This window comes from Cajanus cajan, chromosome 5, assembly GCF_000230855.2.
Source record: "Cajanus cajan strain Asha chromosome 5, NIPB_CcT2T_4, whole genome shotgun sequence".
NCBI lineage: Eukaryota > Viridiplantae > Streptophyta > Magnoliopsida > Fabales > Fabaceae > Cajanus > Cajanus cajan.
In genome coordinates this window covers 17,947,463-18,008,410 of record NC_138521.1, presented here as the reverse complement: position 1 = coordinate 18,008,410, position 60,948 = coordinate 17,947,463, and the positions used below count along the sequence as shown (strand labels likewise).

Here is a 60,948-nt window from a genome sequence, read left to right as displayed (position 1 = left end):
AGATGTTGAAGATAGACGAAACAAACTTGTAAGTTAGACTCAAAATGTTGCAACAATCATCTTCTCCAAAGTTGCTATGTAAGAATATTTGAAGCTCAAGAAAGAAGAGAGACATATGTAATGATAACAAATAGAACATTTTTCTAAAAGGAAAGAGTTTTAAAAAATACAAATTAGATGAAGCATACAATTTTACCTCATAAAGTCTAAAATGCATGTCATCTATAATGATTAATGACTAATTGATGTATTACTAATTGATTCCTTAATAGATCGAACAAAAAAAGCTCATTGAAATTCACAAATATGTTAAAGTGAATAAAGTCATGTTATGCATAAGAAACAAGGACAAACAAATCTCTAAAATCACAAAGAAAGTCAATAAAAATAGTGAAACTTATTCTAAATGGATTAAGAAATAAACGTAGTTTTAGTAGTTGAAACGAATCGGTATAAAAATTATTGTGTGTTTCATTTGCCTTTTCTCCTGCACTTTTTACTATTAGCATTACTGCTTCACTACTCAAAAAATGCGAATTTTTTATAGAAACTATTTAAAACCCTCTCTCCCCTCCTCCCTCCCCCCCCCCCCCCCCTTCTGCCTTTTTAGTGTCTATCTTTTTTTTGTAATTAGTGAAATGACACCTTTAATAATTTTTTATAAAATACAAATTTAATCAATCTAACTATTGTATTTGATGATATTATTGATTTTATCAAGTATATAGAATTGCATATAATTCTAAAATAATTTGGTAGTTCATCACCTATTCAACATACATGTAAATATTCATTGTTAGATAGTATACACAAAAGAGTTTAAATCATTTGAAATTGTAACATTAAATACAACAATTGGTTCAATTTAATTTATATTTTATAAAAATTATTAAAATATGTCATTTCACTAATTTGACAATATATGTCACATAAGCACACGCACATACACACTAGAAATAAAATAATAAATAATTTATTTTAGAATAATAATAACAATAAATAAATAAATAATGATAATATAAATAATTTTTAGGTTATAGATATTTTTAAAATAAAATAACTTTATAATAATAATAAATAAAATAATTTTATTATTATAATAATAAACACACGCACATTTGCATACACATGCACACATACGTCCGTGCACACACACTAAAAATAAAATAATAAATAATTTATTTTTTATTATAATAATAAATAATGATAATGTAAATAATTTTTTAGTTATAGATATTTTTAAAATAAAATAAAATTATAATAATAAATCATTTAAATTTATTATTTTTAAATAAAACTATTTTTTTAAGAATTAGTTTTCACTCTATTTCTCTTCTATTTTTTTCTAAAAAGTTTTTTTACTTTATTGTTTATTTACTTTTCTGCATTTTTCACACTTCTTTCACTTCTCTTTCTTTTTATTTCCCTTCAATTATTTTCTCATTACGAAACACAATTAGAATATTATTTTCCTGAAAAAATATAAAACAAATGTTGAGAGAAAATAATTTCAAGTAATACTTTAAAGTAAAAAAAAAAATCATCTATAGTATTCCTAAACATTCTTTAGAAAGAAGGAATACATATTGTTTTAGTATTCACGTATATAAATTAAATAATTTTAAAAATATACCCTTTTTAGTGATTTTGTCAAAGAAAAGTACTTATACAATTTCATTCCAATAACACTTACCATTTTAAATAAACACTTATGCAGTATCTTCCAAATGAATAACTAACTCATTTTGTAACATTTTGTCACACCAGAACTTCTATATCAAGCTCTTTTCCAACATATGCATATGAAAAATAAAAATAAAATTCATACTCTAAATTTTGTTCGAAGAGCTAGAGAGCACCTCTTTTGTCCTTAAAGTTGTACTTCATCTGACTCTTAGATTTTTTTATTGTTTTTTAGAATCCAATTCTATATAACAAAAAAAATTTAATTTGTGCAATTTATCCTTGTCTACTTACACATTTTGTAAGATCGCACCACATATACCCCCCTCCCTAAAGGATTGGAAAGACTACAAAAATTAGAGGAAAAAATAATCATCCCTTTCTGGACTTCTAATTTTAATAACTGATTGCAATTTTCAATTTGAAAGTCGAAGATAGTTAAAATTTCAGTTAAGGCATCATGTCACAAATAAGGACTGGTCACTGAATATTCAACTACTAGCCATGAATGAATGACATCCTCTCATGCATTTGTTTGGTTGTCCTTCAACAATATTTTTCTTATAAAAAAAAAACAAAAAAAAACTGATCTATGACTTATTCATTTTAAGCCTTTTTTTCTTCGTAAGCAAATGCATAGAATTGATAAGTTTTCATTAGGAATGAAAATTTAACATGTCAGACTTTAAATATGCAAACTAAACATAATCTATAAAATTAAAGTTTAAATTATTATCTATCCATTTTTTTTAAAGCCTAATTTACCCTATCTGTCTATTTAAAACCTATTTTACACTAACAATTTTAAATAGACCAATTAATTTAATTTTAAATAAATCAACAAGTCTTTTTCCAATTCTCATGATAAAAGAATAATCCATCATATTATTATTAAAATTTGTATAAATAAAAAATTAATGTAAAAAGAATATGTACACTAATATTCTCTTATGCACATTTGAGATTTTAAATAAACAACATTAGAGATGGAAGAAAAGAAAAGACAAAAATGCCACTATATTTATTTTTTATTTCTTGATTTTATAAAAAAAAATAATGTAAAACATTTAATTTAGTAAAAATGTTGAAAATATTAATTTTATTTTTTATATTACAAATTTATTTAATTATATTGTTAATAATGTAATATATATATATATATATATATAATTTTATTATATAGATAAATAAACTAATCTATCATGCTTAACAGTTTTTTTTATACAAGTCTAAATCCATTCTTTTAAAATAAATGTTTTCTTAAAAATCTAAACTTATCATTTTTATTAAATAAGTCAAATCATAAATTTCTCTATAAGACTCAACCTATTCTCATCCTTAATTTTTACCATACAATGACCATAAGAACACATTGGCAATAATACCCAAATCTTTCATGCTAAAACCAACTTCATGCTAATATCAAGTATGTTAGGACGCTCTGAGGCTATCTAAGTCAATAAAACTGACCTGCCAGTGTCCAAAAAAAAAAAGTTAGATATTTGCGGCAAATTCTGTAGGAAAAAAAACTACTCTATTCATTTGCTTCTAAACCAATTAAAATGCTGCAATTTACCCATCATTGCTAGCCACTGACATCATCCCTGTACAAGCTGTTGACTTACATTATATACAATGACAACAGAAAATTTACTGAATCCGAGCTATTGCATAGAAAAGGTGGTGAGCAAATGCTTCGCCCAAGAGCCCAACATCAACAAACTACAGAATAATTACAAAAAAGTGTTTAAGATTTAAGCACACGGAACTCCAAATCCTTTTCTTCATCACCACAGCAAATGATATGCACTAGCAAAAAAGGGTTAGACAAAAGCAGGATAATATAACAATTATCAAGTGATTTTCAATACCTTGACAAAAGCACTTCCACAGTTCCAAGAAATTTGGTGAGATTGAAACCTTCAGAAAATCATGGTTAAGTCTGCAAATGAATATCAAAACCAATGTTGTCAAGATTAAGATCCTAGTCAAGATCAAGAGGATGGTTGCAAGATCTTAAAATGTAGGCTTATAAGATCTTATCATAATGAAAAATTACACTAATACATTATAAATAAATATACGGACATAGAAAATAGGAAAGAATGCCTATAAATAACAACATTTAAGCAAATTTATAACTGAAATTTCATAACCATAACATCCAAACCAATTCAATCAGTCATATAAATAACCACCAGACCCTGCCCCAATACCACCTTGCCCAACAAAAGCATTTTTTTGGTGATACAAAGCAAACAGAAACACTAAACCAGCACCAAAGATGGGGAAGGTGTGTGAAGATGTGCAGGGAATCAGCAAGACAGCAAAAGAGAGGGTTAAGAGAGATGGGAAGGCAGATGTGCAAGATAGTATAGATGAACAACAGTTCAGAATGAAATGCAGTGACCTGCAAAAGGGCTGGGGCACAAATGTGAAGGGTTTGAGAGAGAGATGGGGTCTGTTTTAGGAATCAAAAGTGACAACTTAGGGCACAAAATTGGGTTTTAAAATATGGGTTTATGCACACCAGGTTGCACAACCCAGCCTAAAGTCTCCAATATCAAGACCGACAAACTCAAAAGACTACCTATTGTACTACTTTAAAATGGGAGTTTCAATCTAACTCAATCTTCCAAAACTACCTTATAAGATGAAGATTATTCTCCACTTATATACTCTATTTTAACCATACCACTAGTTGATGTAAAATTTCTAAGACATCACCCTCATGTCGAGGATTAGAGACCTTGAGCATAAAGTTTTTAAAGATCTAGATATCTATGGATGATTCAATAACATCCAGAAACAATCGCTAAATAAGCGCTAATTCCAACTTAAAATGTAGATTTGAACTAACTCAACTTTACAAAACCGGTTTGTAAAGTGAGAATTGTTTTCTACTTATATACTCTAGTTTGATCTTACCACTAGTCAATGTGAGATTACTAACAAATACGATCTTACCTATTTGTGATTTCAGGTGAAATACAGATCTTGACAAGGTAGCAGGATCATAAGATCGTACAGTCTTACGGTTTAGATCACAATTTTAACAACATTGACCAAAACAATACATTTTGGAACATATTACTATGCCCAACACAAAGTAGAAATCCAATTTAAACTCGCCCCATTAGACATTAAAATATCAATTGGTAGTCATGTGGCTACTAGATAAAATATCAGGATATCAAAACAAAAAAGGAAAAAGTGAAACAACCATTAAAACAAAGAAAAGTACTTTGCCTTTGTATAAGTAACTCCAGAGAGCACCAGAGACCACAACTCTGAGAAAACGACAGTAAACCTCTGAAACCAATGTACTAGACCCATAAAGTCAAATAATCAGATAATAAAGGACTTGCATATAATATGAAGGACTAGTTACCATAACTGTCAATAAAGTGCTATAGTGGTGTGGAATAGTCATGATTCACTAAAATTTTTAAATAGCAGCACATTGTCGAACAGCAGCTGTAGCGGCCACTATCACAACCATGGTGGTGCTATATTTAGAAACTTGTAGCTTTATATATTTGAAATCTTAATTATCTACGAAAGAGAGCTTTAAATATATTAATTTGAAACATGAATTGTAACATTGACACATTAGTCATCCCATCAACATTACTTTTCCCATATTACACCTCCCATCACAAACAATAACCTTTGACTTATTCCTCTTCTGCCATTTTTTTTAAATTACAGAAAAACATATTTTCCTTATATGTTATGGGCTTCAATTTCAAACCTATAAAACAATCTTATATATTGTATATGAAATATGAAATGTGAAATATGAATGCCTTTTAAACTTATATATACTTTCTAGACTTTTACCGTTATTTACTTGAATGTTTAGCTCAACCTATGACCTTTTATTAATTCTTAATTATAAATTATAAATGCCATAAATTTTGAGTAATTTTTTATTTTTTGAGAATTTATAAGTCTATAGTATAAATTATCTAATTTAGAATAGTGGCCATCCCACTATGCCCTTGATGTCATCTTTTACACACTGGCACAATTGTCAGGTATGAGACCTAAGTCTCACACCAAAAGTATGAGCCTCTAGTGTGAGGCATGGATCCAAATTGCGATCACAATCGCAACTGTGGTCGCAGTTGTGGCCATTGCAATTCCATTCATTACAACTGCTGTAATGCTTATTGTGATAATTGTGGCATGAATTTATTTTATGTTCACACCAAACATAATTCATCAAGACTAGTTTAAACATTCTATGTCTCCTATTTTCCCTCCCAAATTCAACCTCTCCCTTGTTACCAGCCCATTATCATTTTTACTATTATCTAACCTTCATCACTCCATATAAATCTACAAAATAAAGAATGAGAAACTAGTTGTGTGAGGACCACGAAACATGTGGCCTAATGTGGTCGTCTCACACACTGTCGCAGATCTTCCTATGATTTTTGAAAACAGTGCAATTGTGGTGTGGTTGTGGACACAGCCACAACCGCAATATTGTTGTGGCTACATCATGTCATCTGGTCCAAAATAAATTTCATACCCAATTATCATACAAGTAACATTCTCCGCACTTGGGAAATTAGATGAGCCATGTATCAAACACATCCTATATACATTTTGCACTTTGCAAATCAGACTACAACGAAAGACGTGTGAACATAAATGGAGAGAGCATATACCAGAAAACAATTTTAATCTGCTAGATCAAGAGCAAACTACACAAAAAGGCTCATATATCAGAGCAACCATTATACAGATCTGTTTGTAAATTAGACTACAATAAAATACTCAAACAGAAGAAGTCAATCATCAACCTCAGTACAATATATTGCCAGTCCAAAGTACACCTGGAATTTTGAAATATCACAGCACTTTTATGTGTATAACTAATTCTCATATGGTAAACAGAGCTTGCATTGGAGACAGCAAAGTACCAGATATAAAGTAAGATGCAATCAAAAGGAAGATAATGGTGAAAACAATAGAGTTGAATAGTAGAACTAGACTTTACCTCATTTTACTGTGCCCAAAACTCAGCTTCAACATTAGAAGTGTATTATCCATTCAGTTACATATAGAGAGCTTGCCTGTCCACTCATCAGCTACACCATAGTCAAGGCTGAGCTCTCTCATGGGAGGGATGTTCTCCATTGCAAATAGCATAACGTGAGGGAACATCAAATTGTTGTGATCATACAGAACAAACTGAACCAAGACATTTGGAGTTGAACTATGGCTCATATAGCAAGCAGCATTCCTCATTGTTGACACATCCAGAGAAAAATCCAAAGGAGGAATTGATGGATATGATGGTCGCGCATACTGTGGGTAAATCTGAGACAAATCCCCCCATTCTGCCCATCTTTCAGAAAACCGATTAGGATATATCAACGAGTCACCATTCATTGTCAAGAGCTGCGCTTGCTGCCTAGTCAAAACAACCCCTGCAAACTCGCAGATAAAAGCACCAGCTAGAATAAGATCCAAGGACCTAACTCCCCAAGCGGTCTGCTGAGACCTAAACACCTCCAACCTATTTTTCAGCCCCTTCTGTGCAACGCGATTGCGACAATGAGGAGGGCAAGAGCAGAAAGGGCCACATTCAAAAATCAAAGGCTTCCCCCTCACAAGATGCCCCTGAAGAGTATAAGGAAACTCACCCCCATTTTTCATAGCACAGAAGCACCCATCACCACAACCATCCACACAATCACAACCAGTAGCCTTCCCACTCTGGTGAAACACAAACTGCGGAAAACTAGTCCTGGAAAGATACTCATAACAAAGAGGACCCCGGTCGTCATCTATGTCGTTAAAAAGCCGAACCGGAACATTCTCCTTCCTGTTGGACATATCAGCAGCAAGACAAAACACATGATTAAAATCCAAGCCACTCCTCCTAATATTCCTAGCCTCCTTCAAAACAGCACTACCCATCTTAGCCTGCCCGGGAATCCTACAAAGCCTAAACTTGTAAACTCTAAAACCAGACTTGCCAAACTCAAACCAATGATCAACAATCTTATAAACTCCATCATACACATAAACCTTACCAGAACCAGAGACACCCCCCTCGTACCTAATCCCGCGAATAACCCTCACCTCAACGCCATAATGCCTACTCCTCTCCAATGCAAGGTTCCCAGACACCAACCTCTGATCAGCAACCTGCTTGGAAGAATTCTTCCCCTGGCCTCCATGGCCAGTGTAGACAATAACCTCACCATCATCAGCATCATCCTCATACCCACCAGAAACAATGACACTCGTGGCTATAGGCTCCCCAGTGGCACTCATGTTCCCAGGGAGATAATCAATCCCAGCCTGCACCTGACCGTGCAACCCAACCACACACAACTCCATTCGAAAAAGGAACAAATCCCCAACAAAGATTCCCGGAATTGGCCCCACAATCCGCTTGTCGCGATTCAGCCACAGCCCACGCTGCCGCATCAGCGCCGCAGCTCGCGCGTCGCCGCGGAGCCGCCGCGCTCTGCCGCCTCCCTCCAGCGTCTCCGCCGCCGCCGCCGCCGCCGCTCGCTTCTCCTCCTCCACCGCCGTCAGCACGCGCAGCGAGTCGTACAGCAGGCGCGTCCTCCTCACAATCTCCCGAAACTGCGCCTCGTCCCTCGCAGACATGTTCGACACCCTCACGAGCTCCTTCTTCCGGCTCTTGCCCCGCCTCGCCACCGCCACCGCCACCGTCCCCGCCGCAGGCACCGGCACAATCGCCCGCAAATCATCGGCGGAACCCGCATTAGGGTCCGCAGGCACCGAATTCACCTCGCTAGGGTTTGGCGGAACCATTGCGTCGGCGTCGGGGTCGGGGCATGAAACATTGGGCGGTTGGAAATCAACGTGGGTGGCTCCGAAGGCGAAATGGAAAAGCTCGGAGACGCGGTTGAACTCGGAGAGGAGGTCGAGTTCGGCGGAGAGGTCGTCGGCGTCCCAGAAGGGTTCGGACTTTGGGACCAAAATCGAAGGTTGTGAGTGCGGCGTGGGTAGCGTCGAGGAAATGTCTGGTTCTGGTAGCGGCGGTGAATGAGGGAAGGCGTTAGTGTTGGTGTCCATGGAGAGAACAGAATCCATCGTCGGAAAGACCAACAAAGCATATGATGTTGGGTTAGAAATGGAGCATGAGAGAGAGGTTGAAGGACATTTGGAAATGGATATGGATATGAGAGGCACGTTTTCCGATACTAAACTCGATGGATTAATGGTAACTCAGTTCTGAGTTCTGAGTTCTGAGTTCTGACCTCACTCACTCACTCACTCAGTTTAACTAGGAAGGTGCCCAATGCGCATCGTGTCACACTCTCTCACCTGCCTCCTGCAATGTGTGTATGCTTCGGTGGGTGGACTCCAACACTTTGTTGTCACTAAACGACACTCCTTTTTCACTTTTCAAGGCCCTCTTCCCGGAACAAAAACAATTGCTCACTTCAACATACATTCTCTCCAAAGTCCAAACACATCTTAAGAGAGGGAGAGAATTAAATAATATTTCTATTGTTTAAAATATGTGAAACTATTGAATTAAAGGGGAAATAAATAAATTACAATTTTTTTACTTAATGATATTTAGTATGTAATTTTACTTCCTAATTTTTAATTGTGCTCGTTTAGTCATTAAAATTATTAAGATAGTTCTAATGTGATATTAATTAAATAACATAATTACAAAGGAGAGTTCTAATATTGTGATACTATAGGTTGGGTTGCAAGGTGCAAGTAAAATAAGGAGAGTGAAATTACAAAGATGGTGGTTTCACAAAATTCTGTTTCCATGCTGATGTGAGCAAAAATACCAAAGGCATGATACAAAAATTGGCATGGCGTCAGTGTCCTTATCCAGCTAACGAAATTAGCTTCACTGTATCCAGCGGTTAGGGGGGGAATACAAAGATGTTTAAACACCTCCTTCTTTATTACCTTTTTTCCAACACTCTACCTCTAATATTATCTTAACCAATACTAATGGTGTTTAATGGTTACAAGTTTAAATTTTATTTTATTTTTTAAGAAAGGCTTCAAATAGGAGTCCATAAAAATTCTTGTTGGGATAGATCATCTCACTAAATTATAAATGCTTCTAACTCAAATAAAATTATTTTTGAAACGCATAAACCTCCTTTTTGTATGTTATTTTGTGTATCTCAGTCCGTATCGGGATTCACTTGTGGGGTTAAACATTTAATAGTACATTTTTTAACCACATTGATTAATAAACAAAAACGTATAAATAAAGGAGCAAAAGGAGATTATATTAGTTCACTTTTGAGCCTTAAGAGTCACATCCAAATTCTTTTTACTTGGGAGGAATTCACTGCTAAATAAGAATACAACCAAGTATTATCACTTCTTTAGGCTTATCAACTATTAAGTACTCTACATACTAGAATTCTTCAACCAAGCCTCCCAAGACTTAACAAAGGAGAGGATATGAAAGTTGCAAACACTATAGGATCACTCAAAACCCACTAACACTAAGGTTACAAAGAGTATTAGAATTATTTACCAAGAACGTTTAATCAAGGTGACTTGAGTTGGATATGTATAACATCATGATTTCTTAAAAAATATGAGCATTTTGATTCTCGTAGTCAAATCGCACAAATACTTTCTTTTTGGCTTCGTTAATCTTCATAAAAGGATCTCCTTATAAGGCTCCAAAAAGAAACATTGAAGGAGACAACATTAGGGAGACAAAGTACCTCGTGTAGTTTGCTTTACTCGTCTTTCACAAGTTCATCAAGGATTTGAAAACTTGGATAAGATTTAGGGTATAAGAGGAATTTCCCCCAACAAATTTGGTCATGGATACAAAGGCATGAAGTACATCCACAACGCTTTTGTGTTTGTTGTTGCTTTTGTGAAGAAAAAAAATGGACATGTTATATGTAACTCCCTTGTAAATTTCAAATATTAATTATATTTAATTAATGATGTTAATAAGTTTTTTATATAATTATGAATAGAAAAGATACTAAAATAAACAAGTAAATTTTCTAAATAAGTTATATTATATATGAGTATTATTACAAAAGTTTTAATACAAAGTTTCTAAAAATTACAAAATATATCTTTTATACACATCATAACTTATCAAAATAATTCCTCATCCTAAGTTTTGGATTTTACATCTAACTTTTAACTCTAATTCCTATTTTCCTACTTCAATAAATCTTTTATATATATCTGGATTTCAAATATTTATGGGGTTAGACATCCTAAGTTTTGGATTTTACATCTAACTTTTAACTCTAATTCCTATTTTCCTACTTCAATAAATCTTTTATATCTGGATTTCAAATATTTATGGGGTTAGACAGTTAATTTCTTCCATGTCAAACAAACAAATCATACAACTACATAAATCAAGTCTACCTAGATTTACTATATTCAATAATTAATGTTTTATATCAATTTTCGACGAACTAACGGTTGAATTTAAAGTTTTTAATACATAGATCAAGTATGCAAATTTTTAAAAAAATTTAAAAATTATTTGATACTTTATTTCATTTATTAATTCATTTGATACTACGTTTATTTGAATTAATGAAACAAAGTATTAAATAATTTTTAATTTTCAAAAAAATTTACAAATTTAATATATATATTAAAAACTTTAAATTTAACAATTAATTCATTAAAATTTAATATAAAATATGAGTTATAAAACCAAATAAATTTAAAGAAACGTACTCCTATATATAGTTCTTAGTCTCGAATCTACTCAACTATCACACCAAAAATTAAATAGGTGGCCTATCATTGTAATTGATATTCGACAAGCTGACATGAAAAATGCATACCAATAATAAAAAAAATATATAAATTTAGAAATTGTCATGATGAACCAAGAATCTAATTCTCTATTACAAAACTTTCTAGGACAGTTACCTAATAGATTGTTTATCTTATGTTGCCATTAGATTTTCAAGTTAACTATAGTTAAAAAAAAAAAAAAAAACCAACATAATAAAATATAATCAAAATAGTAATAATAATAAAATAATAAATAATCTTTTGTTTAAAAATTCAATCAACTAAATACTTTCTACCAAAATAATTATGTAAATTTGATTCTTCACAGTATTTGACGCTAGACCCACCATTGTAAATCTGAAAAGATAAAGAAAAAATTAATCGTTCTCTTTACTTAAAAAATATTAACACTTGTTCAATAATAAAATCTTTAAAAATAAAATAATAAATAAATATTGTAGATCAATTTTTTTTTTCTTTTCAGGAGTATTATAAACAATTTTTAAGTTATATTAATTTTATATATTTAGTAAATGAATCTTTAAGACCCCCCTCCACCTCTCCTTTTTAAAAAATAAAAATAAAAAATCTGTAGTTTCTCCTCTGTTATACAATTGTTTTTCTTTTATTTTGTGTGTCATCTTGATCCTGATTGCAACATAAAACTTGTTTGGATATAAGTCTATTGATCCTAATAGCAACATAGAACTTGTTTATATACAAATTTATAAATGTTTTTGAGAATTTTTTTTATCAAAAATAATTCTTTGTTTTTAATAGTCTCAATAGTACTTTTAATTTATATCGAACCAGATTAATATTCCAAACATAAGAATTTCTTATAATGAAAACAATGTCATAAGTTCATTTAAATTTCCCCAAAATTTGCAACTGTAGCTAGTGTAGTCTGTAGGGTCTCACTTAACAGATAATCATAAATTCTTGAAAATTGTAATGAAGAAAGGGGGGAGAAATGGTAAGTTGGAGTAGATAACAGTAATCATTAATATAATCATAACAAACAAGACATCAAACTATGTGATTGTAACAAATAACAATACACAGAAAACATTATGCCACAGTCGAAACAGGTCACTCTTCTGGTAGAAGATGCCATGTGACTGAACTTATTTAGCTCTCTAAACTGGTCAACACTGCATACATCATATTATTCTAATGTTCTGATTTCATGGTAGGGTGTACCCTGTAAAGAGAAAAAGGCAAGGTTAATTAATTAACCACGTTAAGGATTTGCTCAAAAGAAGAATCACAGGACAGAAAATCAATATTGTCATGCTCATGTTATAATATAAGTTTATTTGTATAAATTTTTCTTGTAGGAGAAGAAAACAAGAATAAAAAAAATATATCTTTTTATAAATTAAAATTAATTTATGTATAAATTAAAAATAAAATTTTAGAAAAATTAATACGAGAGAATTTCTACAAATTAGTTTAAACATAAATTAATTTTAGTTTATACATATATAATTTTAACTTAATAGAAAATATTTTTAATTTATTTTTCCTATAAGTGTTTATTAATAAATTTATTCAAGCATATCTCAATGGTAAAGTTGGTAATTAGTAAGACATTAGCAAACTTTTATTTTCTTCTATTTTTCTGGACAAGTTTTTAGAATTTGCACACATGCAAGTTCTGTTCGTGTTAAATATTTAATCATTATTCTACCTATCTCTTACAAGCATAGAATAACCATTTTATGCTTATTTTTGAAAGAAAATAGAGAATTATTTTTTATTTATCAAAATTTCAATGATGGCATTAGAGCTTGAAACTAAAATTTTATGCATGTTATCTAAATTCTAACTACTAAGCTGATTATAATATTTTAAAAAAAGAAAAAGAAAACAGAGAATAACCATTCGAAGTAGTATTCACATATTTAATCATTATTCTGCTGAAATACATTGACATTATCTGGACCGGCATTGTTTTAGTCATTTTTAATCACTGAAACAATTTTTCATAAACAAGGGTTTAAGCAAACGGTTTTCAACAACAACATCAAGGTTTTTGAAGTTTCTGCAGCCACAATGATTGCATCTGCGAAATTTAAAACCTAGCTCTGGAATGTCTAATCCAGGAAAACAAGCTTTTCATTTATGCTGGTCTCTCTAAAAAGCTTCTCATTTTACTAAGTATAAAATTTTCCAGACAGAAAATTTCAACACATGCTAAATTTGAAAATGATGAGAATGAAGTTGAAGTTGAAGTAGGTAGTGGTTAATTACTTACTTCCACATTTCTTTCCAGCAGGTCGGTTCCTGATGTTGCATCTCTTTGGAATGGTGATGGCAGTGGCAGGGTTGATCTTGGCTTGCTTTGCAAGAGGTGACAGAAGAACAGCACAGAGGCACCTTGGAGCAGTCCTGAGCAAAGCACCAACTCTGGCACAACATGCCAAAGGAACCTTTGCCTTCACATTGCTAACAGCACCCAAGCATGGACTTAGGCTTGCTGCTGCAGACCCTATAGGGGTCCTTCCACATTCTCCAGCACCCTCAGCCTCCAAAATCACCTCCTCTGATGCCAACACAAGCACCACCACTGTCACAAATAAGGCTCTAACCTTCATGTCCCTCACCATTCTTTCAAAATGTGCTCACACTGATCAATCACTTACTACTTCTATAACAATTTGGTTTGCTATAGCACACTGAGTTCCATGGACCAGCATCACCTTGTTTATATACAAATCTTAAAGGGAAAAAGGGGTGTGAATTTAGCACTAGTGGGGTGGTTGTGGCCTTACCATATTCCACATGTAATGATAAGGCTATACATGGTTATATCCCATGGTGTGATGCTATTAAAAGGCAGAATGTATGGTTTTGTTACATAAAAAGAGTGCTTCTTTTTCCTTCTTTTTCATGTTCTAGCATGTCCTATTCTGTGACTGAGCTTAGAGTTAGAAGTACTGCTATGGTAGGTGGGATGAAAATCCAGTGTGAACATAGAAAAAGTTGGCTAGACAAAACTTTGATGCACTAGAGGATGTCTCATAATTTGCTCCACTTTGCATGCTTCACATATAAAACAAGTGCACGTGGCTCTTTGGTTTTTTGCTTGTTCAGCGGTATGCATATAGTTGATTTCTGGTACATCATGGTCCAAAGAACTTCAACAAATTTTATTGGTAAAGCTGGGTTTTCAAGAAGGAATAAAATTATATGTTGGAGTGCTACGAGTGACATGATTACATGAGAAGAATACAAGGTGTAGAAAACAATAACGTTGTTTTCCATCGTCTCTAAATAAAGAGTTGTTAAAACACGTGTCACATGGAAATACTATGAAATCGAAACAAAAACGAAGTTTGTTAATATAGGCTTAGGTGATTCATAGGATAATCATTACAATTATTTTTTATCTTAATGCAAGTTGGTCTAATTGGACAGCATTTTGAACCTTATAATTGTTAAGAAAAAATAATATTAAATTGTAAGATTTCTCGACTTAATATATATACGTTTGGCACAATGTCGTGATGTATTTTTGTGCAATATATACTGACAGATCTTAGAATTTAATAAAACTTCACTCAATAGTCTTCCTTTTCAACTTTTCAATAATCTATAATACCGCACATCCTTCCCATTAAGACCCATCTCTCCTTAAAATATATTTTATTTGCTACTTATTTTAAAATGTATATTATAAAATATTATTCTTCAGTTTAGTATTTTAAAAGTTTTAAAAATTAGCTAGCATAATGTCTAGACATTTGTCAACGTGCACTCAGTTTCGAGCTGAGCAATTATGTTGCAGAGGCACTAAATTATTACATACTTAAATAGATTATTTTCTTGTTTCATACATACTTAAATAAACTTAACCATAATTTATAAGTTTATTTTAAAATTAAATAAAAAAACATTAAGTCTTCAAGCATGGAACTCCCAGCAGCTTAGGTATGAAAATTCAAAATCAACTACAAGGTTCCGTTCCAAATACATGTAGGACATATTATTCTCACATCCCTTTTCTCTATATATTCACATATCCTAATTTTATTTTATTTTAATTTTTATGAAAGTATCCTTATGGAAGCATGTTTATATATGTGTATAACTAGGGTTAGTACAGTGCAACACATGTCTACATTAACATATTTTATATGTAAGATATAACATAAATTCTATTGTGTATTTCATTTTGTTAAAAATTTTGTGCAAGATATAACATGTTTATATGTGTATAACTAGGGTTAGTAATGGGTGTTTTTAGCATTTTTGTTAAAAAAAATTGTGTCCCGTAAAGAAAATCTTTACAGGTTTTTATTGTTGTTGGTTTCCAACTTGATGATAATAAAATACCTGTGAGCAAAGTCAAAAGTTGCTATTTTTTATCTCTAAAATAGAAAATGTTATATGTTTAATAAAAAAAATAGAAAAGTGATAAGTAGTTGGTAATCGAAGGCAAATACATTAAATTATGATATGTAATTTTAGTTGGTAATTGAAAGTTTTTATTAGTTAAATGCATGAAGATTAGATAACCTTGAGAATTTCATGAAGACACCTTTTACATGATGAATCAATTTTTATATATTTATTTTATACAAGAATATTTTTAAAAAATTTTCTTTGATTAGAAGGTCAAATTTTTAATAACTTTTTTATCTAATTTGATTTTCATTTATCATAATTATTTGTAAATTAAATTTTAGTATTTTTAAAATAAATTATCAATAAATAAAAATAATATTGAACTAAATATAAATTATTTATCATACATCTACAATATAATTTATATGTTTAAAAAATATTTATAAAAATTTTAAATACAATTTATGATATAGTTTGTTATAAATTTTAGTTATATATAATACATATTTTATCTGTATTACACAGATAACACTACTAGACAAATATTATTTTCCTACGAATTTTCCTGCAAAAAAATATTCGCAGAAAGTTTTTGCGAATTTATCTGCGAAAAATAATTTACAGATATTTCTTACAAATTTTGCTACAATTTTAATGATCATAGAAATTTTTTTCCATGGTAAAAATTTGCAGAAAATATTGTAAGAATTTTATTTTGTTTCTTGAAGATTTTCTTGCAAAAATAAATTCGCAAGTAATGTTTACTAAATAGTAGAAACATTTTGCAGGTAACTTTTCCTGCGAATTTTCCTGCAAACTTTAATCCGCAGGAAAAATAAAAAAAATATATTTAAATTTATAAGTTTAATATTTTAAAAACACTTCAAGTCCCGCATCGATCGAAAATAAAACAATTAAAGAGTATATAAGTTGGGCAACACTTACCTTATAAGTTGATTTGTATGGTTAAGTGTTAGGCTTATAATCTACAATCTTAGAATTTAAAAGATTATGTATTACATGTTGAAGGCATGAAAACAAATGTTTCGGATGAATTCATTGTAAGTATTTGAAAGTTGAAGAATTATTTATAGAATTTATAGTAATTTCTTTAATTTTTTTCTTAAAAAATATTCCTGCAAAATTTCTTGCGAAAAAATTTGCAGGAAACTTTCCTGTAAATTTTTTTCGCAAGAAATTTCGCAGGAAAATTTCCTGCGAATTTTAAAATTTGCAAAAATATATTATCTACGAAGGTATTACTTATAGATAAAATTTCGCAGAAAAATTTGTAGGAACAACGTTTCCTGCAAATTTTTCATAAAAATTCGTAGGAAAAGTCACATGTAATAAGTGAAATTCTAATAGTGTAAAAATACTAGTGATATTTAAACTTAGAAACAAATTTGCCAGCATTAAGGTTGTAAACATTCTTTAATTGGTGGAACAATCTAGTTATTAGAGTTGTGAAAAGCAAATATGCTACATAGAATTTTAGCCATTATTACATGTCCTGCACTAGCAACAACATAAAAGGTAGCAGCATATGAATGTTAAAATGAAAGCAGCCACAAAAAAAGATAGCAACATATATATCAAAATGAAAGCAAGACAAAGATTTGGGGTCTAGTTCCTTTAAAGCGAGAAAATTGTATTTTAGAGAATAAAATGTAATAATATCATTGATTAAAAGATTAGCGATTGATATTAAAATTGGTTTTAGATTTTATTTTGCAAGAATTTAATTTTATTCCAAATTTTAACCGTTGATTTAATAATCAACAATTGTGAGTATATTTTATCTTCTAAAGCACGTCCCTCACTTTAGAAGAGTCAAAACCAAATTTGGCAAGAAATTATGCAATTGTATGGTCTTCTTCAAGTTGTTGTAATGTTTTACACAAATTTACTCATGGTCAAGTATATAAGGATTTAAAAGGCATGGGACTAAGTGATTGGTGCTTACAATATTTTTGACAACTCAAAGGGTATCTTCTTTGTAGATTGTCCTTGCAACAATAGAAATTGGTTTTTCCCCTGCTTGTGAAGATACTTGCTTTGGGATCTGTTGAGCACCGGGGTTTTCATACAGACATATATCTCCACATTGGTAAGATATTATCCACTTTAGATTTAAACCCTCATGATTTTGCTTTTGGTCATCTCCCAAAAGGTCTCTTAACAATGGAGATACTATGTGTATATAAACTCATATCCACCCTTTTATTCAAATGATGTGAAACTTTGATTATATCTTAACAATCTTTTTCTCAAACAAAGGACCATGATTTTACCCCTTTTGCATCAGAAACTACTAGTCCATGAGTATTATCCAATGGTGGCCCATAGAGCTTAATCATGTTTTAAGTACTTGCATTGTCACTCCATCATTAACTCACTATCACAACTCGAAAATTTCTGATCTCGCGACCTATGATTTAGACATCCTTTTGAAAATCTCATCAATTAAGGAATGTCCGGACGCCAGACTAATCCTTAATCAATGGTTTTGAAAATAGGTTCCTAGGAGTCGCCATCAATGTTTTACTCAAAACATTGGAAAAAGAAAAGGTTTTTTTAAAGTCCAATAATGGCCTTAATAACCAGAATTGGGTTTGGGGATCAGTTACGTGTAAAGAAGGTATTAAACACCCCTACAATGCCCTTAATCGGTACCCTATGACAAAGTTAACATTATAAACAATAATAATATAAATATTAAATCCCCTTTTATTGATGGTTATTTACATGCTTGAAATTTAAATTAAACAATTAACTCTAAAATATCTACATGATTACTTTTATTATAACGATACTTATCAAAAATGAGAAATAAAAGAGAGAGAAGAAGATTGATTGAAATACCTCGTAGCAAGCTTTGTTAAATCTTCCAATATGGAAATTCTAGGTGCTTTGTGGCAACCTTTCACACTACACAAATGCCTCACAAATCTCAAGAAATACAATAGGAGGGAGAGAGAGAGAAATTTCGAGCCTTGAGGAGTCTTGGACGAAAGGCTTTGAGAACTGTGCCCAAGCGATCTATTTATAGGCATCAGAAGGATGCCAGAACGGCCCGTTCCAAATTCGAAACGACCCATTCTGGATATGAACATTATGTGTTAAATTCTTATCCTGGAACAGCCTGTTCTGAAACCAGAACGGCCCGTTCTGGGGTTGAGACTAACACAAAAATGCATTGCTAGAACGACCCGTTCCAAACTAGGTTTTTTTAGGCTATTTAGTAGTTTGGAATGGCCCGTTCTGGCTTAGGAATGGCTCGTTCCAGCCTAAGATTTTTAAGCCTTTTGCCTGGTTTGGAACGGCCCGTTCTGGTTTTGGAATTGTCCGTTCCAGACTAGGTTTTTAGGCCTTTTTTGTGGCTTAGAATGGCCCGTTTCGATTTTGGAACAGCCCGTTCTAGGCCACTAAAACCAATTTATTTAGGCTTTAGGCCTTCTGATGTCCTATCCTATTGTTTACATGCTTCGGGAGCTCCTTCCCTTCATAACAGAGGTCCATTTCCTTGTTTGTATGCCCCCGGACAAAATTGGGTGTCTACAGTTGCCCCTCTTTACTTGTCCTTTGGAATAATAATGTGTTGCTTTTCCAAAGGCAAGTAAAGACGTAGACATTTCGTTCGGGTCTTCTCTTTATCTCTTTGGTGTTGGCACTTCTACGTTTGTTTCTCTTGGATAGGTGTATTTTCTCGTATCCTCATCCTTTTAGAGGAGTTGAGTGTTAGTTGCGTACTCTATTAGGTAACAAGGCTGACAAATTGTACACCTGATCTTCAGTCTTCAAGTAGATGTTCTATTGTTTCTCTTGTGATAATGCGTTCTTTTATTCATAGCTTGTTGAAGAGGGAGTATTATTATGCTGGCCTCTCTAGGCCAATTGCTGAAGTTTTGAGTATTGTTGTGTCGGCCTCTCCAGGACGGTTGTTGATGGTAAGTATTGTTGTGTCAGCCTCTTCAGGCCGGTTGCTGATGGTAAGTATTGTTGTGTCAGCCTCTCTAGGCCACTTGCTGATAGTGAGTATTGTTGTGTCGGCCTCTCCAGGACGGTTGTTGATGGTAAGTATTGTTGTGTCAGCCTCTTCAGGCCGGTTGCTGATGGTAAGTATTGTTGTGTCAGCCTCTCTAGGCCACTTGCTGATAGTGAGTATTGTTCTGTCGGCCTCTCCAGGACGGTTGTTGATGGTAAGTATTGTTGTGTCAGCCTCTTCAGGCCGGTTGCTGATGGTAAGTATTGTTGTGTCATCCTCTCCAGGCCACTTGCTGATAGTGAGTATTATTGTGTCGGCCTCTCCAGGCCGGTTGCTAATGGTGAGTATTGTTGTGTCGGCCTCTCCAGGCCAGTTTCTAATGGTGAGTATTGTTGTGTCGGCCTCTCTAGGCCGCCTGCTGATATTGTGAGTATTGTTGTGCGAGCCTCTCAAGGTCGCTTGTTGATGGTGTGAGTATTGTTGTGCCGGCCTCTCCAGGCCGCCTGTTGATGGTGTGAGTATTGTTGTGCCAGCCTCTCCAGGCCGCCTGCTGATGGTGAGTATTGTTATGCCAGCCTCTCCAGATCGCCAGTTGATGGTGAGTATTGTTATGCCGGTCTCTCCAGACTGGCTGTTGATGGTGAGTATTTGCTTGCCCCTTTTCTTTGGCGAGGACGTCTGATGAAGACGAGGATTGCTCGTAGGTGGTGCCCTTGTGCTGGTGGGCAAAGGAGTTGATGGGTGACAGGGATTCTAGTGCTGCCCTTGCCATGTGAGTATTGTGATGCCTCTCCAGGCATCTGCTTGTGATAGATTTTTTTCTGAATTTCATTTTTGTTTAGCTTCGGCTCTTTCATGTTTGAAGCTTGCGTTTTTCTACTATTTTTTAAAATGCTTCGACTTTTTCAACATTTACGAAGCTTGCCTTTTTGTGTTTTATCTTGTGTTGTCATCATTGGTGGAGGGATCCCATCCCATGATGATGTTATTTGCTGAATCTTTATTAATGAATATTATTTCGGAAGCCACTCCTGGCTTTGGTGAGGAAACCATTCCTAGTCTGGCATTCTCTTAGATCATCTTTCATTTGGTGAAGAAGTAAGGCGTGGTGACCTCTTCATGCTTATAGACTTGCTTGTTTGGTCGATTCCATTCTATTCCACTATTGATATGTCTTTGCTTAGTGGGCACATAGAATTACTTGGGGTTGCCGTTTGACACCACTTTGGCTCATGCTCGGCTATTTTGCTTTTACGAGTACTTTGTCCTGATGACTTCTTCTGACCCATAGCAAGTAGAATGCATGGATGCATGGATGCAATGAAAATGCAAGACAAGAATGATTCTTTTATTTATTCCATTTTTTTTGTAACGCCCTTCCATATGCCCCTACCTCATATGCATGCGATGTAGTTTATGCTCATGTGTTTAGTCCTAAACATGCAATTCAATTTTTTTTTTGTCGAGAAATTAACCTGTACGTGTTAAGGTTAATGTTGACGATTCCTTTTTATCCATGTCATTTGTGATCATTGCCGGGGTATGTTCTTTTGAACCCAAGATCTTAGTGGCTCCTTAATTATCTGGTCAAACGTCTCTAGACTCTGTTCAGGTACATCTCTGTCTTCCCTCTGTGAGTATTTACTGTGCATTTTCTGTGTAACTTTTCGGTACCGTTTTAATGCCATAAGGGTTAAGAGAAAAAGAAGAAGGGATGTTTGTATTTAATTATTTTTTCAAAAGGGTTGTTAGAAGGGGTTTTCTCAAAAGGAGTTTTTAGAAGAATGGCTAGCCAAGGTAGGCTTTGGTGTTTAGGGTTATCAAACAAAACGGATTTGCTACAAGGAAGCTATCATTGTGTTTTAGCCTTTTTGGAAAGTGGAGTGATGACTTGGGGTCGTGCTCTGATTGAATGATTCCCCTGAGCTTCCTTTCGATTTTCAACTCAGGTTGCTGCTTTAACATCTTAACTTTTGCCTAGGTCACTTGAGATGTGTTTCCTAGCAGACATTTTTCTTTTGATCCTTACTTTTGCCTAGGTTACCTTTTTTGATTGTGGGCCCTATAGCGGATCTCGCCCTAATTTTGCACAGCCCCCTTAGTGGGTTTCTGCCGGGCTTTCATTTTTGTAGTGTTTGTGTGGGACACCTTATTTTTATTAAACCCTAGTCATGTTTGAATTCCTGATTGTTCCTTTCTTATCCTTTTCATGCTATTATTGAGTAACATCTTTATCGCAAATACATTTTGTTTGTTAAGGGTTGATGGATGAGGCCTAGAGTGAATATTTAAAGGGAGAAGAGAAATGAAAGAGTGTTATGGCATTTAAAACAAATACTTTCAATTTACACGTGCCCCTTTAGCAAAGCTCGGAGGCCCGAGCGTGCCCCGAGTTCGTGATTCATACACAGAGAGATAGACGAAGGTTGCCCCCTAGAGAGTCATGGATGATTTGATAATATCAAAAAAAAAAAACCGTTCCACTTGCTTGGACGTCGGTGTTTTGAACTTGGAGTGAAACCTTTATGAATTCGTGCTTCCGAAGGGAATACTCGAGCCACCTTTCGGTTTCAACTCAGATAGACATTTCTTATTTTTATATATCCCTAACTTTTGCATAGGACGTATCCTATCGGGATTTTGATTCTTTTTTCTTTACCCTAATTTTTGCCTAGGATGCCCTTTATGGGTTTTCATCCTAGCGGGTCCTCATCATGCAATGCCTTTAATCTTCAATTGGGTTTTGTCTTGTAATTCCCTAGAAGCAAGGATTCTTTCATTCTTGATCATTCCTCCTATCCCGGCAATTGTGTTTCTGCATGGGAAAGTCTCGGTGTTTGAATCGTTGATTTGGGCGTGTGATGCCTCCAATTACTGATAAGTGTTCCCTGATTTGATGTGTCTGGTTTGCATTTGATTACAGTAATTTCCATTATCCAGTTACCACGCACAGATTAGGTTTCCCTTTTTATTCTTATTTATTATTTACAAAGAAGGCGTGCTATTTATATGAAACGTAAAGTAGGATGCAAAGGCACTTGAGAAATTCAATGAATATCATTCCCATTTATTTTTGTTTAAAGAACATTCTTTGCATACTATTATATGTGCCTTCCGTCTCTAATGGATGCATGCTAATGTACTATCCTAGGAGATGCATGATATTTATTTTCTACCTAAATTTTATCATGTTTTTTTTTTTATTTTACTATAGGTTATGATGCATGATTTTTGCTATATATTTTTTTTGTTTTTCTTCTTTTTGAAACAAACTATCCTATATAATGCTTTAGAGCTAGGATATACAGAAGAGTGTTAGTTTTTTTTATTTGATATCTGTTTATTTGTCTATAATTCCTCTCTATTTGAAATGAACAAAAAGAGAACACAACAAATGCAACACACATATACTCAAACAAATGTACACCCGCAGATAGTCACGTTCAAATCCTTGGTCTGTGATCCCTGTAAGAAAAGTGCATTGTATAGGACAGTTATAATCTCACTGGTTTTAAGGCCCCCAAGGTGCCCCTATTATAGGGACCCAGTATCTTTGTCGCCATCACCTGGAAAACTCTAAGGTCTGTCGCAGTATTTTAGGCTAGAGTAACCGGTTATCACCTTGAGTGTGATTTCTAACAAGGCTCGCAGGCTCCAAGGCCAAACTTGGGCCGGTCGTACGTCAACCACTCCCTATGTTTAATACCCTCATGCCCCCGGGTGTAGGGGGAACTGTTGTGTGCAAAAGTTTGTGTACAATTTGTATTCAAGCATGTGCAGAATTTAAACAAGCAAACAGATATCAAAGCCAAACAAATAAAGCAAACAAAGTAAAGGGGAAATTTAAATTAAACAATTGACTCTAAAATAACGATACTTATCAAAAATGAGAAATAAAAGAGAGAGAAGAAGATTGATTGAAATACCTCATAGCAAGCTTTGTTAAATCTTCCAATATGGAAATTCTAGGTGCTTTGTGGCAACCTTTCACACTATACAAATGCCTCACAAATCTCAAGAAATACAATAGGAGGGAGAGAGAGAGAAATTTCGAGCTCTAAGGAGTCTTGGACAAAATTTTTGAGGCCCTGAGAACTGTGCCCAAGCAGTCTATTTATAGGCATCAGAAGGGTGCCAGAACGGCCTGTTCCAAATTCGGAACGGCCCGTTATGGATCTGAACGTTATGTGTTAAATTCTTACCTTGGAACGGCCTGTTCTGAAACTAGAACGGTCCGTTCTGGAGTTGAGATTAACACAAAAATGCATTGCTAGAACATCCTGTTCCAAACTAGGTTTTTTTTGGCTATTTAGCAGTTTGGAACGGCCCGTTCTGGTTTAGGAACGACCCGTTCCAGCCTAAGGTTTTTAGGCCTTTTGCCTGGTTTGGAACGACCCGTTCTGGTTTTGGAACGGATCGTTCCAGACTAGGTTTTTAGGCTTTTTTTTGTGGCTTGGAACGGCCCATTCTGATTTTGGAACAGCCCGTTCCAGGCCACTAAAACCAATTTATTTGGGCTTTATGCCTTCTGATGTCCTATCCTGTTGTTTGCATGCTTCGAGAGCTCCTTCCCTTCATAACAGAGGTCCATTTCCTTGTTTGTATGCCCCCGGACGAAATTGGGTGTCTTCACTGACAATAGTGGGACCCACCTCCTAATCCTTCATGTTACCATGAGGAATCTCTTCAATATATGAACCCACAGTTGGGAAGACTTTTGACATAAGAGATTATATACTAGGATCCACCGATTACCTGGTCGACCATTGGCTCTAATATCATTTGTTGTGCATTTGAGAGATTCACACACACATGTCCCCATATTTGTAATATATTTTTCATTTTAGGCATAAACCCTCATGATTTTTCTTTTAGTCACCTTCCTAAAGATCTCTTACCAATGGGGACTACATGTGTTTTATAAACTCATGTTCATTCTCTCATTCGAACAACATCAGACTTCAATTGTATCCCAACAATCATTCCCTCAAACAAAGGATCATGGTTTAACCCCTTTTGTAGCATAAGTTAATCCATGAGTATATTCAACAGTGGCCCATAGAGCTTAATAACACTCTAAGTACTTGCATCGTCGCTCTATCGTTAACTCAGGATAGTAGGATGTGACACCCTCTACCCCAACATAAATACAATAGATATAAACCATCTATATATAAATTCTTTCTTAGTCTAATATAAAATAATTATCTCAAGTATCATTGGGTAAAAGATGCACATTCATAATTTAAATACTGTAAGTATCAAATTGTCAAGAAATAATAAAATAAAGATTATAGATTAATCCCAGTAAAGGTGGCAGAGCCTCCTAGTTAGGAATTAACTTATAATCTTTTAGTAAAATTATAATATGACAAAAATACACACTTTCAACATAAATAACATAAAAATTACAAAAGAAAAATAATAATAATTTAACAATAAGTCTAGCTAATCCCGATGTCACATCCTATCAGAGCGAAACCCAAACAGAAGCCTAAGCTTCACCACCAACATCCTCAGCCTCATGCTAATTATCTGCATCATAATTTAAATATACACAAAAATGACAAGGGAGTGAGAAACTTCTCACTCAGTTGCAGATATAGAAATAAAAGTTAAATAGCACACACACACGCAATATAATTCACATATATAATCAATCTCACATATATGCTTATGTATAATGATTTTCTTGACTTGACTCACTAATGTATGCATGTGGCGCCATACGGAAGTTGCAGAATTCATCACTGGTGACCCGAAGGCACACCTATACAATTGTCGGTGACCCTAAGGTACACCTATCATTGGTGTTCATACACCTCGTTAGCATATCGTGGGTGACCCAAAGGTACACCTTGTTAGTCGTGGGTATGCGGCCTCAGCGGCACACCTGGAGTAATATGTGCATATGATGCATGTCATACATTCACAGACTCAACCTTTAGCATGTTACACATATCATATTCATATTTCATAATTAAGAATTATTTCAATAATCCAATTTAATAGTCCAACAGTCCAAACAGTCCAACAGTCCAAACAGTCCAACAGTCCAACAGTCCAACAATCCAACAGTCCAACAATCCAACAGTCCAGAGGTTGCTTAGGTATCATATTTTTCAATAATAATATATTAAGATCTTTTAAGTAAAGTAGGAAGCTTAAAAGGTAATATAAGATAATAAGGAGGCTCAGCCTTCCATTTAAATAATAGATTACAAATTTATAAATACTTAGGAGGCTTAGCCTTCCATTCAAATAACAGATTCTAATATGTAAATAAATAAGATATAAAACAAAACACATCAATAATACATATTCAAAGAAATAAACAACAGGCAAGGGATCGGGAGCCAATCCAACAAACAAACTATTTAACAATTATTCCCACACCCCCAAGTGAGGTTTCCCACTCCCCCCTTACCTGGGTTTACAGAAATTTGGGCAGAATCTCCTCCTCTCTATCTTTCCTTAAAAGGAATCGGAATTAGGGCAGAATCTCTTCATCTTTCTCCTTAAACAAGACACTAGAGCAGAACCTCCTTTTCTTTCTCCTTCTCTCTCTCTTACTTTCTCTCTCTATTTCTCCAGAATTTCCTTCTCTCTAGAATTCTAAATTTTCAAAACCTTAAGTCCCTATTTATAGAATTTTTGAAGTTACTATGCACTATGCACTATTCATTAAAATAATATTATAAATTACTATGCACTATGCACTATTCATTAAAATAATATTATAAATTACTATGCACTATTCATTATTATATTCAAATTTATTATAAAATTTGAACCCGCGTCCCTCGTGCCGCCCTTCACTGTGCAATTGCATAGTGAAATACTATTCATACATACGTATACGTAAATAGTAAAATACATATATATAAATAGTAAAATACGTATACATAAATAGTAAAAATACGTATACGTAAATAGTAAAATACATAAATAAAATACTTATTCACATAATAAATACATAAAAAAATATTTCTTTTCATTGAATAAAATTTGGGATGTTACATAGGACACGTCTCTTAATCTTCTATGTCACTAGAAAGACTTTCCTACATATATGGACTCATCATTAGAATGAATTTCGACAGAAGGGATTTACTGCCTAGAACCACCTACCAACTCCATCACACTCACCAAGCCGATCACTTAGTCAAATTAGAAGCTCTGATATCACTTGGTGTGTATTAGGGGTTTTTTAAACACATATGTCTCCACATTGGTAAGATATTGTCTATTTTATGCCTAATTCCTGATGGTTTTGATTTTGGTCATCTCTCAAAAGGTTGTTACCAATGGAGACTATATGTGTGTTTATAAACCCATGTCTATCCTCTTGTTTGAACTATATGGAACTTTGATTGTATTCTAATAAAATCCTACAATTAAAAATGTGAGAATGAAGATATGATGGCAGGGGAATATGTCATATTCACACATATAAATTGTTTTATGTATTTGGTGTTTAATGAAACATTCTAATGAATATTTGATATATGGAAAATAATATTGGAGACTCAAATGGTAGATATTCTTCAACACATTCAAAAACCAACTTTGAATCAAATTGTTCCATTTCCACTTACCAAAATCAAGAGAACCACTAGTGGAAAATAACGTCTTTATGATGGGGATTCTATGTCTGATGTAATCCACATGACAAAGAATGTGAGGCGGTGGCAAAGTTATAATATTTGTCAACCTTTCAATGTCGGTTATAGAAATGACCAATATAGAAAGAATTTTTATGTTGGGTGACACCTCACCTGACATAGAATGTGCTAAGATGAGTCAATATTTGACTTTTACTAGCACATTCTATGTCAAGTAATATGTCGAGTGTTGTCTTACTCAACATAGAATGTATCTTTCTATGTTGTATGACAAAACACTCGACATAAAATGTACTTTTATTAGAGCCAAAGCACAAAACAGAGCATGTGCTACCATTGTTTCATTATCCTTGTCCCAAGTGAAAAGAAGTGTGATGATCTCTCTAATGATGTTTTCACCCCCCCCCCCCCTCCCCACCTACTCAAAATACTCCAATGAAGTCTAGCGAACTCTGGCGAGGTGTAACAATGGGGTCTTCTTCTTCAATTCTCCTTTAGGCTTCCAGGTGCTAATCTTCAATTCTCCTTCATTTAGGCTCATTGTACTATGTTCTAGTTGGTTGGTTTGCTTTATTGAGTTTCACTTTGTGTTTTGTGGGTTGGTATGGTTAAAATTGTTATGTTTATGGGTTCTTGTTGTATGGGCGTAAACTTTTCAAAAAAATGTGTCAATGAATTCATGGTTGATTTTTGGGGGCTTTTAGGTAGAGTTTTGGGTGGTTAGTTGAAGTTGGTTTTATGTGCTTATTTGTAGCTAGTTTAGGGCTGCTAGATTGAAGGGGCTACTGGTTTTGTGGCTTTTAGCTAGAATTTAGTGGTTATTTGGGGTTGATTTTGAGTGGTTATGGGATTTGTTTTGGGGACTTTTATGAAAGTGATTTGGGGTAGGTATGAGGGACATTATCATTGTGAATTCCAAAAAAAAAAATAGTATATCAATGTGGAGAAAAGATAAATACTAGAAGGGGGTTGAATAGTGTGTATTAAAAACCCGCATGTTTTTCATAGTGAAGTAGTAATGCTAGTCAAAGGAAGCACGAAGAGCAGTCAGATGAAACATTGGATACTTTTATTTTGATTCATCTAAACTATTGAGACTACATCTAGTTCTTAATCAAACCAAATTGAGTTCCATTATCTTTAAACGAAGATATAAGTATTCTTTCAATAAGTCACTTCTAACTCAACCCTAAGTATTCTTTAACTTGCCTTTTCAAACAGTTACCCAAGTATTCTTTTAACAACAAATCTCTTTAGGCTTACCAACCAAATATTTTTTTACAGTCAAGCTTCTCCAAACTCAAAACAAGTATTCTTTTTGAAACAAGCCTCTCTAGGCTCAAAATAAGTATTCTTTTTCAAATAAGTCTCTCCAAGCACAACCTTATAACAATGGTTATTAAGGTCACACAAATGTAGTGTTCATTTCACTTAGACGTTATACAACCAGTATAGAGAAGTAAACTTTTTACAATAAAGAATAAATTTACAAAGAGTGTTTCTTTCTATACAAGTCTTTTTTGTATATTATGTGTCTTTTCTTTCTTAAGCTTTGAGTCTTCTTATATAGTAGCTTGAATAAGATGATTGTTGCAACACTTTAAGTCCAACTAACAAGTTTTTTTTGTCTATCTTCATCATTTTTCCTTATGATGACAGATAACCATTCAACTCGTTTAATGTGAGCATTAAATGCATTTCACCAAATGATATCTCTTATGTGATCAAGGAGGCTATTTATCAACTTTTCATACCAAATGGAACTTGCAAAAGTAATGTCAGTGGAGTGCAGCAACAATGACTTTATTTGCTTTTCTCCGTGATTTTAGGGATCTTTATCTTTGGTCTTGACGAAAAGTATGATCTTGTTCTCTTTAACATATTTGTGGGTTCCAATATAATCTTCTAATTTGATCTATTAAGAAATGAAGCATTCAAGAGGCTTTGTTGTTAGCTATGTAGCATGGATTCGGGCACAATACGAAAACACGACACGGATACGGATATAAGGATATGACAAAACCAAAAAACGTAAGATACATGGGCACGACATATATATAATATATAATATAAATAACATGACAAAAATATTATATATTAATACAACAATAACCTACTAGGTCTAAAAAAAATTATTAAGAGACATCATATTCCTAATTTTCTTTCTAAATCTCAAATCCTCCCTTCATTGTTTTTATTTTTATTAAAACTTTTTTCTTTTCTATTATGTAAAAGTTAAGTAAAGAGAAATAAAACAATTTTCTTCATTATTTCTATTTTTATCAATTTTTTCTTTTTTTAAAAAAATCTCAAATCTTACTCTCTTTGTTTCTATTTTTATCAAGATTTTTTTTTTATTTTTTTAAAAAAAATCTCAAATTCTCCCTTTTTTGTTTATGCTTTTATTGAGATTTATTATTCTTCTTTTTTTAAAAAAAAAATTTAAATCATCCCTTTTTTGTTTATGTTTTTATTGAGATTTTTTCTTTTTTAAATAACAAAAAAGCTTAAATCGACGTATCGAATAGTACATCGAGATGGAGACGTGTTAATTTACAAGTGTCCGCAATGGAGACACGTTAGTTTTGTAGGTGTCCGCAATGGAGACACATCAATTTTGTAGGTGTATGTGATAGAGACGTGTCTAATTTGTGTAGACATGGTCTGTCGAAGTGTTCGAGGTGCATCCATAGTGTGTCCGCTCCTAAAAAGTGTCAAACTCGGGGACACAACAGTCCTAGGCTATGTCCGTACAACATAGGTTGTTAGTCCCAATAAATAATAAGCATTTAATGTATGAGACAAATTGTATGTTTTGTCTAATTTACATTGTCTTATTGACGATTTGCATCTTATACTTCTAAGTATTTTTAAAGATATTTTCGAAGATGTTTTTGAAGATATGTTCTCTTATAAAAACACTTTTTTTTCTTAGTATTAAAATTCTAAACTAAATGGATTCAAGATCGTCTTTTGACTTAACAATCAATAAAGAATCATAGTTTACTTGAGGGGAATTTATGATTTCTTGATATGTGGAGTAGAAAGGGATGTCAAGGACCTCAAAAAAAAAATCAAGTCAAGTAGCTTAAAGTAAGTTGCAAAGGAACCTCGGGAATAATCTAGCATACTCATTATTCCAAAAGGCCTTCCATGTCCACTTGTAAAAATAAAAAATAAAAATTTCAATGTCTGATCGACAAATGAAGCAAAATAAATGGATGTAAAATGGAATTTTTATTCCACTTCCATGGACAAACTAATCATTGATTTTTTTTAAATTCAATATTAGTAACCTAATCGCACACAATACACCTTTTGTACCTTTTCATCTCTTATTGATGAATGTGACAATATGGTTAGTGTTGAAAGATACAAGTCCATTCAAATTCAAATAATCAAATAGTGTAAACACATATAAAGCTCTTTGATTTAAACAATCTTTTACCCTTTAGCCAAATCTTGTTCTTTGTGCATAGTAATTGGGATACCCTCTATCTCACATGCTAATATATTTAAATAAAAGAAAAGAGATAATAAATGAGTTCAAAATAAATTTTATTGAAAAGAAAATTGTTCACAAGGTCTTTTGAAAAAGGAAAAGTTGAAAATGATGGAATAGACACGAGATGGTGGCGTCACTCCTAGGTAGAAGATAAGTCAAAGAAGGTTTCTCACTACAAGGAAAAGATCCTTGATAAAAGAAGCAAATGGAGTTGCACTCAAAGAAAAACTCCTAGACTCTTGAAAAATGAGAGAAAACTCAATCTAAATTCTCATGTATTATCAAAAGTGAGGAATTATACACAAGGAGATTATATATACAATTTGATAGTTTGTGGTGCATGTTAAGCTAACAAAAATATTAGTGTAAACAAGATTAGGTTAACTTGTACTAAAGTTAACTAACTCTAGTTCTTGAAATTCAAATTTAAAATTTCCCTTCAAAAAAAGATGTCAACATCCTAAATCTAGAAGAGTTTGCCACATGGCAAGGTACAAAAGGTGTGACGGGAGTATTAGTAAAAATTGGGGTGTAGAAGAAAACGTGTAAAAATTGTGATTAGTGCATAGAACATGTGACTTGTTGATGATGTGTGAACTAATGAGAATGTGCGGGAACCAATACGGATACCCACCATAATGAAGGTATAACTCCAAACAAATCCAATAAGCACATTTTTCAAATATTAGTTGCATCCCTCCTAAAATATAAAATACACCCCTAAAAAAATTGCAAGGGAATAATTTCTTAATCTATTTGATCCAAAAATACAAGGTCAAAACTAAAAGAAAATATTTACAAATATTTACTAAAAGCAACCCAAATTTCAATATGAGCTTAGGTCATTATCCTTCAAACTTATCTCACTCTTCTTGACTCTTTTTGAATTTGGCCCATAAGCGTAATTCCATTAATTGCATCTTGCCACAACTTCTTATTATACACACATTCTTATTGAAGGACACATCAAACTCATTATCACATAATTGACTTATACTAAATAGGTTATATTAAAGTTAATCAACAAAGAGCACTTTGTCAATAAATATAGATGAGGATATTCCTATTTTACTTATTCTTCTAATCTTGCCCTTTTGATTTCCTCTAGAGTGTCTTGACCACTAATTTTTTATCTTAGGCTTTAGAATGTCTATTTATCTCCTATCATGTGACATGAGCACCTGTCTAAGTACTATGACTAGACTTTCCTTCATATTTTCAAAGAGATCTACCATAAGAATTATTTAGGTTTTAGATACCCAAATAGACTTGGATCCTTTCCTATTAGTCTTAGAGACATTAGGAGGTCTTTCTTAGGCAGATGATTGCACTTGGATGTGATATGTCCAATTTTACAACAAAAGTAGCACGCTTTAACATATTCATCATCAATGTACCTTTAGCCTTTATATCCATGAACATATTTTTTTTTATAGACATTCCTCTTATATCTCAAAATTTTATCCAATATTTTAGTACCTTGGATGAATTTGGATAAGTTTATCTTGAGAGAATCCACTTCCTTCTTAAGTTTATCTACTTCATCTAGAGATTCGTCTAAATTAGTTTCTTTAGGAGAGTTTTCTAAAACTTTACATTTTTTTAATAATCTTTTTGTATGTCAAACGCGGAACAATTATATTTATATTATCCAAAATCATAATTTTTAGCGAATCAAACGGACCCCATATATGTAAAATGCTAAATCTAACAATGGGATGGAGTGCCAAACATGTCATGTAAAGAATTAATCTAGCAAGTCACAATAAATGGTTATTTACAGTGTAAATTAACGAATCAACTATGAATGTTAGTTCATTCTGCTTAAAGGCTAGAATGGACTGACGCTATGAGCCAATTTTAACATGCATTCAGGTACAAGGCGTCTTCTTGGAGGAGCCTTTGCATCTCTCTCACGGGCATCAGCGTCACCAGAGTGGATATATCCTACTAAATCTTCAAACATATCATCTTTGCCACCTCTCATGGGATCCTGAAAGGTATAAGCATTTCACATGAAAGTCTACTTAAAAAGATTTAACATCCACACGAAATCTTGTCACACAAGATTCAGCATTACTCCTTGCGTGAAAATTTATCAGTAAGCTAAATTAGCTAAGAAAATGTAAAAATAAAATGAGTAGTTTATATAATGCTCTGTTTCTTCGTATTTTTATTTTTGATCAAGTTAGTCAATCATGCCTTCGGCTTTAAGCTAATGATAAGATTAGGTTCAAGTGACTTCACGTGGGAAATTTAATGTTTTAAAAACCTAAATCTCAAGATAACTACATATAAAAGTTTGAAGGAACAAGCAATAGTTAGCAAGAACCCAAGATAACCCTGTTGCCATCACTGAGTTAAATGCTTGCACTAATTATCCTGAATATATTAGTACTCCTTATATTTTATTTATATCATAGATTATCGTTTAAAAAACGTGCAAAACTGATTGAAATTTGAAAACAAACTTAGCAGTTTACGCAAGAATGACGAGTGGTCAAATACCTGTAGAAACACATCTGTATGAGTCTTCCCATCGTACATAATTGATTCAGCTGTGGCTCCAACTCTTTTAAGAGTTTCAGCAAATGTTTTACTGTATAAAAAAATATTATGTTAATCAAAGTTCAGCAGCTGAAAAATAATTGAAAATTGTGAAAGAAAATGCTTCAATTTACAGAGAGAAGCAAATTAGTTGCACTGTAATGACAATACCCTGCTATAAAATTAAATAACCTCTCTTTAAGTTGTACATCTCTAGTAGCCTTGCTAATTTGGAGGATAATACAGGATTAAATCCTACTTTAGCCCATGCAAAAGCATAAGATGCACAAAATTCAATTCAACCTATCCAGATAAAAAAACATGAGCTCAACCATTCAACAGGATTTAGTGTGCAGGAAAACGATTCTTACTCGAATCTTTCTTTCATAAATTCAAAGTATATCCGGTCACAGGACACATTAGCTCTTCGCAAGAATCGAAACTTTATCACTTAAAAGAACATTATAATGCAATTTTAGGTTACCATTACTTATTTCCAGATTCACTATCAGTATTGACCCAAAATCGAAAAATAAAGTAAAATAAATCTAATCCTGTAGGTAGGAAGGTAGGTAAGTTATACTTAGCCTTCGGTTAGAATATTTTTAATGTGATCCTTTCTTTCATTTTGGGGCTTTCTCCATTTTGCATTGACTTCTTATTTTTAAAAGCTTTTAAATGTACTATGATTGATGTGTGGGACTTATCAAACAGATCAGAACATTTTAGTGCCAACGTAAATTTCCCAATTCACACAATCATCAAAGAAAACCTTCAAAAAACAAGTAATCAGCAGTGTATCAAATGGAACTGTAGCAAATACTACAATAAGAGACGTAATCATCTCCAAAAAGTTCAAAGTGCTTAAACAACCACATAACTTGAGAATACTTTTCCAATTTCAGAAGTTTGTCAAACCATGGAAAATCGCCAAGGTTTTTGAATGCTTGTTATGCCTTATATTGATGATTAACAACACATTTAAAATAAATCCATATGGTTAGTAATGAACTCAAAAAAATGGTACTCCCTCTGGTCCTTCATAATATACCAATTTATTAGTTTTATAAAACAAAATCATGATATACCAATTTTACCTTTTTACTTATCAATAAATTGTCATGGAAGAGGCGAAAATATTACTTCATATCAAAACTTATTTACTAATACAAAAAAATTAATAAATAGCAATCACAGAGTTCAAGAGACAGGAGTGAACATTTATTTCTCATATTCTCTTCTCATTATTCAACAAGAAACACATACTCACAATTTTTAATAGGGGTAAAAGATGAAAAATAAAAATAATGCTTTATAAAAAGAACTACCATTTCCTTCTAAATTGTCTTATAATAAGGATTGGAAGGAACATTTGAAAGCATGCTACTAGAATACTTGCAAATGGAGATGTTCTATTTTGAGAATGCATGGAACACACGTTCATCAAGATAAAAATTAAAAAGAGAATCTCGATACAGAAGAAAAGAACCACAGTGAGAGCAAGAAGACCTGACATGATAGCTGAACCTGTTTGCTGGTTGATGAACAGGATGAACAGCATTTATTGAAACCGAACCACTAGGAAATCAATGGGCATATAGAAGTATGTCACAACCAGAAATAATCACAAATTCTGCTACGATTCTAGGAAGAATACCTCATAGAAGAAGAAAGATAATAAGAATTAGATCAAGGGTATGATACAGAGGAGAAACACAAAGATATCTCTGTTATGGAAGGAAAAACGATGAGGACTCCTTCGCAAGGGTGACCCCCTTCACTCACATGTGGCTTGGTTTAGCACAACAAAACATTCCCCTGTTCAACAAATCGGTTTATTTATTAACTGTCACCACCTTCAACTGTAACTGTATGCCAGCTCTGCTGAACTGACTACCTAGACAATTGGCTAACTATTTCTCTCCTCATCTGTTTCTTCTTGCATTCACTTTTCAGACCCCCTCTTCATAACACCGAGCATACTAATTTGTTGAGTTTTATAGAAGATCATCTAATCATTTCACCTAAGTCTCTCTAAGTCAACCATAAATTTATTGGGCAGTCAGAGTCAATAATTTTTGATAAAGACAGATCCTTGAGCTAATATTTACGCACTGACTCCCACAATACGCTTGCTTTTGTACTGGGAAAGATCGTATGCTAGTCAGAAAAAACTGTCATGAAATTGAGTACTTTTCTTTTTCAAAGAGGAATATAGGAAATTTGAATTGGGTTTCTTAGAGCAAAAACTTAACAAGTTAATTTAAACAAAATAAAAAATATCGGAATCAACTGAAATTGTTGTAATTGCGTAGTGAATACTCTACGTAAAGTTAGGAAGAAGACTCGCATTATGAGCTTGGGAAGGAAAAAGAATCAGCTGGACGAATCCAAAGCTATAAATCCCCATTTCGAGTGTGTTTGGGAAGCTGTAAAAAACAGATTTCAATAATTGATTATGTAATAATAGATTATTTTTATAATCCATTATAATTATAATGGATTTTTGTTTGGATAAACTTGCTGAAAAACAAATTTAAGAAGTTTTTTTTTTAATACACCAAAAAAATCAGCTTTTACGTTAAAGAAAGAAAACTATTAAAAAGTAATCATAAACATCAAATTTTGAGATTAAAGAAAACAGCTTACTTTTGCACAAAAAAAAATATCTGTTAACAAATTTAAGCTGGTATCACAAAAAAAGTTTTTTTTTTTCAAAAAAAAATAATTTCTTTCGAAACCGCTGAAATCATGAGAAGAAAACCTTTCTCAAACAAACTCCTCATGTCTCTAAACATATCCTTAACTCTGAACCTATTAATCGACAGACCTTGCTGAAATTATCGAGTTTTAGGATGAAAAGGAGAGAAAAGAGACTAAAGTTGGGTTTGTTTAAACTTTATACTTTAAAAGCGTTTTTTTTAATAAAATAATTTTTTTATTTTTTTAAAATCTTTTTAAGTAGCAACTTCTATTCTTTTAAAATATATACTTTTTAAAAATCAATGTTTTTTATTTTTTTTATTTTAAACAAATTGCTCCTAAATGCTACAATTGATAATGACTTTTATGATGTGAATGTGATGTCTCATACTGATAAAAATATAAAAGCATTATCAATTATTTATGTTAATAATCTTAATTAAATTAAATAGGCTAAATTAGTATACATTTAATCATTTCTTTTACTTTTTATTTTATTTTATTTTTTTGTCTTTTAAAAATTTCATTATGGTCTTTAATCTTTTAATTTTAAATAAAGTTGATCCTTTCAAAATATTGACGGTTTTCAATTTTGTGACATGATTTTGGATATTTTTTGAAAGATTCAAAACAAAAAATTTGTTTCAATAAATTTACTTTGTAAAAATTATTGAACTCAAATGATATTTAAACCAAAAAAAAATTATAAATATAATAAAAATTATGTAAAAAATAAATTTCACAAGCAACTTGAAAAAAACATAATAACATATTTTTTATTTTCCAATTGCTTGTTGGTTTTACTCTCGCAATTTACATTATACTTATTACTCTTTTTGGTTCAAACATCAAATAGATTCAATAGTTTTCATGTACATGAGCTTTGATTCTTGGATCAGTCATAAAAGAATTTAAAATCATATTACAAAATTGAAAACTATCACTTTCACAAAGACCAAATTGACAAAATTTTAAAAATAAAAGATTAAAATGATTTTTTTAAAAAAATAAATGACCAAAATAAATATTAAAAATAAAATAAAAGACGAAAAGTTAATGGATTTAAAAGTGATGTACTGGTAGTGCAAAATGTTTTACACAGCCAACCAATTAGAAACATGATTTATATGACTAATTGACTATTTAGATAGTTATTGTAAAAGTCAACACAATTATTATTTATGGTGAATTATGATTGAATGACTGTGGAAAACATGTATCACCATTAAATCCAAAGTTAATTTAGCCAATTAAATAAGTAAACAAATCATGAGATAAGACAACCACGACAGGCATATGAAATTGGAGACTAGCATTGCCTGACCACTTTCAGAACAATACTTGGGGCAACAAAAGAGTGCATATGAAACAAAAAACTGACAGGGCAACTGCAACTGGGATAGAGACAGGCAAGTCCAGAGTACCTGGGACTTGAGACTGGTGCCAAACTATGGCTACGACAAAAGATAGAACACGGCAAAGGCAAGACACCTTCCACCTTTCTCCACCTCAATGCTAAGCCAACATCATGAAAAACTGAAGATAACAACCACAAAGAATGTCCAGAAATAGCTCAAAAACGTCAAACCAATACAACAGAGAAAAAAATGTCAGATTTGAGCCTAAGACCTAAGTAATGGCAGAACACAGCCTAAAGGAGCCAAACACCCATGCGTTACACAAACCACGTGAGGTTGGGCCGACCTTGGAGAGACGAACCGGACCTAGTGGTCGATGAGATGGCCAGGATGAAACAGTAGAATGAGCGTACAGCAAGAGAGAGGACTACTTAGAATGAAAAGACAGAAACAAAGTATAATAATTATAAGCTACCACACCATGTTAAAATTATAAGATTTTTAGGAAAACCAGAAGAAAAATTAGAATTTGGGATTGAATCTAACATTCCTCGTGTTTTATATCCTTCTATACGGATTTGCATCGGAGATTGAGGAAACAATTTGTAATCTTACTGAAAATCTTAAAAAAAAAAAAAAAAAATTAGTAGTTGATTTTAATATTGTATGATGTGGTGCCCTTCCTTGATCTAAACTTTTTTGTAACTAAAAAAAATCATGACTTGACATGATGCGGGGATGCCCTTTTTTTTTTTTGATAAATACAGAAACAAATAGTGAGATACCAAAAAAAAAAATTGGAGGGTGGGTGGGGTGGACTACCTTGTTTGGTGGTCCATGGTGATCCATTACTTAAAACCGTTGAATTTATCTCATCCTAGGATATTACCGTAGGCCCTCAACAACAGATTTATTTTTATTTCTCCCTCTCCTTTCTGCATTCGTGACACCTCTTGCCAGTGGCTTTTGCGGTAATCGATGTTGGCTTCGAGAGGGAAGTAGAAGATGGCTTTGGAACAGCGAAGCTTGAACACAACTGGTTTGTATGCTTTGGCGGCTTTGATTCACATTCCCCTGTGGTACTTCTTCTCTTCCATCCACTCGGTCTTCTTCGGGAGAAAGATTTAAAGTGAAAACTTTTTCCACGCGATTCAGGTTTCTTAAAGTCCTACGTGGTTAGAAACGTGAATTCCAACGACAATGTTTGGGGTTGGGATTTGGGGGTTTCGAGGTTTATTATTTTGGGTTCGGACTCTAAATGAAAGAAGGGAAATTGGTTTTCCATTGAAGCGGCTGGAAAGTTGACGAAGATTTGGTCCATCATTACGGATGAGTCAGAATTGAAGGATTAAGAACAGAGGGAGTTTGATTCAGATAAGTTTGCGTTTGGCTGGTTAAATAGAAAACAAAAGTTGTTGTTCTTGGTGAGGTTAGAGGAGGAAGTGGTGAGTGGGAGGGGAACGACGACGTGTGGAACGGAAGGTAGAGGAAGCCATGAATGGCTTTGCTGAAATGAGCGTAAACTCTTCCTTCGATTAGGGCATCTCCACCAACAATATGCTACAGTAAGAGCAGGAGCTGTTGAGGAATGGTTGAGGAGGAAGGGAGCATAATCTAATGTAAATGATTCACGTGTAATCTATATCTAGGAGATTAATCTAATGGTAGAAATTAATAGACCACCATAGACCATCTATCAAGGTAGACCACTGTATCCTCCATCACAAAAAAAAAAAAGAAATATGAAAACTAGAGAAATGGAGGAACGGATTCTAAGAGATAATTCTAAAATAGTATAAAGTATAATGTTGAATATTGATATTATGAGATTTTTTCATATATTCTAATAAACCTTAATGACCTAGTGATAGAACTCAATTCAAAGTAGCAAATCTAGTTTATGACAATGTCATTCAAAATAATGCTATCATGGTTTATCTTTAGGATTATCTTATTTGAATTTGTTATCATAACTTATCTTTAAGATTTATCATTTGTATTTTGTTATTATAATTTATCTTTAGGAGTTAGTTTAGGATTATGTTATTTGAATTATGTTATTATAGTTTATCTTTAGGATTTATCTTCTTTTAACAATTTTTGAGAGCTAGTTAAGGGAAATGATTATAAATATAGAGTAGTTTGAGAAAGGGAGACAGTTTTGGAGAATTTTTATTGGATTGTAATCAGAGCCCATGCTTTGGGAGAGAAAGGTAGTAGATTAATCGGTCAATCTATTTTTTATTTGAAATAATAATGTCCAACCCTTTTTGGGTTTCCACCACCTTTTTACATCATTTTCAAGTTGTTTGTGACTTAAACTAGAGCATTTAACTTTCATCTCTATATTAAATGGTTTGCTGACTCTTGTTTCAGGGACAAGGAACTGAACTGTCATAGGTCGTTCTATGTTGTTTCTTTTGCATGGCTATCAATGCCCAAGTTAAATTAAGTTGCTCATTGCTAACTAAAATCATTCAGCCATTACACAAAGCTTGGCAATTTAATATTGCATGAAACAATTTTCACTCACTAAGCTCCCAGAGTAGAGCACTCTAGGGTATATCTCGGCAAAACTAAACCATAAAAAATTAATGTGCCGGTCAATATAAATTTCTGTTTTCTATTGTTACTAAAAATTTAAAACCCTTTTGAAAGGAGCACAAACCTCGCATCTGATGGTATGGAATAATCCCCAGTGCCATGAAAAAGAACTATAGGAGGTAGTAGAGAAATCGCATTTCCAATGTTTGGATCTTGAACCATTAGCTCTGGAGAAAACCGTCGCAGGGATTCCTCCCCTTCCATTATGCTGTAAGATAAAAGTAGTCATTCGAAAGTCTAATTTAATGAAAATCAGAGTGTTAAACATAATACTGTTGAAGATTTCACTTAAGATGAATGAAATGAAGTGCGTACCTTAAAAAGATGGACCGATAAAGACCTCTACTGTTGAAGTGATCTACTAAGTTAAACAAATTATACCTACATTGATGTAAGAAGACATCAAATAAATTAAGTTAGTTGTTATTGCGTATCTTCTGGATTGGTGGGAAATACAAGGTATATAACAAACATTCGTAATCAAATAACATTGCATTTACCATAAGCAAAATAAAAGATTAATTGTAATAATTAGTGGTTATTGCATGTCTTCTGTATACATTTAATTTTGCCATTAAAATTTGAAAAAGATTAAATCCATACCTGATCGATCAACTTGAGGGACGGATCTAGAGCACAATTAAAGGGGGGCGGGGGGAGACATTTTTTTTAATAATAAATTTAGATAAATATTAAATCATAATTCTTAAATACATCATATTATTTATCTAACTTATATATATATCATTCTTTTATATCATAAAATCATCAATGATATATATTTACATATATATATATATATATATATATATATATATACATATATATCAATTTTTAACTAATCTTTCAATATAATCATATACTTAAAATAATAAATATATTTTATTTTTTAAAAAAATCAAATAGTGAGGGGGGGCGGAATACTTTCTTCTGTAACATGTACAACAGTGTAACAATCCTAATATTAGTAAAACAAAACGCTTTTGTAACATATCACAATCAAAATTTGCATTTCTAACATGGGATCTGTCACGAACCAAACAAAAAAGTAGCTTAAATTATCAGGTTGAAAGCCCGTCAATGGCTTTCATTACATTTTTAACAAACTCCCTCACGTAAAGCACACAGACTCACCTACCATATACTTAAATTCAACTTTTTTATTTTATGCAAAAGAATAGAGTGACCAGGGATCAAAATCTAGATTGGCGATTAGTTCCTGTTGGTCGGGAACAGACACAATCTTCCAATTTTGTTTTCACGTGTGCAGATATTAGTTCTATCATTCTATGCTTTCAGGAATCTCTTGTATCTCATATCTTTAATTTTATGTTAACCGTAAAAGAGAGATATTGACTCTCCTATTACCTTGGCCTAGATCAGTTTACAGTCGTTACCCTAATTCCCTATTTATTCTACCATCTTGTAATCGATCAAATCAAGGAAAATAAAATATTTTCTGCAAGGTAGCAAAGCGTATTAATATGAGCCATGTTTGATTTCAAACTGCATGTTGCTCCATTCATCGCATACAAACTAGAGACTAACAGTCTAGAGGTAGTATCTAGATTGGAGACTGATACCCTGCCATAACCAGCCTGATTGAAGGACCTATTCCTATCATTGGCCACAAACAGAAGGGACAAAACTCCATCCAAACTTACCAGTCCAAAGTTCAATTTTTTTTTTCCAAGGAAAAGAAGAATATATCACCGGGGATGCAAGACAAGTGGAGAAAGATGATCCCAAAAATAAAAAATGGAAACTTAAAAATAGCCTAGTGATATCATGGTTGTTGAACATTATAAGATGTTTCCACATTAGCTAGGAATATTGATCAAAATAATCCTTATAAGACATAGGCAAACCTCTTGTGCTAGAATTTAAAATAATCCCTTATACAAGACATAGGCAATTCTCACCCCTTGTGCTAGCATTTTGGGTAAGCGCAGTAGATTTCGAACATGACATCAAAGTCTGTCCAGTGTTGGTGATGAGCAACTCACAAATGTCCAGTCCTATAGACTTCATGATCCAGATATCCAGCCCTGTGAGAGGTGTGCATTAAGACTTAGACAATCCTCACCACTTTAGCTACCTTTTTGGGTTGACTTAGGCCCTATTCATTTCTAATAAACATAACCAATGGGATTGAAGAGAACATCACGTACTACTTCAAATGTGAATAACATAATAATTATCAACCTCGTATAAATGCACACAAATTGATAACAACGAAAATCAAGAATGAATGAGTGCAATCCCAGAAGTTCCAATCGAAAAAACAAAATGGCACAAGTGGATGATGCTACGATTGCTTCAAGGGCGACCAATGAAGTTTATGAAAAAACAAAACACTATCAGAACAGAACGCAAGGATAGAACACAGGGGGTGAGCGGTAAAACAGAATTCGGACTAAAAAGAAGGTTGACTCGACGATACTTAAATAGAGAATGTGTTGCCAATTGACAGAACAGAGTACGTGCAAAACAGAGAAGTGTGTATGCCAGGCAAGCACCGAGTGTTGGTTGTTTGTGTCAAATCAGGTAATAGAGAATTGAATGTGGTTTGAATACGCTTCGTATAAGGTTTCTGAAACTCATTACAGTTGCGCCGCTATAGCTCACATAATAGCGCGATTCTCCACTATTGAGGAACCCTTCGATATTTGAATCTCTTTAGGGGCCGCTCATTAACTACTAACACTTGTGCAATCTTCAAAATCAAGAGTTTACACTTTATGACCTACGGCAAAGTTTTAGAAACCCACCAATGGACTAGAATAAATATTCACAGGAATTACCTTGATTAAATTTTGTAAATAGGAGATCTCCATCAAGGGGCTTAACAGGGAAGTATACTTGTGGGCTTGACATTACATTCACACATTCGTAAAGTTTGAGTTTTTTCCACTTATATGATCCTCATTGGCATATTGAGTTCCACATCTCTATTAGACTTAGACAATTCACCGATTAATATCGATAAAGTATTGAGAGTATCGATATCAAATAAGATTTTCATAATATTTTAAGGATTTGGTATTTCACCAACGTATAAGATATGGATAAGTGAAGTAAATTAAAGTACTTCATAATTTCTAACAATTGAGTTCCCAACCCGCCATTCCATCATTATCACAGAAGCACTCCCAAAGATAATGAGTATGTTTGGTTTCAAGTTAGACTTAGAACCACGTGATGTGCGTAAAAAAATACGGAAATGCTAAAGCTACACGAAGTTGCATGGTTATTAACGTGGAAAAGTGAACCGATTTTTTTAAAAGTAACACAAAACCAAAACATTAAGTATGTAATTTTCCAGAAGGTGTAGTATTTTTTTAACACACGATACCAGAGATTGGAAGGAACTTTCTGCAAGTACTTACCCTCCAGATAAACCAAAATAAGCCTTAATCTGGGAAAGACTCCAAGAAGTACTTTCTCCTTCACCTGCCTCTTTGATTGCCTGCTCCACAATTGCACACGCAGCAATATGTGCCCCAGCTGACTGCCCCATTAAGTAAATTCTATACGGAAAAAATATTAAACAAAGACATCATTATTGATCACGAGAGAAGCCATTACCCTTATAGCAAGTGAACAAATTGGTTGCTGTAATGAGAAAACTTTGAAGAGAATGATTATTTACCTGTTAGGGTCACCTCCATATTCTGCAATATTGTTGCACACAAATGAGATACCTTGAGAAGAATCAGCTATCATATCACTGATGGTTCCCTGGGGAAAATTTCTGCAACAAAACAGATCTTATATAACACTGCAATACGAAGACATACGCACGTAACACTCAATTCAGTAGACTATTTATTATTAGGTGAATCTCATGTAGCTTAAGAGTGCCAATTTGAATTAAATACGCTTTTAGTGGTTTGTGATGACTGATGAGGCACGATATAAGCCACTGATTTCCTTAGATTAGTTTTGATCATTACTGTTTTCATTACCAATTTTCATTTTCATTTTGACTTGTATATTTCAATAATCCCTCTGCTTATTAACCAGGTTTTGCACCCTATACTGTAAAAACCAGTATATTGACTTCGTTCTGTTGTCATTAATTCTTGGCTGTATACTTCCTATATTTTGATTTTATATAAAAAAAAATAAATAAAAAAATAAAAAAGTTGGGATTCTATAAAATGCAGTCTATGTGGCCATAAATGTAGTTGCAAAGAATGTTCGACTCTAAAAACAGTATGAAAAGTCACTAAATACAGGAATTCCATGTCAAGAACTCTACAAGATGAAACCTTTAGCTGATACACAGGTCATATGGTTGGTATGACTAATAATATGATCAACTTCTAGGAATAGATGGAAAAGGGAAGAATGAGATAGAGAAGTAACGCATAAAACTATAGTTCACTAATTCAATTTTAATAGTTGCGATACAAAAGCAGACCTTATACATCACTTTACACTAATAAAAATAGAACCTAGGAATAAAGGGTTTTCTTTATTAGTAAATATAAGGATTAGTCTCCATAACAATTTTAATGCTGCTAGATTGCATCTATTACCTAGAGCAAAATACTGATGTGAGAATAGATGAAGAAAAGATCACCTGTAATCTATGCATGCCACAATGATATCTCTCTCTGATAACTGTTGGCCTAAAAGAGAACCCCATGCTTTGTAACTACACAAATACAAACACTTCAAAACTAGTAAGAACAGAATTGGTAGGTGGTGAACGTGCACATGTTGTATACACTAGACACGCAACACATAATGAAACTAGTAGCATCGGATCGCACAAGGGACGATAAATATCAAAAAGAAAAACATGGTATATAATTTAAAACACAATTATAAACTCCTCAGTTTGAAACTACACACTTCATAAGACATTATACAGTTCTGTTAAATATAGCTCATGCAGCATGTATAAATATTAGTTATATAGAAAACAATAATATATGTATGATTTGATTACAATTAGCATTGATTCGGGATATCATTGGAAGATTACTATAGTCAATGACTCGATATAAATAATACATGTGTGTGGTGAACATTTGACACACAATTACGAAAGCTAATATGGTATTAGTAATTTAGGGTTTGATCCAGTCAGCCTTAACCTTTTTTACACAGTTTTGGTGCCTTAGTACTTGAATTTATCTTGTGGATTACATTGATGACTGTTGAGATTTGACTTGATTTCCATTTAATCTCAGTCATTATTATTCCATATTCCTGCTTTTATTATTCTTGCCAAGTTAACATTATATTGTATTCAATATTTGATTGTATAATCCCTACAATTAAGGGATTCCATTATTATTGCAATTTATTTCTGATCATTATAAATTAAGGATCGAGGAATCACTGTCTTCAAGCATTCAGATTAAAAGTTTGATATTCACGTTGGTATCAGAGACTGATTTTACTTGTTATGTTTATGATCTCTCTTCAGGTCTTGATATCAAGTGCATTTTCCTTGTTATTTACGGACCTACAAAGGATATTGGTTCTAATCTGTTGCCAACCACCGCTTTTACATGTCTGTTAATGTCAACTTCTACCAAGATACTCTATTTTTCGCCTCGTCCAATTTCCTTCCCTCACCTGGTCCCTCTCTTTCTTATTTATCAACGTCACCCTAGACCTCCATCCTCTTTAAATAATGAACTTCTGTTTAAAACAAGATATAAAAATAAGAATCGAAGCTCATATACCACTCCATTGATAAGAATATCCATCCTCTCAATAAATAAATAAATAAACAACATCAAAGCCTCACCTAATTCCGTTAAATCAGAAATATGAAATGAAGCACAGACACCACTTAGTACTTACCCAATAATCCAGGCACCACCAGTAATAAAAGCAACAACTGGTTTTGGACCATTGCTGTTTTTAGGTAAGTACAAGTCAAGCCTGCAAAAGAAAATAAACTATTAATCAAAATCAAAATTACAACAACCGTAGGAATTTATAAATGTAGAGAGAGAATATAAATAATAAATAAATCATACCTATTTCGTGGTTTATCTCCATAAACTATGCTTCTGCGTATCTGTTTGGAGAAGAAATAGTAATATCCAACTATAAAACAGAAGGACAGACGAAGGGTGATACTAATGCATTTGAAAATTCAAATCAGCATCTGGACATGTACGAGAATTATGCTATAGATCACTGAATTCGGACCTTGAATAAAGCCTGGGAAAAGCAGCACTGCATAACAACCAAGGGCAAGAAATCTCGTAATCCATTTATAGCCTACCCTGAACAGAAATAAATAACCAGAAAGCATCCATAACTGCCACACGGAAATGTTGGATTTCATTGAAAAATCGATCGGCATTCATAACAAAATCAGAATTTATTCAAAACTACAAAATCAGAATATTAGCAACACACTCTTTAAAACACTCCCCTTAATACACCACTTTTATTGGTTAGAATTTATTCAAAACTACAAAATCAGAATGAAGAATCATTAAATAGAGTGAGACCCACTAAATTTTATGTTTTCCAACGAATTTCAACCAATTTGAGAGACCATGTTTAAAAGAATATGTTGTTAACTTTTTTTATTATGATTACACTACTAGTCAATGCGAGATCTTCATGCCAAGGACGGGACATCTCATCTTATAAGATGAGGACAACTCTTCACTTATATACACTACTATGGTTATACTATAAGGTGATGTGAGATCTCCAATACACCCAAGACATGTAACATTATGAGTTCTGAAACCATCTTTAAAAACTGATTATTACCCTTACAAAAGCGACTTATCCTCACTTACATAAACTACCATTTAGAACACGCCACAAGTGGAGATCCACAACGGTTAATTCGTAAAAGACAAACAAGGAGAATGAGACGATACCCGAGGTAACTGAGCATCTTGAAGCCGAGGCGGGTCAAGAGAAAGGTCTCGGAGGCGACGTCGCGGCCGAAGGAGGAGGTGCGGGAGGAGGCAGTGTCATGGGGAAGGGAGGGGAAGGAGTCCTGGCTGGCGGCACGGCGGCGGCGCTTCTGGTGGAAAGAAGAGGGAGCGTTGAGTTTGCGGGAGGAGGCGGTGAAGCTGGAGGCCCTGGGCAAGGGAGGCTTGAAGGACAAGTCTCGGAAGGAGCGGAGGAGACTGGCGGAGGGGTCATTGGCAGCGTCGTCGTCGTCGTCTTTGGCCTTGACCAGTATCGGAGGAGAGGGATCGGAGGGACGGTTGGGCATGGGAAGGATCTGAGATGGCATCGTTTACAACTGAGGAGGTGCTGCTGGCGCTGCCTTCAAAAAATGAAAACTTAGGAGAGAGAGAGAGAGAGAGAGAGGGATTGGTTCGTCGTGCTTGATTGGCTTTGGTTGGCACAACGTGGGGCCCGGATGGGGTTTTGAGTTTGTCAAATGAGCTGTGTACACAAGTGCAAGAGCTAAGTGTCCTGGTCAAATGCTTTTTTTATTGTTCAAAAATTACGTATTCATCTTGTAGTGTAACGTCTACAGAAATGTGATAAAAATAAAAAATTTGCTTTTTTTTTTATATTGTTGTAAGAATTTTATATGTATCAAACTTTTTTTTTTATTCGTTCATGGAGTATCCACTCCCGACAGTGGTGACTAATCTCCTGGCTAGGTTAGAGGCGACTCAAAGAGTGGGATAGCTGGCCCCAAGATTTAACGCGGCTGCATACAGCAGGCAGGATTCGAACCCCTGACCTTGTTTAAGCGTGGATCAACTCCTACTGCTGAACCACACGCTTGAGGTTATATGTATGTATCAAACTTATAACGTGTGTAAATAATAATTTAATTAACTAAAGATAGTTTTTTATGTTAAACTAAAGATAGTTTACGCAAGTAGTTAGATAGTTATACTTTAATTAAATGTCAGAATTTTCACTTAAATATGGAGTCGTAACTGAATTACTATCAGTTACTATTTTATGTTTTTAAGAGTTGATTGAGTAAAATAAATTATATCCTTTTATTAAACCAAATAATAATAATTTATCTTGGAGAATAAATGTTTTTCTTGTATTTTCATCTAATTATAAATTAATATTTTACAAAATACATGTGTTACTTTTAGAAATACAAAATACATGTTATTCATATTAAGAGTGCTCAATTTATTTTAATCCATGATTAAGGAACTTACAAATCACTTTATGTTCAGCTAATTAATTTTAACTATTAGTTCTTTTTAATGCTAAATTAATTTTTTTTTATGTTTTATCTACTTTAAATACATGGAAGGGATGAAATTAGAAGGAAAGAAAATATTTTATACTTTAAATACATGTTTGGAAGGGGATAAAACTAGAAGAAAAAAAATACGGAGAAAGAAAGACTCAGAATATGATATATTTTATTTTGTTTAGTTGGAGATAAAATGAAAGGAAATTAAAATGGAAAGTTGACTTTAAAAAACAAAATTCACCAAAAGTTACTAACATAAATGGTTCAACATTTGTGTTTCCTAATTAGGGAACATGTTTTAATCCTTGGACATGAAGTGGCAATTAGTACCATTTTACTCTTAACATAAGTCAATCTATTAGGAAGAAGTTATACCACCTTAATATACCAAATAAAATTCAAATTTTATTTTCCTTCCAGTTTTCTTTCAATTCAATTTTTTTTCTCTCTTCTCATTTTTCATCCATCCAATCAAACATAGGGTAAATGTCTCACAACTAAATCATATGCTCACAACTCTTTTTACACTTTTAATGTTATGTCTCACAAATTTTTAAATCAAATATAAATTTAATGAAACTTTTTTTTAAGCATTTAACATGTTTTTGTGGGTTAAACTCGAATTATATCATAATTGATTAGGTTAAAAAAGATCATTCAAAAATCAAAGTTTAAATTCTATGCTTCATCATATGGATTCATATTGGCATGTTTATAGTTTGTTTTGATACAAGTTAAAAAGAATTTTTTAGTAGAAATCCTTTAAAAAATACTTATTCATCTGTATCCAAACAGGATCCTAACTCGACTCTTTTTGTTATTATAAGAATTACAATGACAATAACAAGATCCAAATTAAGGACCTTGTACATATTACTTTAACTCTTTACCACTAGGTTGACCTTAATAGTTCAAAAGAGGTAAAAAGTTTTAGAAAACTCTTATAAGGTTTCATTATAACAGCTCGATTTTCACAGATTGTAGGAATTTCCAAAAGTCCAATAGGGGTGATTTAGTAGTCTAGAACGGGCCATTTCCAAATTGGAACAGGCCATTCCAAACTACTAAAACGAGGGTGATTTAGTATCTTAGAACGGGTCGTTCCTAGATTGGAACGGGCCGTTCCAAAATACTACAAGTGCCTACAAATCTTAGTTGGGAACGGGACGTTCCAAATTACCAAAAAGGCTCCCTAGTTGGGAATGGGTCGTTCTGGTTTAAGAACGGGTCGTTCCAAATATGGCTATTATGGGTTAAATGCAACCCTAGAACAGCCTATTCTAGTTTGAGAACGGGTCGTTCTGAATGTGAAATTTTACACATGACAAAGAGTCTAGAACGGGGCGTTCTGGATTTGAAACGAGTCGTTCCGGCCACTCTTGATGCCTATAAATAGAGCGTTTTAGCACTCTCAAAAAGCACACATTTCAATTCTGACTTCTTTTCCTTCTACATTCTCTGAAGACCGAGGGGAACCCAAAGGAGGAGACCAACCAGATTCTGCTCTATTTTCAGCTACTGCTTATAGAGGTACGGGAGAAAAAGGGATTATTTGTATGCAGAGTTACATGAGGGAATTGGGTAGAAAAAGAGTCCCTTAGAATTATGGATAATTTTATAATTGTTTCTGTTTAAGGAATTGATGATCCCATTAGATTCTGTATGTATTAAGGATTACAAATATATATTTAATTTGCGAAAATGATGATTTGGGAGAGAGAACAAAATTGTAGAAAAGTATCTGTGAGTCAGGTTTTGGAAAAATTGGGAGTTTTACTATTTGATTTAATATTATATTAAATTGGTGAATTAATTGAGTTTTATATTAATTTATAAATATTATTGTTATATTATTGTTATAGATGTGTATTCATGGTGAATTGCTTGAAGGGTATATGAATCATTGTATTTTGTAGACTTATTTGTATGTGATATGGAATTTGAGTTATGAGATGGGATGTTGTATTGAATGTGAATATGATGTGATTGTGGTTCCTCACACTAATAACCAGGGATGGCACGACCCTTGAGTAAGTGATGCCATAAGGACGGCGTGACCTTGACATAGTGTGGGATGAGTGAGGCAATTAACACGTATCACTTATGTCAGTTGTAGCGTGGCCTTGGCATAGGGTTAATTATAAGATTTGTGTGGATTGTGATGTGATTGTGGTTCCTCACACTAATGACCAGGGATGACACGACCCTTGGGTAAGTGATGCTACATGGACGGCGTGACCTTGGCATAGTGTGGGATGAGTGAGGCAATTAACCCGTATCACTTATGTCAGATGTGGCGTGACCTTGACATAGTGTTAATTTTAAGGTTTGTGTGGATTATGAATGTGAAAATGATAGTGTTAATTGTAAGAATTGTAATGGATTGATATGACTGTGAATTTGTGATGTGAAGTTGATGCATGATTGTTAGAGATGGTTGTAAAGAAATGAGTTATGATGAAATGATGTGTTGGATTTTCCTTGTGTACTTTACATATAGATGTTTTCTTTTCTTACCGTATAATTTGTGGATATTTTAGGTGAGGAAGACCCAGCTTTGAGTGGCATCTCGAATGCCAACAATTGAATTGTGGGTGTGCTTTGATATTGTGACATCGAGACAGAGAATTCTAGGATATGAATTTTTATGTATTTGGAGTTGTACCTTTTCTTTTGAAAATAATTTGTAAACTCTTATGTTTATTTTTCAATTTTTATTTTCAATTATTTTGGATATTGAAGAACAATGATGAAGGTTTTATGTGAACCCTTTTACCAACGTTGAAAATTTTATTCTTTAACTTATTTACATTGTTACAATATATGTGTTGGAGTAATAAGGGTGTCACAATCATCCACTCTTTAACAACTAACATAAGATTACTAATTTTTGTAATAATTATTTCAAAATTTATAGTTAAAGTATTTTTTAAGTAGTTGATGATATTAAATTTTTTACGTTGATAGTTTATGAAAATTAAAATCTAATAAAAATAGGTTAAAAATAGTTTGATGGTTTAGTAGTCAAATTAAAATATCACTTGTTGAACTAGTTAAACCAATATATATTAAAAATTAAAAAATAATATAATTAACATAATTTAAAATATTTTATACATTTAAAGATAAAATTATTGACATATTAAATGATAAATATCACATATCTAAACTTCAAATTCAAAATCACAAGTCATAGTAACACAATTTCATATTTCAAACTCAAAAATATTTTCATTATAAAATAATCAATATCCAACATAACAATTAAATTAACATTCATAATAATATAACTCATAAATATCAAGTTCATAATAACAAAGTTCACAAATAATTAAATTAAAGTTAATGACACAACTTCATAAATAAATTTAAATATATATATATATATATATATATATATAACATCGACAAAATTCATATCTAAGTTACTAATATTTCAAGATATAATTGTTTACAAAGTTGTAATACATTTTTTTAATAAAAAATTGGAATTTTTAATTTCTTGTGCCAAAAAAAAAATTTGAAAACCAAATTAGTTCATTGGATTTTTTTTTGCAAAAAATTAATTACTTTGATATAATTCAACTATGCAACCGGTTTGATGAACAAACCATTCTAGTTTGCATGCATAAGAAAAGATTTATCTATCAATAAATATTAATGGTTCACCATAAACCACTTAATCTCCTTCCCCACCTTAGCCTTCACCATGAATATGAGTCATAAGCTTCCTAACTTGAACTTCTTAAAAGTAGACAATTATTATATGTATGTAATTTGGAAAGAACTAATGTCATACTTTGAAATGCTAAAAGTAAATAAAAGACACAAGTATTTCAACTTGTGCCATTTAATCGAAAATCAAAGTTTAATCATTGACTTGGATATGTAATTACAATTAGAGATATAATTTTATTCTTATAGGAATGGATTTGGTAGAAAAAAGTTATATCTCTTTATTCAATAATAATAATAATAATAATAATTTAATTAAAATACATTTTATAGAAGACATGTTTCTAATTCTCCATTCTTATCTGAACTCTCTTAAATTTAGTCTCACAACTCGGTCAATTTATGGAATGGAGATCATAGAATGAAAAATCATCATTTCTTTCGTTCATGATTTTTTTTTTAATTTGTACCCATATTAAAAAGTGTTGGAACCATGTAAATAGAAAATAAAAGATATATTATTTTTCATTGAAATCACATCAAGATCAACATCGACAAATAATAAAATTAAATAACAATGACTAAAATAAAATAAGAAAGTTTGGATTGAAATACGTTTGACGCTATCTTTAGAGAGAAAATGTCCCACTATATTGGTAGATTATTTTGTAATGTGCGCCTTTTTCAAAATATGACAACTCGTCATATCAATTGTGTACAATGAAGGATCTTCAAACTAAAGAATATTGCTTCAAACTATATTTAGTAATACAAATAATTTTTTAGGAGAGATTATTGAAGTGTTGTGCCTTGTGTATGTCTCTATTGATTCATGAAGATAAAATATATAGAGTTGATATAGATTGTGTAATGCTACAAAAAAGAAACAACCTCAACGTACCCAAAATCATATTATGACTAGGTCAAAGAAAATAAATAACAATAATATAAAATAAAATCCGAATCTTAATTAGTAACTAAATTAATGGGATTTAATTTTTACAATTGTCAATAGAAACTAATTAAAAATATTAAAACATTAAAACATAAATTGAATAAATAACATTTAATTAAATTTAAAATTATGACAATATTTTCATCAAAAAGGAGGCTAAGCAATTAACCTATTTTTTTAATTATATTCTGTATTATTCAATTTTATGGGTAGTAAAACAAGCTATGTGGTTCGGACTAGGTTAACAAAACTCGAATTCTATTGGGCTTCTGAAATGAAATCTAAACTTGATGAATTTTTTTTTTAAGCTTTTAACGTGTTTTTGTGAGTTAAGCCTAAATTGAGTCATAAAGATAATTCAAAAATTAAAGTTCAAATCTTACGATTGGTCAAACATATTTAGATTAGTTCAACTAGTTGACTCATTTTACTTTCTTTACCATATATAATAAGATTACTTATTTTTTGTAATTATTATTTCAAAGTTTATATTTAATTTAAATCCTTTTTAGTTCTCATAATTTCATGAACTTTATCTATAATTTTATAATTAAAAATATTTCGTCTTAATATTTATACATACCATTTTTTTTTAATTCTTATAATTTCATAAATTTTATAATTCTATACCGTTTACTACTATAGATTAATAGGAAATGAAAATAATATGTAAATAAATTAAAATGAAACGTTGTTAATTGTAGAACTAAAAGATAAATTTCATTAAATTATTATAAAGATTAAAAGGTATTTGAACCTTTATATTTAAAGTATTTTTTAATTGGTTGATATATTAAATATTAAATCTTTTACATTAATAGTTTATTAAAATTAAAATCTAATTTTTTGAGAGAAAAAATTAAAATCTAATGAAAATGGGTTAAAATTTATTAAGAAATGTCTTTATAACAGTATTGAATTATTGATACTTTGTTAAACACTTAAATGCTCAAACTATTTAAATTAAAACTAAATATTTTATTGTTTATATATTTATATTTTTCATTGATACCCTGTAAGCAACCAGAAACATTGGCTTGATAGAAATGTATATGCAACATTTGTCAGCAACACTCTGGTTTTGCGTAGCATTGTCCAAATACTCCACCCTCGCTAGGAACCTACCATTTTCTTTCTTGTTTCTAACATAATTGCTTTGCTGAGCTTGTTTCTTTTATTCATATTTTATAATACTCTAACTCATTTATTTGTTATAAAATCGAATTTATATTATCTTATATATTAATTAATTTTATATTAAAATATTTTTAATTAAAATATATATTTTCATTTAGTAAAATATATTAATTATGAAATTTTTAAAGAATTTGTACTTTAATTTGTTAGAAAAAAAATATAAATATTAATTAAGAAAGATAAATAATAAAATATGCATATTAATTGGTTAGTTTTATTAAAAAAATATATAAATATTAATTAGGAAAAGAAGTAATTTAAAAGTAGTTTTAGAAGAAAATATATAAATAGAATAATTTATTGTTATTAATTAAATTAATTATTTTTTTTAATCTTAACAAATTAAGTAATTGAATATTTGATTTTTCCTCTCAATCATAGTAAACTTAACATTGTCTATTGATCAATGATTTCAATAAACGTGCCAACTAAAATTTATGGTTGAAACTTAAAAAAAAAAAAGAAGATATGGTTAAAATTTGAAACTTTAAACACACTTTTTCGTGTATCGTGGAATTAGATATTATTGTAGTTCCGCTAATAATCATAGAAAAAATAAATATTTGTCTAGTATGCCAAACTGTTAATTGATTTTGATTCGAGATTAATAAATATAACATAATTTTGGAACAACTTTTTTTTAAAGAAAATAATTATTCATTTTTTAAAGGATCTAATTTAAATATACCAAGACTTTTTTATACTATAAAACTCTCTTATTAGGGATGGCAACGGGGCGAGTCGGGTACGGGTTTCATGATACCTGTCCCCGTCTCCGCGAGTTAAACTCATCCTCGTCCTCATCCCCATACCCGTCGGGTATAGATTTTCATCCTCATCTCCGTCCTCGTCGGGTATCGGGTATACCCGTACCCGTCAATTTTTTTATTTTTTATTTTTTGTAAAAAAAAATGATATTTTTAAATTTTTTTTTATTATATTAAATTATAATTAAGTTATTTCTTTATCTTATATTATAATAAATAATCTCACATAAAAAAATATTAAAATTTTTTTAATATAATTAAATTGAAAGTGAGTATTAAATTAAAAATAAGAACGGGGACGGGTACGAGTACGGGGCGGGTAAGTACATACTCGTACCTGTACCTGTACCCGAATTAATATATCGGGTTTTACCCGCACCCGGTCAAACCGAGTATTCCCCGTCAAAGTCGGGACGGGTTTGGGTATTACCCGTGGGTACGGGTATGTTTGCCATCCCTATCTCTTATAGAATGAAAATACTAAAGGATTTAACACAGAAAATTGAAAACATTCTTCATTCATGATCCATAACAGAGCATTACATGTGGTTTTATATTTAAAAGCAATAAACTAAAGGCACCTTAATTAGAGCCTACACTTGTATTGATAAAACACACCAACAATAAACCCTAAAAAAAATAGTCGTTGAATTTGTTAGGCCTTTTAGTGGTCCTTTTGGGTCTTGAGGTACTTGAGCTAGTGGCATTGATTAAAATAAATGAAGTAACAATAAGAATTGAACATCTTAGAGAATGTAGGTGGTGGGGCGGTCAAGGTTGTTGTTGTGGTTGAGTAGATGATCCAACTATCAAATTAGCCTCTTACACCACAAGATTCTTGAATCTAGTATAGTATGAATGCATGAATGCCTTAAAATTAGTGCTCATATGCACAAATTGTGGATCAAAAGTAGGTGGAAGATGCAAAAAATATATATTTTGCAACCATAGTCGTTTCTGCAGAAGGAAGTGAAGCAGTAACAAATAGCATTAGGGGCACAAAATCCATTGGTGGGGATGAACCAAGGATTGGGTAAGATAGTTTGCTCATTCAACAATGCCTTTCAAACAACCCTAAACATCCTATTGACAACAGATAGAGTGATCACTTCTTCTAGCATGAACATATACCTTATTGGATGCTAAGGGGGTGTGTTGTGGCCATCATAGTATTGGACAAATGAATGAACTACATTGGCCTAAGAGCATAACATTCAACAGATGTCCTTGTGGTTTGTCTTTCTGCATCAAACAAACCACTTCCTAAGGCTTGTTGCATATACTCCCATATATGGTTTTCCTAGAAATGATGAGCATTTTCTTGGTTGAATGGGATACCACCTTGGAAACATCTCTTATGCCATTTTGAATCATAGGCAAGATGAGGGTGTGAACTGATTGTTTAGAATTGGTTGGTGAGGTTTGGGCAGCTCTTTTTCCTTCATCTTGTTTAATTCTATGAGTTGCAACCTTGGGCACACTCTACTAGGATTAATTAGGAAATATTTAAACTCGTAGAAAAACATGGAGGGAGGAGTTCTCATCTTATTCTTTAGCTTTCTTGATGTCATATAATAATGTCCTTAGAATAATTGGTTCACTCAAAGATGTATCAGGTGTGACTGATTGTGAGATTATTTGAATAAAAAATGTTATTCTAAGGTATTTGTAGTTGAGTATTATTTTTAACTAGGACGATAATAATACACAGAAACTATTGTATAAGTTGATTGATTGTTAGGTCAAAAGACGATTTTAGATCCCTTAGTTATACTGTTTTAATGATAACAAACACAACTGATTTATAGGAGAAAAGTTTTTAAGCCATAAGATGAATGCTCTCTAAGAAACGAATGCACTAAGACAATTTGATATCTTGACAGAAGTGTTTAATAGATGAAAGACTTCATGCAATGCATTTACTCTGTATTCATATCATTTATGATGTCTGATAATTAAATCAATCTTTATGTATATTATTTTTGTTAACAGGTCGATGATCTTTTTGAATGGTTAAGTTACATTGAGAAATACAAGATCAACTAGTTCAATCTTAAGCTTTAAAGATTAAACAAAGAAGATTTCAAGACTTAACAAACAATGTTAAGAAATAATTAGATATAAAGATGTAGGGGAAAAAAGAATCACACCAGAATCTATATTGGTTCACTTTCCTTGAAAAGTTGCATAAAGTCTTCTATAATCAGCCTAGATTACAACTTATCCACCATAATCAAGAAAGTAATTGCAAACCAAGCTAGCCAATCAAGTCTAGATCATAGGCATTTCTGTCACCACCAATAGAAACCATTGCCTAAGACTATAATTAGAAAATCCATTCTCTAACATGTAAACTCAAGAACACTAATCTTAAGATTATCCTTTTCTTACATGGAATTGAAAATCCTATACAAGAAATCTATCATGATCTCTACAAGGAATACTACACAAATGAATTAACCTATGTGTGAAGCTTCCCTATTTTCTCTTTGAAGATCTTGATAAGAAATAATCACTTTCTTGAATGTGAAAGCTTCAACTTATTTGCTTGATCAATTCTTGATTGCCTTATGTTAATCCACACATGTTTTTCCTCTCTTTCCTTTAAAGAATGAAAAAAGAATTTTAATGCTCTATAAAATCTCACATGTGCTCTAGATATTGGTGTACTCATCTTCTAAAACTGAAAGGTGTTTGGGTTTATCTAGAAAAATATTTGTCATTGATGTAATCGATTATATTGATCATGTAATTGATTACGTTGATCATGATTACCATCTGAATTTCTATGAAAACATTTATGTGTGATGTAATAGGTTACCCTATTTGGTAAATAGTTAAAACATACCTTTTTTAGCTTTTGACAATTACACAAGGTCTTATGTAACTAATTACATTTTTCACATAATTAGTGACATCTTCAACTTGGTCCGATATGTGAAAATCTTGACCAATTTTAAAAAATTCTGACCTTGTGTCTTCGTTATAAAACCTCTTAAATTAAAATACCATATTTCTTATGTAATCGATGACTTTGTTGTGTAAGTGGTTTCATAAGAATGTTTTGTTCTAGTTTGAAAAACCAAACAATTATAAAATTAATTACATTTTTCTCTTAATCGGCTATGAAAAAATGTTTTTCTTTGAAAAATTTGAATGAGTTGTCTGGCTTGGTTGATTTTATTTTATGAAAACATGTTTTTTTAGCTTTTTAATTTTTTTAATTTTAATTCTTTTTTTAGAAACCTTTAGTTATTTGCTTCACACAACTCTACCCTGCTAACTTTAAAACCTATAGTCTATACTGTTACATCATGACACTATTTGAAGCTTAGCTCTTTGTTAGTCTTCACGTTAAAAGCTGAAATCTTCCAAAGCCATCTTGATTGCTTTGACATCTTTCTTTTCTTTTAATCACAACAATCTCCCCATTTTTGCTTATAACATGACGAACTTCATGTCAAATGATTCTTGGCAACACTCCTTTCTGTTGTAGTGTTATAGAGAATTTTTGAGAGGTGTGCATGATTTTTTAGTCATGATAAGTTCTGAAACAACTAAAAAAAAAACTTGCACAAAAACTTATTAACTTCCTATTTGTCTGACAATGTTGAAAGTACACATTTCTCACCCTTTGGACATGTTTAAAGCAAAAGGAAAATATCAAACTCATGCATTTAACTTATTGTAAAGGGAATGTTAGTCAATTAATCAACACATTAAATCAAACCAACAAGTTTAGCTAAAACCAACTATTAGGTCAGAAGATAATCTTAGATCTCCTTTATCTTAAGTTTTGTTGTTAACAACATAAAAGTGTTTGATTTGCTAGAAAAGATGGCTTATCCAAGAGGGGGTGAATTGATTATTAAAAATTTCTCCTAAATCTTCTTGGTTTTAAAAAAAGATTTCTTAAGATTTTCTAAAGAAGTATATTGATATATAACTGTACATAGGATATGACTTTGAAATTACATGAAAATTCAAATTCAATTAGTCATATATGCAATTTTCATGTTTCTTGCACACAACTTTAACCATATAATCAAATTTAAAAGAATGTAAAGACAAGTGTAAGGATAGAGAAAAATGCACAACAATTTTATGCAGGTTCAACCACATCCACTTGTGATCTACATCTAGTCCCCAATCAACTCGATTGAGATTTTCCTTTAATCTTTAATGTTATAAGATTTACAATCACAATACCACATGCAATACACTTCTACACCATTAAAGAAACTACTTCTTGCACCCTAAGAAGTACTTACCTATAGCACCCCATTATAAGATTTCCTTTTCCTAAGAAACTTAAGAAAACAAGTTACAAGGATTAAAGAATGAGTTCAACTAATGTACAAATCATTTCAAAGTAGGTGAATCAAACCATTGTAGCTTAGTCTATAACTCCATGAAGATGATGATCAATTCAATCTTGAATCCTTTCTTAAGGTTCTTGATAGCGTTGTCGAATCACTATAAAAAAATTACTAGATTTTTTTCAAAGATTTGTAATATAGGGAATAACTTAGGTCATTCTTTTTGAAGACATAAGCCAATTGGATCCAAATTATCATGCAATTAGAAAAGGGATTTTTATGAACAACAAAGAGAAATTAGAATATTTCAAATACAAATAGAAAATTCAATAAAAATTTACATCGATTCAAGGTTTCAACCATTACGATAAAATTTTCATAGTTTAACAAGAAATCTGAATTCTCAATCAACCTAAATCAACATGAACATAATCTAAATGTAGATTTAAATCTAGATCCATTGAATTTCATAAAAACATGAATCATAATCGCAATCTCATAATTTTAATAAAATTCAAGAATGCTGAAAAATTGAATTAGGTGATTTAGGTTATTTTAGGTCTAAATCTAAATATAGATTTAGATATAAAATTAATCTTCAAATATGATCTGGACCCATTAAAACAAAATTCGTAAGCATGAAGAATGGAAAATATATCTAGAATAGAGAAAAAGATGAAGAGAATTCATTCGGGAAAAAGATTGGGAGCTCAAATTTTAATGTAGTTCTTGAAACCTAGAATCGGATGAACGGAATAGTCACCCATCTTCATCAAGACATTGCAGTTCCTTTGGGTAGAAAAATGTAAAGGAAAAATTCCGACAGAAAAGATGGAACTTAGAGAAACTTGTAGAGGAAGTAACTTTAAAATTTGAAAAATAAGTGTAAAGTGTACATAACAAGTTTTACAACACCTATTAATAGAGAAATATAGTGAGCCTAATCAGAATATTTACACGGTCTGACCCACTAAATTAACTAATTACATCACTAACAAAATCTTAACATTTCAATCTAAAAAGAAAAAGAAAATACGATGCAAGATTGTAACTTTGTAATGTAATTTTGGGTTACTTAACATCTTATATGGCCTTTTCTTCCAATAGAAAAGTTGTAGAAATCTCTCTTATCTTTCCAGGGACACCAAGAAAGCCTAAATCTGATATCGGGAACTCTAGATATGGTCTGCACAAGAAACAATGTCAAAATAGGAAAAAATACGAAAATTAACTAGAATTTACAACTAAGACCAAAATGAATCATTAGAACAAATAAAAGCTAATATATCATAATATAATACTAATAAAAGTCAAATAAACCAAAAATAGTGCATAGAAAGATATAAAAAAATTGATCTATCAAATACCTCTACACTTATTCTTTTGTACTCTAGGACAAAATTCACTAATAAACCTAAAACTCAAAAGAAAGTAAATACAAAATTTCAACACTTTTTAATGAATTTTCAATGTATATAAGAAAGAGAAAGAGTACAATAATTCCTAGAATCAAGGCTACAAACAATCTATGAGACATAAATGACATTAAGAGCAAGCAAGAAAACAAGTCAAATTAAATAATGATTCAAAAATGATAGAACCTCACAAGATGGTGTTTAACTCTCAACTCTCAAGTGTTTACAATTGCATTTACACTCAAATATATCATGAAAACTAGCACATCCAAGTTTTGACAAACCTCTAATTTTCCACAAC

General features: G+C 32.3%; 3 protein-coding genes across 12 annotated transcripts; all 3 read right to left on the bottom strand.

Annotated features, from left to right (window-relative positions):
- Positions 1-3,055: 3,055 nt before the first annotated feature.
- Positions 3,056-9,134, bottom strand: LOC109810820 (histone-lysine N-methyltransferase family member SUVH2). Of its 4 annotated transcripts, none has more exons than XM_083075033.1 (3): positions 6,695-9,134; positions 3,260-3,625; positions 3,056-3,153 (listed from the first exon to the last, which is right to left on the bottom strand). In XM_083075033.1, the coding sequence occupies exon 1, from the start codon at positions 8,770-8,772 to the stop codon at positions 6,748-6,750; it is 2,025 nt and encodes a 674-aa protein (XP_082931159.1). In that variant the 5' UTR covers positions 8,773-9,134; the 3' UTR covers positions 3,056-3,153; positions 3,260-3,625; positions 6,695-6,747. The 4 variants fall into 4 exon arrangements, with proteins under 4 accessions (XP_082931159.1, XP_082931161.1, XP_020229978.2 ...); XM_083075035.1 differs by having other exon boundaries at positions 3,555-3,625; XM_020374389.3 differs by lacking the exon at positions 3,056-3,153 and having other exon boundaries at positions 3,196-3,405; positions 3,555-3,625.
- Positions 9,135-12,435: 3,301 nt separating this feature from the next.
- On the bottom strand, positions 12,436-14,165 carry LOC109810827 (Bifunctional inhibitor/lipid-transfer protein/seed storage 2S albumin superfamily protein). Its single transcript, XM_020374400.3, has 2 exons — positions 13,715-14,165; positions 12,436-12,658 (listed from the first exon to the last, which is right to left on the bottom strand). Exons 1-2 carry the CDS (start codon positions 14,064-14,066, stop codon positions 12,642-12,644), a joined length of 369 nt encoding a protein of 122 aa, XP_020229989.1. The 5' UTR covers positions 14,067-14,165; the 3' UTR covers positions 12,436-12,641.
- An 18,479-nt stretch (positions 14,166-32,644) lies between these two features.
- LOC109810818 (isoprenylcysteine alpha-carbonyl methylesterase ICME) lies at positions 32,645-47,504 on the bottom strand. 7 transcript variants are annotated; one of them, XR_014433955.1, is made up of 13 exons: positions 47,010-47,504; positions 46,318-46,394; positions 46,143-46,212; positions 45,964-46,044; positions 44,726-44,800; positions 43,790-43,891; positions 43,527-43,667; positions 40,453-40,518; positions 40,202-40,345; positions 34,982-35,050; positions 33,644-33,775; positions 33,434-33,524; positions 32,900-32,918 (listed from the first exon to the last, which is right to left on the bottom strand). XR_014433955.1 is itself a non-coding variant. In XM_083075032.1 (12 exons), exons 1-12 carry the CDS (start codon positions 47,372-47,374, stop codon positions 32,757-32,759), a joined length of 1,443 nt encoding a protein of 480 aa, XP_082931158.1. In that variant the 5' UTR covers positions 47,375-47,503; the 3' UTR covers positions 32,645-32,756. The 7 variants fall into 7 exon arrangements, 2 of the variants coding, with proteins under 2 accessions (XP_082931158.1, XP_020229975.1); XM_083075032.1 differs by lacking the exon at positions 33,644-33,775 and having other exon boundaries at positions 32,645-32,918; positions 47,010-47,503; XR_014433957.1 differs by lacking the exon at positions 33,644-33,775 and having other exon boundaries at positions 32,884-32,918; positions 34,987-35,050.
- Between the last annotated feature and the right edge of the window lie 13,444 nt (positions 47,505-60,948).

Excerpts from the sequence above, each read along its gene's own strand:
- LOC109810820 (XM_083075033.1), bottom strand. The coding sequence starts at position 8,772 with ATGGATTCTGTTCTCTCCATGGACACCAACACTAACGCCTTCCCTCAT.
- LOC109810827 (XM_020374400.3), bottom strand. The coding sequence starts at position 14,066 with ATGGTGAGGGACATGAAGGTTAGAGCCTTATTTGTGACAGTGGTGGTG.
- LOC109810818 (XM_083075032.1), bottom strand. The coding sequence starts at position 47,374 with ATGCCATCTCAGATCCTTCCCATGCCCAACCGTCCCTCCGATCCCTCT. Across the intron at positions 46,395-47,009 it reads AAGATGCTCAGTTACCTCGG|GGTAGGCTATAAATGGATTA; the intron begins GTATCGTCTCAT and ends ATTTCTGTTCAG. Across the intron at positions 43,668-43,789 it reads TATGGAGGTGACCCTAACAG|AATTTACTTAATGGGGCAGT; the intron begins GTAAATAATCAT and ends TTTTCCGTATAG.